General features: G+C 48.8%; 1 pseudogene; it reads right to left on the bottom strand.

The window, feature by feature from the left end:
- Positions 1–13,095: 13,095 nt before the first annotated feature.
- LOC115315778 lies at positions 13,096–25,815 on the bottom strand (annotated as a pseudogene).
- Positions 25,816–72,089: the final 46,274 nt, after the last annotated feature.

Below are 72,089 nucleotides of genomic sequence, written 5' to 3'. Positions count from 1 at the left end.
CGCATCCGGTGTCACCTAGCTGTGTTCGGTGATTAGCGTTTGTCCTTTGTTCCTCTTGCTCCCCTTCTCCAGCGATTATTTTCGTCACTCTTAACCAGCTCGCTTGCATCTTTGCATTTAATTGCATTATGAGCATGTTCTGCACGCCGTTTGCTTGACGACATTTTCTTTGGCTATGAAGACAATGCATAGTCCCATAAAATAACAGGCTATGATTAAAGCGTTTGGCGTCCGTGCAATCGCGCAACTTGACCGCGGCTCAAATTTATAGACGTGCGCTCTTGGTATTTCTGAAATGACATAGAAAGCAACCTGGATTGGAGCCTTGGGTCACTATGCTCGGATAGCTCGCTGCCGTTGCTCGCTGCATCGGTTTTCAAAATGAAAGGGAGGCCCGCGGCTTTCAGTCATTGCGCGTTGTTACGGCATCACTACGTCATACATGCATCGTCTCGTCGTCTTAGACAAGCTTTTGGACAACTTCGTCTCGTTCAACGGTTCGTCATCACACTCAAATAGCATGCCCACTTACTAATTTGGACCGAGCCCAAAACGGACCGTTTTCGGACGCGTTGGCTAGACGCGATTGGAGCATGACGTTGATGCTCCGCTCGTGTCCAGTTTGTGTCTACGCTCAATCTTACTGGGACGTCATCAACATGCTAATGCATAGGTTTTGATTATTTTAGGTGGGCTTATTCAAACCCATTCTCGAGAAGTCAAGAAAATCTTTCAATTTCTGGCGAAACGGGTCTCGCCCGGGTCCGGTGTAAACGTATAGACCTTTTGATTTCCATAGTTCTCAGACCCGCCCACAGGGGCGCTGGCGCTGGCTGCAACCATAACGTTGTTTCAAATCAGCGCTGTTGCTGCTGTTGCGCTGTGGGGTTGTCTAGAGGGCATTCCGTTTCGGCTCCTTTTTTCGGCCTCTAAATGCACATGAGTGCCATAGGAAAGAAACAAAGCTCATACCGGGCCGGTCAGACGTGTTCCGTCGTAGGCTGCAAAAATTGCGGAGGTTTTTTGAAGGCGTGGAACGCCTCCACGTGCAATCCACATGCGCCGCTGCCACATTAAGACTGCCCGTGCCTGCAGCCATATGCCTTGTACTGCTTTCCCCAAGGCGAGAAAAACGAGCAAACTCGACGTAAGTGGGTCGCAAACCTGCAGCTGAAGAATCTGAAGCCCAGCAACCACGCAAAAGTTAGTACGGCTCGTGTTAACGGACTTTGCCCGACGCCGCGGCCGCCGCTTCTGTAGACGAACCCTCCTCTTGGGGGCGGGGTCGAAACAGGTAAACAGACTTTAAATGAACCCGTAGCACGGTGGAAGAAATACATTTAGGTGATGACTCTCTGTCTCGCGCGGCGACCACATTATGTTCGGCGCACCGTGCGCGCTTCCCTCGCACGGGGATAGATGGCGCCCAGGTAAAGATGGGCTTGTGAAGGCTTGTATACGCCTCGCAAGTGGAGTCCTTTCGCCTTCTGCGCACGAAAAAGGAAGTAGCGGTGAGGTCAGAACGCCGAGCCTTGATTGTCTGATCGCGACCCTTTATCTGACCGTTGTGTGCTCGCAACGTCGTCTGCGTCTGTCTTACCTTTCCTGCGGCTTTCGGAAGTCGAGCGAGCTCGACTTCGCCATTCAGAGGGGGCAGAAGAAATAACTCGAGCGGTACGTTGTTTTTGTCTAACAACTAGCAGACGCGCATCAAGGAGGGGAGTCACAGGACTCACTGGCGAGGTGTCCCGAGGCGCCAAGGTTTGTTTGCTAAGAACCGAGAGTGAGGGTGGTTAGTGTCCGCAAGTTCCCTCCCAAATACTTTTTCCCTCTTTTCGTGTGCGGCGAGACTCCTCGTTCTTTAACGGCGACGGCGAGTTGGCGCAGTTAACGTCGTCTGCTTTACGTCTGCTTGTCAAAGCGATGGCTGCTCTACCTTTCCTACGTCTGTCGGAGATTCACTGCATTTTTAGCGGCGAGTCACCGTTGCCTCGGAAAACAAGGAGATGACAAGAGGGGGAGATTGACCTCTTAATCTAAAATTGAGGTCAGCGATCAAAGTAAAAGACGGGAAGGGTTCACAAGGATCGCGCGGGCATATTCCATTCAGCACGCCAGCCGGTCGTCGGCAGACGGTCGCCGAATCGAAGTGCCTGGGCCTATCTGCCGTGCTCGCTTGGTCGTTGTCGGTGGAATCGTGGCCATTGGAGCGTTTCCCGGGTGTTTGTGGATGCAGCGTTCTTGTTCCTCGTGGTCTGTTTTAAGTACTTCTTGCTCTTTTCTTGCCGCTTGAAGTCGGGACGCGTGAGAAGCGGACGTAGAAAAATAAACGTCCGTTGGTCGTTGCGACCGCGACGCTGTCTGCCATGCTGATTTGATTAAGACAGATTTGGAACTGTCGTAGGATTTCGTTGTAACCTGCGCAAAACTTACGAAAATTTCGTTTCGTGAATACAAATTTGTTCTCAAGTTTTGTCTTACACATATGTTTGGCGTAAGATCGTTTTGTGAACCTGGCTTCTGCACTTTCGAAAGTCGCAGGAAAGGTCAGACAGACGCAGACGACGCTACGAGCAGACGACGTTGCAAAGGAGCAGGCGACGCTCAGAGAGGGGGTCCCGATCAGCCAATCAGGGCTCGGCGTTCTGACGTCACCGCTACCCGCTGCGCAAGGAGCAGATAAACTTGCCTTCCGCCTAGAGGGGCTTGTGAAGGAAATTATGCATTCTTTACTCGGTCCCTGTATAGACAATTGCAAGCATGGCGCCACAAGTGGTGCCCCATGCGTGCAAGCGCGTGCAACGCACGGGTGAACGTAGCTTTGGCAAGCTCGTAATCGCACGGGCGTGCCTGCTCGAGCAGAGACATGGCGGCGGCCAGTCGCCCAGCTTGCAATCGTCTATACTGTGTAGTGAAATGATGGATTTATGTTGCCGCACTGGCAGTGACTGCCTTTTCCCCCGTGCGATTCCTGTTTTTTCTTTTTTTTTTTTCCGAACGAGAGCGTTCGATGATGACTCAACATGACACAAATTCTCGTATAAATTTAAAACTTCCCGGCATAATCTACTGGGCCTTCAATAATTTAGAGTAAGTTAGAGTAAACACCTGGGTCATGCTAGAATGTTTTGTCAAACAACATGTATGGTAACAGTTCCATAAATTGTTTACACACATTGCGTGGCTTTATATTGCCCCGCGCGCAGCTGGCCAAGCAGGCAGCGCGTGGCCTAACGGTTATCGCGCTTGCCTTCCACGCAGAAGGCCTGGGTTCGAATCCTGGCTGCGGCTACACATTTTTGTTGATACTGTAATGTGATGTTCTGGTGAATTCGAGAACCATCTTGGCTGATTCGAGGTTAGAATGTTCTACGCGCCGAACCTTCTCCGGCGAACGATCCAGAAACCCACGAGAGTACATAGGGATTCCGCCAGGCGAGCGGAGACAGTTTCGCCTCAGCGTTCGATCGTGCTGCTTCGCGCCGCCTTCGCCGCCTTCGACGCCCGCGAAGCTCTGTTGTTATCTTTCTTTCTCCTTTTATTTTTGGGCACAAGTTCGCCCCAATAAACGTTCAGTTTACTCAGTCTTTCGCCGCCTCGTCACTTGTCATCCGTGACAATATGAGGTCGGGTGATTGTTTCCACCCTGCTCCTGCCTTATTGAAAAATAAATTCTAATAATGTTACATAGTGGGGCCTAAATAATTCTTTACATGCGCATAAAGGTTTTAGCATTACAAATGGTTTATACATACAGTATCAACTTGTACTGTGGAACATACAAACCTTGTGAGCAGAAAAAATTCCTATTTATGATGACATAGTGACTGACACGATGACACAGGATGATGACATACTGACTGACGTGATGACACAGTGACTGAAAGTCAAAAGTGGTTACAAGACATAAATCACTTTTTATCTATACTCGCACAATATGGTGCCACCCCGCCTTACAGGTAAAAAAAATACCTGACAAATATTTTGGCTTTAAAATTTACATAAAAGCTGAATTCACTACATACTACTAAAGAACGCCATCTCCTACATCCTGTGTTTCTCGCCCATGCCCTTAAACTAAGACGAGCGCTGCTTTGCTGATTTCTTTATCTCTTGAGCTTGTTTGTTCCTACTTATCGTAATATGCTTACAGCGTTGTCGCATTCGCATGCTGAAGTAGTAGTGGAGCAACTGGGCAATTGTTTCTTCTTTGTGTACAGCGCATGGAAACGTTATTGTGCATGTGTAGAGAACACTGTCGATTGCGTCCCAGTAGACAGTTTTGTGGCTTTTACTTTGCACGAAGAACTGTTCCGCTTTCTTCAGTAGCTGGAAAAGGTTCTTGTTGGGGTGTGTAAGGCCTCCTCTGTTCTTCACGTTTGTCAGTGCTGCTTCAGTAGAAGTGTTCTTGTCGATGCTGAAAGCGGATCGGCATGCAGGGCAGCGTGTAGCTTTTTTTAATTTTATTTTCACGCTCAAAAACCCAGTTACATAATATAGCATGCAGTTCACAGCCTTGGTTTTATGAGCCTTTACTGTCCAGACATCTTCGAATTCCCAGTCTTCGGCAGAAATTAGAGAGTCAAGCTCGGTCTTCACTTGGTCAACGAGATGAGGAGACTAAGTAGTAACTTGCGATCGGCCCTCGGGATCGCACGACGCCACTGCTCCAGGTGAGCGTCATTCGATGGAGCTTTAAACAAGGACACTCGCTCTGCGCAGTTCCGGTACCCCGAATTGCAGTTGGCAACGAAGTACGTCTTTCGCATCCTTATCGCATAACTTCTTCTTCGGGTTAATGCTCATCTTCGAGCACGATGGCGGCACCGGTGATTGAAACAGCACCAAAGCAAAACATGAGGCCAGCCACTGACCGCACACCACCACCACACCGCGAAAAAGGCGAGCAAGCTACGCCCCCGACACCGTCGCCGCCGAGGAGAGACCCCATACCTACTGTGCTCACACCTCAGCGCCCTCCGCGGCGGCACGGAACAACTGCACTTCGTTTCACCCTATGTTGTACCGCAGCGAAGGCTAGAAGCGCGAGCTCGTAGCGTTGGCAGCTGCTCTTAAGTCACGAGAGCTTGTGCCGCCGGGATGTGCCCCAGAGCAAGGAGCTTGGGGGGATCGGTGGCCGAGTGGTCTAGCGCACACCAGCTCGGAGCACGTGGAGCGAAAGCTCGCGCTGCAGAACCCAGGGATCCTGGGTTCGAGCCCCACCCCTGCCCGTTTCGATCTGCATGAGCATCGTACCGGCGTGCGGTCGTGTATCACTACTGCGTGATGCACGTTAAAGACCCCAGGCTAGCGGCTGTACCGCACTGGCTAAATTTCTCATCTACAGCTGGGAGACTCGTCGCCCCTGTGAGGCAGACCAAGTTCTAGGCTGTATAAACACACACACAACCCAATTTTTTTCAAGGAGCTTGCGCTTGTAGCCTTTCCTGCGGTACATCATAAGGTGAAACAGAGTATACTCCTTGTTCGAGGCTAGTTCCGAACACGATCTGGTCGCTCGCTCCCCACGGGAAGAGCGGCCAGAGTCACCGCCTAAATGTATTTCTTCCACCGAGACCCGTAGCCATCTCCCGGGAGATCAGGTTGCTAATTATTTTCAGACATCGCTGGTTCGGGAGGTATTGGTAGCCGGCAGAGAACGTGCGTGCACACGAACGCCAGCACGAGCCTTTCGCTCGGTAATTAAAGACCTAGAATCGTGAAGAGATTATTTGCGAATTTCACAATCACCCCGGGGCACGCGACGAATGTAGTTAGACACGCTGCACGCGCTCGCCTTACGTGTACTATATTTGAGGTAAACAAAAATGAGGCGACGACGAACACACGTGCAACATCTCATTTGGTCTAGATCTCTTAACCATCACTGCTGCAAACGCCAGCGCGCGTACCTAGTACAATCCCCGCATGCACCTTGATTCGATTTCCAAAGTTTGTAGATGCTTGGTGTTGGGAACGCCTTTGATTTAACCTCTGTCAACATCTTTCACAAATAGGTCAGCTGTGAACAGTACATTGATAACAGCATAACTTACCTATCGACCATGCTTACATTAATGATTGGACGGCACGCTCATAGTATAACTCGTATATGTTCAGATCAACAGGTTTGCTCCATTCACTTCGTTGACGGTAGGCCGACTGAGACGAATCCATACCCGACATTGAACTTGAGGACTACTAATGAGGTAAGCTCCGGTGACGATTCTGACTTTTGGAGTCATGTGGACACACTACTTCCTTTTAAAGCATGCCATCAAAAGTCGCTTAATGAAAAATAATATTAGGGCTCAACTATTTCGCTGGACAGTCAGGTACAGTGGGCAGACCTCGGCAAACCTCACTCATGAGGGCCCTCACTCACCCTCACTCACCCTCATCTTCACAGGTGAGGTGAGGGTGAGTGAGTTTCTGAACCAGGAAAATTCATGAGTGTGAGGGTGAGTGAGGGCCGTGAGGGCCGTGAGTGCTGTGAGGGCGATGAGGGCCGTGAGGGCTGTGAGGGCGGTGAGGGCTGTGAGGGCGGTGAGGGCCGTGAGGGCGGTGAGGGCCGTGAGGGCCGTGAGGGTGGTGAGGGCGGTGAGGGTCGTGAGGGCGGTGAGGGCCGTGAGGGCCGTGAGGGCGGTGAAAGCCGTGAGGGCTGTGAGGGTGGTGAGGGCCGTGAGGGCCATGCAACTCGGAGCAATTCGAATGCGTTTCAAGCGGCTGCATCCAATCAGGGACGCAAAATTTTCACGTGATACCTCGTGCCGGTGATGATGACACCGAAAGACTTGGTTCTAGTTTGAAATCGATCGTTTTTTTGGAAATAAACTGTTTCAGAAAGGTGCATTAGTATTCTTAACGAGAATTAAATGCATAAAAACACGTTTATAACGCATAATTGTGTCTAAATAGTGCAAGAAAAATAAAATGTTATGATGACGATGGCAAATTGCAGCAATTCGTTGCTGCGTGTGATCGCGGGCGGCCCGTGTTGCTGGTGTTGCGACGTAAAGTTTCTGGGCGAAATTGCCCCATCTGAAGCTGGGCTGAATGGCGTGAGGGCCATCAGTGCGTGAGGGGCGTGAGGGGTGTGAGGGCCGCAAGGGCGGTGAGGCGCGTGAGGGCGGTGATTGGTGTGAGGGCGGTGAGTGGCGTGAGGGCGGTGAGTGGCGTGAGGGCCGTGAGGGCGGTGAGGGCTGTGAGGGCCGTGAGGGCGGTGAGGGCGGTGAGTGGCGTGAGGGCTATGAGTGCGTGAGGGCCGTGAGGGCGGTGAGGGCCATGAGGGCCGTGAGGGCCGTGAGGGCGGTGAGGGCGGTGAGGGCCATGAGGGCGGTGAGGGCCATGAGGGCGGTGAGGGCCGTGAGGGCGGTGAGGGCCGTGAGGGCGGTGAGTGGCGTGAGGGCCATGAGTGAGTGAGGGGCGTGAGGGCCGTGAGGGCGGTGAGTGCGTGAGGGCCGTGAGGTTCAGTGAGGGTGAGTGAAGGGCTGAAGGTGAGTGTGACTTAGAGGGTGAGGGTGAGTGAGGGGCTGAAGGTGGGTGTAGCTGTGAGGGTGAGTAAGGGGCTTAGGTAAGTGTGGCTGTGAGGGTGAGGGTGAGTGAGGGCGACCTAAAATGCCGACCTCTGACAGTGGGTCAGTACTGTAAAACATGCTCGAGGTATGGAACATTGTACCGAATGAATTATGTCTACCTAGAAATGAATTACCATTCAGAGCACAGGACTTGCCACTTTGTAAAACAAAAAGTGCATGTGCGAATTGCAGACATTTGAGTGTGAGGGTGCTGGAAACACTTTAAACCTTGGCAAAACAATTTGATGCATAAAAGCAGGCACCGACGAGGCAGAATGTGGGCATAGGCAGCACTGATCTTTTCACTGCCTGTATTCCATTTTTCTCCACAGTCCAAGCTTAAGTGTGTTTCTTCACATTCCTATGTTGATAAAACTGTTCCGACATCATTCACATCTTTTATTTGAAGGTCGCAAAAAACGGGGGAATGCGCAGGCGACCCCGGCGCCCACTCTCAGGACATGCAGCACAGGCTACACCCGCTCGTGTGCACTCAAGCAGTGCGCTGTCCAACTTGCGGCCAGCTCTCTTCAAGCTCCGCCTCGATCTCCACCTCAAGCTTCACCGCCTTTGGTTGTGAATTGTGGTGCCCCCCAAGGGGAGGATATTGAAGTACATGAATTATCACCAAGCTCAATTCTTGTCCCCCAATGCACTTGCAGTAGTGGCATCCGGAAGGTAGAAGTTGGTATACAGTGCGAAGTTGGAAAGCAGAAGGACCATTCGTACTGTACACCTATGTCCCCTGTTGTCGTGACCAGAGCTACACGTGCTACACAAACGGCATTTTCAGTTTGTGACAAAAAACTCCGGTTTTTCACAGGTCTATCAAAAGTACTGTTTGAAGAATACACCAGAGTTTCGTCGTCAGAGGCAAGAATGACTTGTAAGCTTGCTGTGAATGACCAGATTTACTTATGGTGAATGCCGCTCGCAGATCTCGAGCGCTCCAAAAGCGCTCCATTTGGAGCGCGCATATTCCGCTCGCAGATCTGGCTTAAGTTGGTCATCTTCCGCTCGTAGATCTCTGCCAGCGCCCGGTCCACAGAGCGTCCCAAACTCCGCCAAACTTGCTCTGCGGGTTTTCACGGATCTCTCCGGAAGCTGACAGAGCGGCCCACGTGATTTCCGTCTAAATCGGCGGTGCGCATGCGCGGCGAGGTTGGAGAGATCGGCGGGCCGGTCGGGTCGTGGAGTTGGATCTGTTCGGGTGCGTCGGTTGTTTGCTCTGGATTGTGACGGCTCGAACGCTTCTACCTCGCGTAGGTCAGGTATAAAAAGCCGGGAATGTGGAGCGTGGCAAATCGTAAGCGCTGACGTCTGTGATCGTGAGAGGAAGAACGACAGAAAAGACGGAGGCAGACGCAAGGTTAGGCCTATTCATTTTGCAGCCAGTGATTGTTTACCTTTTTACACTGCATTCCGTCGGCGTTTTCCCGTGAAATAAAGCAAGATGTGGTTAGGCAACGACCGCGCAAGTGATGGTTTGTTACCTGTGTTTATTAAAGTCGTACTACAAATCTGAACTCCACCGCTGGCAATCGCTGCATGTCCGTGCCCCGCCGCTTCGAGGCGGCCGAAAGGTATGTGACGGTGCCGAACGCGGACGTCTTCGTTATTTGTGAGTGCGCCGCGGTACGTATAATTTCGCCCGGCCTGTGTCGCGTGTTACTTCTGCAGCTAAGCAGTGACAGTCGTCACTGGTCGTCGGAAAGATCAGCCGGCTGAGGCGTTGGTGGGCTTGTCAAGTTCGAGCAGTGGCCATTCTGTACCGCGGAGGGAGAAGAGGTGGGGAGGGGTGTGGGGGAGGTCGCTCCAGAAATGCAAGTTTATCTTCCCCTCGTCGATTCGGAGCGGGTCCCACGGACCGGAAGTTTGCCTCCCTCGCGGATTTCGGAAAGCGCTCCAGATCTACGAGTGGAATTCACCATTACTCTCATGAGGCTATGGTTAGGGTTGTTGCTCGTAGATCTCGCATTTCGCTTTCAGGTCTCTGTAGGTTTGGCGAACAAGATTTTCAGGCTTTGGATTCAAGTACTTGCAGATATTTCGCGCAAGTACCTGGTTATGTGGCTACCACAAGAGACGATAGCCTCAACAAGTCCGTCAGTGTTCGCAGATTTCCCATGTACAACATGCATAATCGACTGTTTCGAAATATTTGTCGACAAGGCCCAAAACAGTCTAAAGAGAGGGCGGACGTACAGCCCCTACAAAAGTCAGAATACAGTCAAAGCTCTCCATGTGATCGCACCAAATGGCTTTTTAATGTTTATCTCAAAAGTTTATGAAGGATCATGGTGTAATACGCCAAAACAACAGGGACAGACAAAACGAAGGTAGAACTAGACAGGACGCGGCGTAACTTTCAACTGAATTGTTTATTTAGAAGACAGAATTTAGGAAAAATATAATATAAAAGCAGGCACACGTGGCAGAACAACAGATAAGGTCCAAAAACACACCCCCCTCAAATGCCAGTGTCATTGGTTCTTCAAATAGTAGAATTCTTTATCAGTCAATGACAAAGAGGGAGCGCTTATGCAAGTATTGTCGTGGTGGGACCTAATCAGGAAAGCTTCATGAATTTCTCTAGCCGTTTTTGTTTTATAATGGCCCATGACACAGGTGTCACCAAAGATGGGGCTGCACTTTTCAGAGTTGGGCCCGCAATCGCAACGGTCACAATGAACCGGTAAGTGGCCAGACGGGGACTGTCTGATCGCCAACGCATGCTCTCTGACCCTATCATTAATGCATCTCCCCGTCTGGCCAACGTACACCTTACCACATGACAAGGGGATTTTATACGTGACACTGGTAGCGCACTCGCGGAACTTGGTGACATGTCGTTTTTTGCATGACTCTCGTGTCACATCCGATTCGTCTCCTAATCGGCTTATCCTCTTACAGAGCGAAGAAAGTTTGTTCGGTGCTAAAAAAAAAGTGAAAGCCGCTTACAACTCCCTGTAACGCCGAATTGGAGCGCAGCTCTTGAGGAGGAGGGAAGGGCGCTGGGGGGGGGGGGGGTTAGACTAACCACGGGGGGTCACGTGACCCCCAATGCCGGTGATGTCATCACTGACGTCACTGATGACGTCATTAGTGACGTCACTGATGACTTCACCAGTGATGATGACGATGACGATGCGAATGTCGGTGATGTCATCAGTGACGTCGCTGACGACGTCATCAGTGATGATGACGATGACGATGCGGATGCCGGTGACGACATCAGTGACGTCACTGATGACGTCATCAGTGATGATGACGATGACGATGCGGATGTCGGTAACATCACCGGCATCCACATCGTCATCGTCATCATCACTGATGACGTCACCGGCATCCACATCGTCATCATCACTGATGACGTCACCGGCATCCACATCGTCATCGTCATCATCACTGATGACGTCACCGGCATCCGCATCGTCATCGTCATCATCACTGATGACGTCACCGGCATCCACATCGTCATCGTCATCATCACTGATGACGTCACCGGCATCCACATCGTCATCGTCACTGATGACGTCATCATCATTGATGTCATCATCACTGATGACGTCACCGGCATCCACATCGTCATCGTCATCATCACTGATGACGTCACCGGCATCCGCATCGTCATCGTCATCACTGATGATGACGTCACCGGCATCCGCATCGTCATCGTCATCACTGATGATGACATCAGTGATGATGACGATGACGATGTGGATGCCGGTGACGTCATCAGTGTCGATGACGCCATCGGGGGGTCACGCGACATCGGCGGGGGTCACGTGACCTCGGGGGGTCACGTGACCTCAGGGGAGTCACGTGACCTCGAGGAGGGGGTCACGTGACCTCAGGGGAGTCACGTGACTTCGGGGGGTCACGTGACCTCGGGGGGGGTCACGTGCCTCCCCACGAAGTCACGTGACCCCGGAGGGGGGCTCGCGCGGTGCATTATGGGATATTTCCCATGATGCACCGCGCGGTTACGCCGACGCCGACGGCGACGGCGACGGCGACGGCGACGGCGACGGCGACGCCGACGCCGCTCAAGCCGGAAACGGGCCCCTAAGAGCTGCGCTCTAAAAAACGACTGGTATGTCAAAGCGATGGGCCACCTTCTTCAGATTGTGGGACATCTTATGTATGTACGGTAGGACAACAGGCCTACCTACTCTCTTAGGAGCCCTTTCGCACACTGCGCTGTTGTCTTTTCTCATCTTTTTTGCTAAGGTCTCTGAAACATCTCGAAGAACATGCAAAAAAGATGAGAAAAGGCAACAGCGCAGTGTGCGAAAGGGCTCCTAAGAGAGTAGGTAGGCCTGTTGTCCTACCGTACATACATAAGATGTCCCACAATCTGAAGAAGGTGGCCCATCGCTTTGACATACCAGTCGTTTTTTCAGCACCGAACAAACTTTCTTCGCTCTGTAAGAGGATAAGCCGATTAGGAGACGAATCGGATGTGACACGAGAGTCATGCAAAAAACGACATGTCACCAAGTTCCGCGAGTGCGCTACCAGTGTCACGTATAAAATCCCCTTGTCATGTGGTAAGGTGTACGTTGGCCAGACGGGGAGATGCATTAATGATAGGGTCAGAGAGCATGCGTTGGCAATCAGACAGTCCCCGTCTGGCCACTTAGCGGTTCATTGTGACCGTTGCGATTGCGGGCCCAACTCTGAAAAGTGCAGCCCCATCTTTGGTGACACCTGTGTCATAGGCCATTATAAAACAAAAACGGCTAGAGAAATTCATGAAGCTTTCCTGATTAGGTCCCACCACGACAATAATTGCATAAGCGCTCCCTCTTTGTCATTGACTGATAAAGAATTCTACTATTTGAAAAACCAATGACACTGGCATTTGAGGGGGGTGTGTTTTTGGACCTTATCTGTTGTTCTGCCACGTGTGCCTGCTTTTATATTATATTTTTCCTAAATTCTGTCTTCTAAATAAACAATTCAGTTGAAAGTTACGCCGCGTCCTGTCTAGTTCTACCTTCGTTTTGTCTGTCTCTGTTGTTTTGGCGTATTACACCATGATGCAAAACCAACTAGCCCAACTAGCCATCCTCATTCGTTTATGGAGGCCGTGAAAGTGACCGGTTCATAACCTCACTCTAGGCTGCTGATATATCTTCTGCCAGGGGATCAAATCTTAGTAGATAAAGGCTTCACCATTGAAGACATGCTGCCTTAAGGAGTTAAACTGTCACATCCTTCATTCAAAAAGCAGAAAAAGCCGCTCTCAGATGCTAAAGTGGTTTACTCGCGTCGCTTGTCTAAACAGCGCATTCATGTTGAAAGGTCCATTCGCCGCGTGAAGTGTTTCCGGTTTTTGAAGTATATACCCTCGTCGATCTTTACAAGAAGCAATTGTATCGACAACACCTTGACTGTCATCGCAGATATCTGCAATCTGCAGCCATCGCTCATTAAGGAAGACTGAAATAAATGTCACTCATAAGCAGTGGTCCCTCTGATGAATGTTTACTTTTTTTGACACTTTGGCATTTCAGAAACCTGCATGCTGGTCAACAAGTGCCGGCAGGTAGTGTTCGAAATAAAGTGATTTCAGTTTTGGGAACAAGCTCTTAATGAAGGCCTTGCTATATGGCACTTTAGCAAAGTAGCCCTTCTTCTCAGCAAATGCCACAAAGTCACATGAGTGTTGCCCAGAGCAATACAGTTGCAGCTGCACTTGTGTGTAATCTGCATTCTTCCCTTTGGGCGAGAGTATAAGCTCTGGGCCATCATACCTAACGTCATACTTGCCAGATGCAAAAAGGCCCTCTAGAGAGCCATACTTTTTTAGAGTGCCTGGTGTCGGGCATTTGATTTCAACTAACACGTTGCCAGCTGTTTTCAGGGCGTCAGGGCTGGCCGCCAGTCATGGGTTTCTTTCGTGGACGGTCAAGCCGCAGAGCCGTACCACGCAGTCCTGGTCCTCTTCATACTAGGCCCTGGCTTTCGGCTAGGTTTTCTTGCCATGTCTGCCAGAACAAAACACAAAACAGTAAATTTATCAGCATCATTGCTCACGCTCTCTGCACTTTCGACGCCAAGCTGACAGGGCAACGAAAGCAACACGGTCGCTGAACCAATAATCTCCTTCTTTTGAAGGCTTGACATTGCTCCCTGCACGTGAGTAAGCCCAGACACAATGCAAAACCATTGGCTAACTGATCCAACAAGCAGGTAACTTCCATTAGCCCAGCAGTGAATGAAGTAAAGCAGCGAATCGTTTATTACGACATGCTTGCTTATTCTGATACTGGCATGTAGCCGTCCGTGGCCTGGGACCTGTTCAGACTGCTCAATTATCCACTTACTTCGAATCGCATCAAAGTCAGAATTGTCAGACGGCTACTTTATAACGCGTATCATGTTGTAAGAATCTTTTCGCCTTCAAGCATTCTTCATGCTGAAGTAATCAGTTTTAGTGCCTGCTCCCAAGCATTCTGCACTCCCATGCCCAATGCATCTGAAATGTTTTTTTTTTTTCTTTTATGAATTCTTCCACCGCCACATTAGCCTAGCAGTGAACGAAGTAAAGCAGTGAATCGATATTTCGGACATGCTTGCTTATTCTAATATTGGCACGTAGCCGTCGGTAACATTGGGGCCCGTTCAGACTGACCAATTATTCACTTATTTCGAATCGCATCAAAGTCCGAAAAGTCGGACGGCTACTCTGTAACGGGCATCATGTTGTAAAAACCTTTTTTATGGACACTTTGTAGTGTTCTTCACGCTGAAGTAATCGATCTTAGTTCCTCTACCCAAGCATTCTGCGCTCCCATGCCAAGTGCATTTGAAATGATTTCAGTTTCTTTCATGAATTCTTGACATGTATCGATTTCTCATGCTTGCTACTATTTACGCGGGCTGATCATTTAATTCTGGGAGTGATTTCCTTTCGGGGAAGCTATAACTCACAGTAAAGTGGCAACAAGGCAGCACAGATGACAACTCTGTGTTACCTGCATAACCGGAAGCCGTCATCTCCCCACATTTGCTCTGCAGAAACCTCTAAGTGAATGACTACATGCAGTATGCGTAGTACTTCAAGATCGAGGAAGAAAAAGTTAAGCAGCGTCTGTGCATCCATTTCTGTTTCCGCCTTGGGAAAACTGGTGCTGAATAGTATGAAATGTTGCAAGCAGCTTTAGGAGAGTCCTGCCAAAGTCGATCAATGTGGCGATGCAGGCGAGTTGGCTCACGATTTCAAACTGGTAGCAGCGCGCAAAGAAACGGAGACGCATGGGAGACATGGACAGGACTAGCGCTCAACTTCAACTAAACATTTAATGAAAATAAAACACCAAGGTAAACAACCAGACCGTCACTGCATCAGCATGTGCTGATTCAGTGATGGTCTGGTGGTCTGACACAGGCAGCATCAACTGACTGTTCCGTTTGGTGTTCATGCTGGTATATGAATGCAGCTTTCGCAGCATGTCGAAAGCATATGATTCAGCAGAAGTGTTGCAAGCTGGGAAAGTTGGTATGATGACATAGTGAACAAAACAGCACACAAAAAGACAAAGACAGAGAGAAGGAACCTGCTCAACACACAAGCGCTGACTCTCAACTGAATTTATGCACAAAAGGAAGAGGACGTTGTGAAAGGCATGCAGGGCACACAGTGCGTGTCACAGGTGACACAACACCATTTAACTACAGTGTCTTTACCCCGTAGTCGGATCTAAAAACATTTGAACGTAAACATTTTTTTCGACGGAAATCTCTATGGTTAGGAAAAATATAGTCTGACTGAAATTCGAAATTCTAAGCAAATTTTAATAAAAAGAAATAAAAAGTCCCCAATGTTTTGAGACCAGCTTGGTCCCTTTGCCGCGGGTGACTGTGGGTTGGACAGAGTGGAAAACCACTTATCTAGGCCAGTTGCGATTTCTGCGTCTGAGTTTTTCCACAAAGCGACGAAGCCCTGACACATAGACGCTTGGGAGACTGCCGGACGACCTGTTAATATTTCCTTTTGTTGTCTCGATGTACCAGGATTCTAGGAGCAAACGTTCACGCCAGCGTCCTTCCGTGCCCAAGATCTCGCTTTTGTCGAAGGACATGCGGTGACCCAGTTTCGCTGCGTGTTCAGCGAGGCCACTGGCTTGAACGTCGTTCTACTTCACATCTTATTTGTGGCGTCGGAAGTGTTCCGGGAAGTTCTCGGTTTCACTCACGTAGGTTGCAGGTCATTCCGCACACGGGATGCGCTAGATGAGGCCTTAATATTCCTCCTATCCCGGTCTGTCCTTGGGGTATTGAAGTCGGTGACGGATGGTGGACACTGGTTTGTGAGTGACCGCAATCCCATGTTTACGAAGGACGCGTCCTATGGTCTCGTTGACGTTCCTCACGTATGGCAGGCACAGACGGCTCGAAGGAGCCAGGGCTGTGGAGAGGCGGGGACGGCGCAGCTTCTTGTAGACTCGATCAATCAACCTTTTGGTTTAGCCTTTGTTTTGAAGGTCGACCTTGATCTTGTTAACCTTTTCTCGGAGAGACTTCTCCGTCGAGCACACAGACATGGCACGTTTTAACAGCGCAGTGACCACGGACATCTTGTGGGTTGTGGGATGGTAAGAGTCAAAGTTCAAGTACCTTCCGGTGAGCGTAGGCTTCCTGTACACCGAGAAGGTAAGTTTGTCTAAAGTCTTTTTTACGCTGATATCCAAAAACGTGTATTGAGAAGCAAGCTCTTGTTTTGTTCGTGCCGAAGCCGAAGATATTCCTTCGTTATGTGGACGATTGTTTTTGCATCGTTAAGAAGACCGAATTTGATCGTCTTTGCCAACATCTACATCTGGTCGAACCTGCTATTCAGTTCACGGTGGAACGCAAGAAGGATGGATGGTGGGCTTCCGTTTATGGACATCAGTCTAAAGAAGACTTCAGACAAGCTTGCCTTCTCGGTGTACAGGAAGCCTACGCACACCCAAAGGCTCTTGAAATTTGACTATTACCCAAATGATGTCGGTGGTCACTGCGCTGTTCAGACATGCCATGTCTGTGTGCTCGACAGAGGAGTCTCTCTAAGAAGAGGTCAACAAGATCAATGCCAACCTTCGAAACAACGGCTACTCCAAAATGTTCATTAGTGGAGTCTACAAGCTGCGCCGTCCCCGCCTCTCCGCAGCCCCAGCTCCTTCGAGCCGTCAGTGCCTGCCATACGTGAGGAACGTCAGCAAGACCATCGGACGCGTCCTTAGTAAACCTGGAATTGCGGTCACTCACAAACCAGTGTCCACCATCCGTCACCGACTTCCCCTCCCCAAGGACAGACCGGGAAAAGACAAATCCCAATGCCTCAACTATCGCATCCCGTGCGTGGACTACCTTGCAGCCTACGTGAGGGAACCCAAGAACTTCCCGGAACACTTCCGCCGCCACAAATATGATGTGAAGAAGAATGACGTTCAAGACAGCGCTCTTGCTGAACAGATTGCGAAACTGGGTCACAGTGTGTCTTTCGACAAAAGCAAGGTCTAGGGCGCGGAACGACACTGGCGTAAACATTTGCACCTAGAAGCCTGGTACATCTTGTGGGTCGCTCTACTATACTGCTGCCCAATCGGTCCCTGCCTGGTCCGCCCTCCCAAGAAGTCACACGAGCAAGAATGAATTCAAATCACTTTACTGTTTCGGCTGGTCGCTGTGCCTTGCCGTTGCAGTCCTCGTCCGTGTGTCTTGCCCCAGTGCCTGGCGGAATCCCTCGTGCACTCTGTCACGCGCACCGGGCCGCCGGCCACCGCTCCTGCCCCCTCGCGCGCCGTCGTCCTCCTCGGCTTCCCACACTTCCCCCCCCTCAAGGCCCGGTCTTCGGGGGGGCCCCGGGTGCTCACTGGTTTTGGCCGAGGAGTTGTTCTACCTCGGCCATGATGGCGTCGTCGGAAGTCGAGGGGGACGGAGGGGGCTGGTACACGACACTGGCCCGATGACTTGGCCCGCAGGATGTGGTGGCGGCCGGTGTTGTGGGGGCCGTCGTGGTGGCGGGTTCGATGGCGGCGGCTGCGGCAGCCGGTGCGGTGGCACGGTTTTCGGGAGGCCGGGCTGGTTGAACGGAGGCCAAGGCAGCGGGAGCCAGGAGGTCCGGGCGGCTTGCCCTCAGGGTCTGGACCGCTGCCGCCACGTGGTCCAGGAGGGGCTGTGCCTCCAGCAGGTCAGCATGGAGTCGACCTGCTTCGTGGGTTTCCAGATGTATTATGGGGACCCCGCACAGCCAGCAGGTGTCAGGCGCTCCCAAGACCCGTGGCGCCGCCGGCTGCGTGTGGCCACGGAACGGGAGTGGGACTTGGTGGTCGGGCTGGCCAGGCGTTGGTCTGGGTTGATGCTTCCAACGCCGACGGGAAACGAAGTGGACCGCCCCTCCTTCCTCCCACGCCGTCCACGTGGCCACGGTGTGGCAGGGGGGCCGACTCCAGGCAGGTCCCCCGGTCGTAGACGGACCCGCTCCGTGGTGCGGGGGCTCCGTCGCGGACGGCCCTGCCTGGTGCCGCGATGTTGCTGCGGACGGCCCTGCCCCGTGCCGCGCAGGCCTGCCGGCTGCCGGGCTCGCGGTACCTGCGGAGCCCGGGCGGCGCTGGCCCGCTCCGCCGTTCGGCCATCCCCGGTGTTGACGCCTCCCTGGGCGGCCGCCCCGAGGGTTTGGTCGACCGGACCACTGGGGTCCAGCCGCCCCGGGGCCTGGCCCGTCCGGTGGGCCTCCTGGGTGTGGCCCCCTGGGGCGGTTTCTCCAAGGAGGCATCCTGTGTAGAAAGAACACTGTCAGACACCGGAAAATCATCACTTTCTGTGGCCGAATGTGGCGGCGGCGGTAGTTTTCATTCACTATGTTCCCCATCGCGACGGTAATACCCCTTCAAGTCCGCGATGTGAACTGGACCCGACTCCTCATTTGTATCACACCGAGTGAGTTTATAAGTAAGCCGTGACATTCGCGTCTTTACCTCATAGGGCCCTTCCCATCTGTGAGCAAGCGATGCGGCGAAACCGCTAGCTGCGTTACTCAGAGGGTGGGTTCTTCTCAGGACCAAGTCACCAACCTTGAATTCCAAGTGCCTATGGCTCCTGTCATACTGCGCCGCTTGCTCGATCCTTGCGGCATCAAGATTCTCTCTAGCATCGTGCAGCGCCCCAGACAAGCGGTTCGTTAGCTGTTCCGCATACCTAGAGAGCGGGCGTCCTGGTGTTCCTTGGTTGCTCCATAACTCGTTCTCCAGCGGAGACGGGATCTCTTTACCCAGGTTCAGAAACGCTGGCGTGAAACCAGTCGATCTGTTCACAGTATTCCGGATGGCAAAACCCATCTCAGCGATGTGCTCATCCCAGTCTCGGTGTCTCTCCGTTAGCGCGATCAGCATGCTTTTGATATTCCGATTCACACGCTCAGTGATATTGGCTTGGGGATGGTACGGTGTTGTCCTCTTGTGCTTTATGTTCAGCGCCAAGCAGGAGTCCACGAACACTTTACTAGTAAAATAACTAGCGTTATCACTAATGAGACACCTGGGTGTGCCGAAGCGTAGGAAAGTATCCAGTAACTTTTCCCAGATCCGCTCTGAAACCAGCTTCCTCAGTGGGTACAGCTCTGCCCACTTTGAGAAATGATCGGTAATAACCAAGAGGTACTGGTTTCCCCGCGGACTTCTCGGCAATGGGCCGATGATGTCGCAAGCGACGATCTCCCACGGGTAGTGACTCTCCACCGACTGCATCAAGCCCGGAGGCTTGCCCCCTCTGGGCTTCGCTTTCTGGCAGGCTGGACAGCTGCGGGCGTATCGGAGTGCGTCTTGCCTCATCCCCGGCCAGGTCCCGGCGCGGCATAACTTATGAAAAGTCTTGCTGCCACTGCCATGACCTGCCAGAGCCGAGTCGTGGAAGTACCCGATAAACCTCTTCCGTAGCTTCCTGGGAATCACCACCCTGAAGGGAGACTCATTACTCTCCCCTTCATCGATCGTTGGGATGTAGCGAAGCAATAAGCCGTCTTCGCCCAGCAGATATGAATCAAATTGATCATTAACTCGACCGCCAGCCTTCCCGGTGTCGACCGCAATTTCAGCCAGTTTACCCAACACCCGCTGGCAAAAACCATCTGCCTGCTGGGCCTCGACAAGCTCTTCCTTGCTGACCACTTCACCCCAAGCGACGATCCTTTGCTCCTTCGTGCCGCGCGCTAAGGCTGCTACGAGTGCCGGTTGCTTCGCCTCCTCCCAACCGTCCGTGAGGGACCTCACCCCTGCATCTGGAGACATTCTCCTGTTCTTCCCGCGCTTCTCGTTACACTCTGGTTGCGTCACCTCCTCCCAACCACCATTCTGGGGCGCCCGAGAGAGCGCATCCGCGACCTTGTTGGTCGATCCCTTTCGGTACTCAACCGTGTACGAGTAGCGCTGCAAGGTTAGTACCCAGCGGGCCAGCCTTCCCGCGGGCTCTTTTAGCCTCTGAATCCAGGTAAGTGCTGCGTGATCAGTCTGAATAACGAAAGTCGTACCGTCTAAATAGAGGTCGAACTTCTTCAGAGCAAACATGACGGCCAACCCCTCCTTTTCCGTCACGCTGTAGTTGCGTTCCGACGGTGTGAGCGTTCGACTAGCGAATGCCACAGGGCGCAACTGTCCATCGTGCTCCTGTAGCAATACTGCTCCGACACCGTAGTCGCTCGCATCTGTCTGCACAACAAAATGCCGATTAAGATCTGGTAACCGAAGGCTAGCGGTGCTTGCTATTGCCCTCGCGAGAGACGAGAAGGCAGCACCCTGCTCTGGACCCCAGACCCACCTCGAGCCTTTCCGGAGCAGCAAATTCAATGGCCGCGCCAGCTCCGCGCACATCGGGATGAACTGCCGGTAAAAGCCAACCATCCCCAGAAACCTTTGAAGGCTCTCTACATCGTGCGGTGGTGGATAATCGAGAATGGCCCTCAATTTCTCATCGTTCGGCTTCAGGGTACCATTGTCTACGACAAAGCCCAAAAGATTTACCTTTGAGGCGGCCAGTTGCACCTTTTTTGGATTAATTGTTAGACCGGCCTCACTCATTCGCCTTAAGACGATCTCGAGATGAGTTAGGTGCTCTTTGAACGACTTGGAGAATACCACAACGTCATCCATGTAGGCCATGGCGAAGTTAAATTTCGCATCGCCCAGCACGATGTCCATGAGCCGTTGGAAACTCGACGGCGAGTTCGACAACCCAAACGGAAGACGCGTAAACTCAAATAACCCCCTGTAACAGGTGAACGCCGTCTTTTGGACATCGTCTGGCGCCACCCAGGGAGTTACACCGCCACCCAGGGAGTTACACACTGGAACGAGAAGACAGCTATCCACCATTTTGGAGAAGACAGCGAATGGGTTGACTGTACCTCTCGGTTGCCCGTCGTCGAGAGCCGGTAGTCCGGGCCCGTCGACCCTTGTTGTCGCCCGTCGATCAGAGCTCACAGTCGGGGTCCGTGTCTAGGCCTGCGGATCGCCTTTCCCACACCACCGCTGCGTAGGCTGGCTGTCCCGGGCTATAAGTGCCCGAGTCTCGCTGCGGAACCACCCCGGGATCGTCATAGCCCAGGTCATATGGCCCGGGCTCGCCGTTTCCACCGGTCTTGCTCCAGACCTCGCTGGTGGACCGCTCCAGGGTTCGATGGGCCAGGCCAGGCAGCCCCGGCTCCGTCGTTCTTTTGTCCAGCTTAGCTCCAGCCTCGCTCAGCACGCAATCTGTCTCGCGCCAGCTCGTGTCTTCTCCGCCGACCGCCTGTCACGTGCCCTCTGCCTTGTCTTTCACCCCCGGCTCCCACACTCTCCCCCCCTCAAGGCCCGGACTTCGGGGGACTTCATGAGCCTCAGGGAGCCGCTGGGCTTCATGGGCGGCCGCTGTTGCTGTTGCCGGAGTGGCCACGTTGCAGCGTCCGAAAGCGGCATAGGTGGTGGTGGCTAGCGAAGCCGGCAGACAATGCCGACCTGTCTGTCGCTCGCTGTCTCACTCACCGCGATGCAGCAGGGGGCTTGCTCTAAGCTGGTCCGGCCGACGCAGACGGACTTGCCCCGTTCCGCTTAGAGGTCACAGCGGGCTTAGAACTGCCCGCCTGAACCGTTCGTCAGGCAGAACAACTGTCAGCCACCCTGAGCACTTGGGAAAACGAATGGGCCCGTCTTCCCTCCCGGTGGGCTTCCTGGGTTACGCCGTCTATGGCCATCTCTCCAGGAAGCTACTCTGCGCAGAACAAAGTGTTAAAACAACACACAACGAACAAATACTCTGCCGCAGATTGTGGCAGTGACCATAGCCTCCACCGCCAAATTGCTTGCCGACGGGTTCGTCCACCATGCGGCTAATTGAGCAAGTCTGCATCCCAGATCTCGCTCCTGGGTCGCCAAGAACACGGGATTTCTAGTGTGTCCTATCGCAACCTCATGTTATACGTGTTCCCCATCGCGACAACGGTAGTATCCTTTCAAGTCAGCGATGTGAACCGGGCAAGCCTCCTCGTTTGTATCTCGCCGAGTAAGCCTAGACGTAAGACACGACGTTCGCGTCTTTTTACCTCGGGTGCCCTTCTCACCTCGGAGCAAGCGATGCGGCAAAACCACTAGCTGCGTTGCTCAAAGCGTGAGTTTCCCTCAGAACAGGTAACGATGGCGTAAACCTAGTCCATCTTTTGCGCAAGCGAAGGGATCCAAAGCCTGTGGCGGGACGACCATATTCCATACCCGCGCTCCACAGCGGCTACATATACCATGTGGTACTCGATGTAAGCGTCAGCGTCCCGTTCCGTCCACGTGCATACGAGCTCTAGGGACTGCTCGGTCCTCGGAGGGGGCGGTAGCTCAGCGAGCAAACCCGCTTAAACCGTCCACGCCTCATGGCAAGCTGGACAACTACAAGCCACCCAAATGTCTACCGCCTCATCCCCGGCCAGGTCGTGACGCGACATAACTTATTAAAAGTCTTGCTGTCACTGCCACGACCGGCCAGAGTGAAGTCGAGAAATTATCGTATAAATCGCCTCTGCCCTTCATGGATTGTTGGAGTGACGCGAAGCAACTAGCCGTCTTGGCCCAGCGGTTACAAATCATACTACTCCTTAACTCGCCTGCCAGCGTTCCCGGTGTCAACTGCAATTTACGCCAGTTTACCCAACACCCGCTGACAATCTCGACCGCCAGTGCTCCCGGTGTCGACTGCGATTCCAGCAATCTTTCCGACACCCACTGACAAAACCCCATCTGCACCCCGGTCCTCGACAAGCGCTTGGTTGCCTACCGCATCACTCCAAGCCTAAATCCTAAATATGGAATAAGTCCTGGCTGTGTTCCCTCCTGCCAGTCGCTATCCTGCCTTCCAGCGAACATGCCGTGGCTCTCCTCTGCCTCCGAAGACGACGTTCTTACACCATAACCGCGCTCCTCGTGTTCCCCCCGGTTGCGTCACCTCCAGCCAACCACTATTCTGGGGTACCCGAGAAAGCGCATCCGCAACCTCGTCCTTCGAGACCTTTAAGTACTCGATTCGAGGAGACACCTGCTGAGCTCTGCTGTGAGACAAGTCACCATAATTCCAACATACTTTGTCTCAACGGGCATCGTTAGCGTTAGTGAACAACCCGCTCAACGAATCCATGGGACTCCCTGGGGACGATTAGAAGCAGAGGCATACCAAATGGGCCCCACGTTGGGCGCCATTTTAATGTGGGTTCCTTTACGGAGGTCCACTACTAATAATCGCGCCCGATCGGTATGCGCTCCGCCCGCTACCCAGGGAATCACACATGGCAACGAGAAGACAGCGAATGGGTTTACTGTACCTCTCGGTTGCCCGTCGTCGAGAGCCGGTAGTCCGGGCCCGTCGACCCTTGTTGTCGCCCGTCGATCAGAGCTCACAGTCGGGGACCGTGTCCAGGCCTGCGGATCGCCTTTCCCACGCCAGCGCTGCGTAGGCTGGCTGTCCCGGGCTATCAATGCCCGAGTCTCGCTGCGGAACCCCCCCGGGATCGTCATAGCCCAGGTCATATGGCCCGGGCTCGCCGTTTCCACCGGTCTTGCTCCAGACCTCGCTGGTGGACCGCTCCGGGGTTCGTTATGGCCCAGGCTAGGCAGCCCCGGCTCCGTCGTTCTTGTCCAGCTACCAGCCTCGCTCCGCGCGCACTGTCTCGCGCAAGCTCGTGACTTCTCGGCCGACCGCCTGTCACGTGCCCTCTGCGTCGTCTTTCACCCCCGGCTCCCACAAAACGTTTGCGTAAACGTTTGCACCTAGAAGCCTGGTACATCTTGACAACCAAAAGTAACACCAACAGGTCGTCGCGCAGTCTCCTAAGCAAGTATGTGTAAGGGCTTCGTCGCTTTATGGAAAAAACCGGACGCAGCGATCGCAACCGGCCTACCATAAGCAGCTTCCCCCTCCGTCCAACCCACAGTCACCCGTGACCAAGGGACCGAGCTGGTCCCGAAAGGTCGGGGAATTTTTGTTTCTTTTTATTAAACTTTGGTTAGAGTTTCGACTTTCAGTAATCGATGTAAAAACAAGGTTTTGGTTCGGTTTGATAGTCTGACCTAAAAACAAGGTTTCGGGTTAAAAACAAACCAAAACCTTGTTTTTAGATCGGACTATGGGGCAAAGAGGTTGTACTTAAATGGTGTTGTGTCGCCTGTGACACGCACTGTGTGCCCTGCATGTCTTTCAAAACGTTCTCTTCTTCTTCCTTTCGTGCATAAGTTCATTTGCGAGCACGGTGTCAGCGCTCTTGTGTTGTGCATGTTCCTTACTCTCTGTTCTTTTCTTTTTGTGCGCTGTTCTGTTCACATGATTGAGCGTTTTGCTGCTCTGAGAGTACTCGAATAATCCATGTCTGCCCCAACATAAACCTGAATACATGCCTTGTGTTCTCGTTCCCACGAAAGGTATTGTTCAGACGCCTGGCAATCCATTTCTCTGGAGAGGCCGTCTTTGGGATGGACCCAGCTGTGCTGCTGGCACTTATCCGCAGTTTTTGTGCGGTCTGCCACTGGCTGCTGTCCTAGCCCCGGGTCTGCTCCTCCAGCGAAGCTATCGCTGCTGCGGTCAGTACCACGTTGGCCTCGTAGAAGCTCTTGCATGGGCCACGGAGGAGCTCGCCGGAGTGGCAACCATGGGACTGTGGGCCTAAAAAGTTGTTCACACACAATACATCAAGGAATGAAAGGAAGCAATTAAGTTGTTTGGCATTACCTCTCACAACTTGAAGGGGAACACTCTTCAGTCGGGCGTCCATGACAGATGCCAGGATGGTCCCCTCTATGTTCCTGAAGCCAGAGCACTTGAAATGTTCTTCGACTGCCCTATGACTGTCAAATTGGGGGAACCCAGCCTTGCCCAACTTGAGTCCGTAGATGACTTCTAAGGTTGCGGGTACCCAGTTCTTTGCAGTGGTAGCGTTCCACTTGCACTGTATATCGGTGCATGCTGACCCAGTCAGCCCTCTACTTGATACTTCTGCAACCTTGAACAGAAGTGCTGCTGCGTGTGAGCACGACTGACCTTGCCCAGCCATACAGGAGCAGACGATGCTTGTGATGACATTGTCTGTGAAGGTGACCTGTGTCTCGTACAGTTTAGACACTGTCTGTGAGGACCTGACTTCGGATTTTAGTTCACAGAGTCCAGCTTTTTGACGCACGAGGATTGCTCCGACGTGGCCAGAGTCCAACAAGTTCAGCGCCTCGACAAATCCCTTGAAATTCTGCGATGGCTTGCCATCGATATCTTGCCTGGTAATCATGTACTCGTAGGTAACTGTAAAAAAGGGTGTTTTAATCAAGCAGCTCAAATTCAAAGTACATTTTAAATTTTACTAAGGAACGAAGAAAAAGGAGATGAGCTTTAAGCCTCTAGGGCACTAAACCTGCAACTCGGGCGAGTGTTTCACAGGGCAGTGCATAAGAGCGTTCAAGTCTCCGAAGCATGCACCCCATGAAAAATCCGAGTGCTGCATTACTCAACTACACCCAACAAATTAATGCTACATAAGGGGCACTGGAAGATGTGGCATCACGTGGATAGCATTGAAATATGCCTATGCTTCCAGCTTCTGCAGCTGTGTGCGGAACTAGTCAAATGAAGTAGACAAAACAATTGACCGCTTTTAATCTACTAGCTCAGCAGAAAACTCAGTCATGCACTTAAAAGAATCTAAATTTCTTCATATCCACAAATTACCACCGTCTCGTCCAGTTCGCCACATTATTACCCTTCCTTAAATTTCCCGCGTGGCTTCGCGGAGCAACACCACTAGACAGTCATCAAATTAGCGTACACAGTGCGACACAGCACGAACAAGCCGTAGCCGGATATTCTTAATTCACTTTGACGAATGAACAGCTACCACCGAAATTTGTCAAGTGATAGAAAGGGCTCATATGGGGCACCAACTTAGGTGGTAAAACTTTGCCTCCCTTGTTTCCAGTGTGAAGCAAAATTAAAAGAAAAGCGCCGGAGTTGTGCCCGCGCTAGCCGTGTAGCAATGTGTGCACAGCGCGACACTGTCAGCGCCAACATGATAGACGCTTTTCGAATTTTACTTCGAAATGGTATTAGTGGGCACAACATTTTACCGCTTATATTAGTGCCCCAGATTAGCACTTTCGATGGCGGTAGTAGTTTTCATGACAGCGTCTCGATTCTGAGAGAAAGACAGCAGAAACCAGCGATTGCTGTTCGCGTTAAAAGTGTCACGCTCTGTACGAACGCACCGCGAATGATAGATGAGCGGTACACTTTACACTTCTATTCCGCCACACAGAAACGACGTTTAACACGATTACCGCTCAAATACTTAGAACGCTAAATTTAAAACGGCGAGCTAGCGACAAGCGGAATAAGTATTGTAAACAAGACCGAATCCGCAGATGATAACTCGCTATCGCGGCGTCGACCGCTCTCAGCACATCACTGGAATGCTACCCATTTCAGTCATGTCACACGTAACACCAGTTCACATCTTTGATACTTATATGAGCGCTGAATCTTCGGCGAAAGCTTCAGGTCGTCCACCCATGGAAGGGCCATCGCGGCCGGTCGTGATCGCGGCCGATGATCGCGTCACACGAATTACCGCTGACTCCGAACGCAGAAAAACGTAAAAAACAGACTTCAAAACCGATTCGCACAATACCAGAACACAACTATATAAAAAGACAACGTAGGACAATGTAATTTAAAGGAAAAGAAGGACGACAAGCGTGGAAAATATGAATCCGGCAGCAGCACAACAAGGCGTACGGAGGAAGGTGGAGGGGTACGGAGCGGAAAATGAAGCAACCTTATGGCGGACGGGTCACGTGATCTAAGATGGCGGCGCACATAGAAATTTGCTTGAAATGGTCTATACTGCGCGTGCCGTGCATCACTCGCTTGGCGCAAAAGTAGTACAGCTTTGCCTGGCTCTGACGCCAACGCTACAGGGCCCCGTGCAGTCGCGCAGATTTGAGCGTCGTTCAATGCTGTACACGCGCGCTCTTCAATTCTTCAGGAATGCTCCGCTCCTCAGCACGCTCGCTCACATTTAACGTGAGAAATAAACGTGATAATAAATCAAAATAAAAGCGAAAGGAAACCATTGTAAGCGCTTTAATAAAACGCTAAATGTGTTTCACTCTGTCTTTTTTTTTTGTATTTTTGCTTTATTGGTGCTGATATGCAAATGCTAAAAGGTGCTTATAAACCGATTTTATCTTTACAGAATCACAGCCCACAATCTCTTAGCGTCAGCATTGGCTTAACGGGCATCACGCCTTTTTTTTTTTTTTTTTTTTCAGTATCCGTTATTTTGTGTTTATCCAGACCATCGAGGCGGTCGGATGGGAACCCGGCTCGCACCCAAGTTTTAAAGTTTGCACCAATGAACGTTTTAATAACTCTTCTCAATTAAACCATCCAGTTTTTCTTTTACAAAGGCAATGATTTTTTGTGTTTCAAAAAAGTGATTAAATCACCCGCCATACGTACCAACGCTGAGCATCGCACCGGCCAGAAGCTTTATTTTTTTGTTTACTGAATACTGGGCTGTGAAGATCGTACTTCTCAGCGAGCGATCTTCACAGCTCTGCCAATACCCCCTAGAAGACAAAGCCTGCGCATGACGTCATCCTTTTTAGATCCCTGACCCGCCCCAAGCGGCAGACAGCCCGAAGCTCGACGAGAGTATAAGCCATGTGCCGCCGCCACTGCTGAGGGCGAGCTTCCACAGTTCACTTGGAACGTGCATGCGACACCATCAAGAGACCCATCTTAGCAGCCTTTCCTCTCATATGGGGAACAACTACAAAACATTATATATACTTAACCGTCCTTCGTGCTCCAAAAAATTCAAATAGAATGATAGCAAATTTCGCATGAAATGAGAGCACTGCTAATTATTTTCAGCAGATAAACATCCTAAATATATCTTTCCTTTACAAACTCAAGGTCTGTTCACACGATGCATCTTTTAGGCGCGCAACAGTTTCGCGACGCTCAAGTTTCGCGAAATGTGCTCGTGCACACGTACCGCTTCACGTGCAACAACGATGACGTTTAGACTCGCGAAAATAGTTTGGCTGTTGACCATAAAGTGGCGCTTCAGTTGAAAGCCAACATCATCATCATCACCATTAGCCATTCAGCGTCGTGTTCTCCATCTCCCGCCACAATCTAAGAGTCAAAACGCAGGCGAGCTGGTGAAGAATCATAATTAAGAAATAAAACAAGGAAACAAAAAGGGACTTGCACACCACCGTCTTAAAACCAGCACAGCATACAGCTGTCATTTACTTCCATTTACTTAATTTACTCTTAAATTGTTATTTACTAGTTGTTGAATTGTTATTTACTGCCCTTTATTTTATTTACTGTTGAATATGTATAATTTGGATGGAGGTTGACAAAGAAGACTGTTGTGAAAGTAAATGATAGCTGTACGCTGTGCTGGTTTTGAGACGGTACTGTGTACGTCCCTTTTTGTTTCCTGGTCTCAAGATTTTATTTCTTAATTATCACTAAAAATACACGCGAATTATCATCATCACCAATTACGTCTTCGTCCATCGCTGGATTTTTTTCTGATATGCTACTCACTTTTCCTTCAGTGGTGCTTGACGTGCTTCCGGAAGCGCCGGCAGTATCCATCGTTCGTGGTTTCGGTTTTTTTCGGATTTGGCTCGGCCACAACACCGGCAGTGAAGTGGTCTTCTCAAACAGCTCGCTCCCCCCTCAAAAACCACGTGAGAGCGTTTCTGAGCGGCCATTGGCGGCGCGCTCAGAGTGATTGACAGGACTCGGCAAAGTTTCAGCAAAAGCTCGCTCCAGAAGCGAGGTGTGCGCGCAACCTTTTTTTAGATGCGCGCGTCCTTTTCGGATTCGTTCAGACAGCGCAACCATTTCGCGAAACTACGTTTCGCGACACTAGATGCGCGAGAAAAATGCATCGTGTGAACGGGCCTTCAGACTGACGCCCCATGACATATCTGCCCTACTAGCAACCTTCAAATTGATCTTTTTATTCTAAACAGGCATCTCACGAGCTACAATACACGACAAACAGAACGCTTGTTTGTGTCGGCATGTCGTACAACATAGGGACATTAATAAACAAGACACAATTTACCTCACTTACTAAACGAATTCATTTAATATTAAGTCATAGCTGAAGTTTTCACCAAGTCCCACACAATATCCTTCTTTATGACGTTCACTGCCACTCACTCACAAATTTTAACCCACACGTTCTGGTTGACCGCTGCTTCATTTTTATTGTATGGCGGTAGTTTTTTTTTATTTTTTTTTTTTATTGTAAATGAGTGATTATGAAATATGTCATCACTGCTCTGTCTGCCGTTTGTTTCGGGGCCGTGACGTTGTCAAGTTGCTGCATGCAGCTTTTTGTCCTTGCCCATCTGCTTCCGGGAGATGAAATAAAGAAGTATTATTATTACTATTATTAATTTTATTATTATTATTGTTATTATTAAAGTGGCAATGAAACAAATTTTGGGTTGGTATAAGTGATTATAATTGGAACTTTACTAATCGCATATCGTTTAGTGGGCCATAAGAAAGACGGTAGACAGGCAAATGCCAGCTTTTAGGTACGAACATTTGAATATATACAGACTATTTCGTACCTCCTTTCCTTTAAAACCTCTCCGAGTTTCCAGTATGATACATCCGCCCCGAAGGAAAAATCCATCAATGTAACCCTGTTTGGCAGTCAATGTTTTCTAGTGGACCACTCGCTGTGCCTGACTGTACTACAAGCATGTCTGATTGGCCAACAAGTTACTCTGACCGACAGTCAAACTCCAGTCAGACTCCACATGTCGGCTATCTGATGGTTTCCTGGTGGCAGTCGGCCGCCGCGAAATGCCATTACGATGTCTTGGTGGTGATTCTGACTGTACATCGATTGTCTCTGACTGTACGTCAAAAAGCTTTGACGTGCAGACAGACGTACGGTGAAAGGACAAAACGTTTGTTCGGATACCACTATTTCGTCAAATCTATGAATACGAAAAATAATCTATGCACAAGAAAACGATTTCGGGACGTGAGCCCATAAAACCGCTCATGTTAGAGATATGACACGCAGCCGACCGACAACCTTGATCAGAAGCCCGCCGAAACGCCGAAAACGCCACTTCGCTTCGCCCATAGAGGCTTCGACGAGGTTTCATAAACTAGCGCTCGAATCGTTTTGTTTGCCCGCTTGCTCCAACCTGTCAATCCTGCCCGGGCTCTACAATGTCTTATGTTTTAGTAGAATTTCTACTCGACAAGACCCAGCCTGCTGTGAGTTCCGACGATGTAAGGGACTTCAGCGGTGTAGTTGAAGACGACAAGGTGTACCAGGATCGCTAGGTTGGACATTTGAGAAAAGGTACATGGAAGTGACGTAATGGAAAGGAGGAGCGTATCCTAGCAACACTCACGTGGCGGCTCTGCCCACTTTGACGCCACTACGTCATCGCAAACTTGACACCTGTCACCCGTTTGAGCGACGTCCGGAGCCAACCACCGGCGAGCGGAAGTAGCTACGGATTCCCTGAGGCGTCCCTACGCGCGGGATACGGGGTAGGATTTACTACGACGCGAGGAGCAGTTCCTGCGTTTAGCGAAGGAACGGCAACCAATCCTGTGCGTCGCTGGCCGTCGCATCTGTTCTAGTACAGGTAAAAGTATTGAAAAACAATCAAAACCTTTTGGGCGTTGTTAAAACAAACCGCTTTTTTGTATCCTTCTTCAATACATTTAAGAATTAATTGGAGAGAAAGTTGTTCCAATATTATGCGGGATGTGCGCCACGCGCCTTCTTCAAACCAAAATGTCGCACCGGTCGGACCACAAGGAGCCGGGGGTGCCGGGGGCAGCGGAGGGGTCGGCGGGACCAGCGAGGAGCGCGCGAGTGACGGCTGCTCAGAAGGAGGAGCAACTCTCCTTCATGTGTGAGCACCCGTCGCTCGCGCGCAACGCCACTGACCTCTCCGCCGCCCTTACGCGGGACGACAAGCGGCGTCTTTGGGAGCAGCTCGCTCTGCGCCTGAACGCGCTGGGGCCTCCAACTAAGAGCTACAAGCAATGGAAGGAGCATTGGTGAGTGTTGCGTGATGATGGCGCGGAAGCGAGCTGCACAGCTCAACGAGACCGCAAGGTAATCTTTGTAGTCTGCTGATAGTGCAATGAAATTTATTCAGTCGTTTTCGTTACCAACAGAAGGACCGGGGGCGGGAGCTCCACCGTGCGCCCACTAGCGCAGTCCCTGGCCAGGATCCTGACGCTAGTGCATGGGCACAGATTCGGCACTTGGGGCCCCTGGGGTGCAGGTCCCCGGTGAACCGGGCGACCAGCAAGTACGTACTTCAACAATTACCATCATGTTAACAAAGAGTGCAGGGCAGCGGTCACCAATGCGCTGCACCGCGGAATATCAATGAGGGTGCATTTAAGAAACACGTTGACCTTTTGCAAATATTAGGAGCTCTAGCGGAAGACATTGCATCTGTCCATGTACTGGCGAAATCTAATGTTTGACACCCAAAAGGGACATGCGTCATTTTTGCCACCTCGCCCCTGGCTGTTGCAATAAATCCCTATGGTGTCTTGCTTGTAATTTTTGGGAAGATGATGTGCTAGAACTAGACATATATCCCGGTGCTCAATGGAAACGTTGTCAAAAAAAGAAAGTGAGAGTGCCTCTGAGGTGGCATTCTCTAAATGTTCTCCTCCGAGTAGAATGCATGCTCGTCAAAATGTTTGGTCAACAAATGGGAAGCACAGACAAGGCTGTGTGTTCTCACGAGTTGTTATAAATTCCCCTTCCAGGAGAGGCCAAACAGCAGCAGGCGCCAGATGGCAGCCGAGCCGGTGCCCTCCACCTCACGAGGTAAGCTTTCTTGCTAGGGCATCTGGGACCTATCAGCAGTGGTGCAGGTATGAGCACCATCATCACCCATACTCGGTTTCTTGGCAGACACAACGACAAGCTGGGGGCCGTGGGTGCGCCCACCGTGCCTCGCCCCCCCCCCCCCCCCCCCCCCCGGCAGTCGAGGCAGGAGCGGCACGACGCGGCTGCCATCCAGGCCGTGGAGCAACAGGCCCTGCTGCTGCAGCAGAGCGTGGACCAGGCTGCAGAGGAGAGGGAGTTCCGAGGCCGGGTACAGGCTCAAACTTAACCTTACACGCACTTACAACTAACAAGGTTAAGACCAAGGTGCTGCCACGAGGCCACAGAAAGCAGTGCATGTCCACAATGGTGCAGAATGACACAGTTGTGGCATGAGCAAGGTCTTGGCAGACTGTGGGTGTATGGAAATATGCTGCCCAATGTTAATGAAACTCCTTTGCCATTTCAGCTCCTGGAGGTCCTGGAGCGGATCTCTGCAAACCTTGACAGGGCGGCCTCGGGACAAGAAAACAACCACAGCACCCTGGTCCAACTGCTCCTCCTGCTGGCCAGCAGGGCGCTGGAGCAGCTCGCAGCCCCGGCCCCCCCTGCAGCCCCGGCCCCCCCTGCATCCCCGGCCCCTCCCGCAGCCCCGGCCCCTCCCGCAGCCCCGCCCCCCCCCCCCCACCCCGCAGCCCCGGCTCACCCCGCTGCTCCGGCCGCTGCCCTGGCCGCAGCCCTGGCCACAGTCACAACCCCCGCCCCCCCCCCCCCCTGAAAGTGAACATTAGATTTATTTATTTATTTATTTATTTTATTTAATCCACATGGCCAAGCCGGCCATTTAATTTTGCAGCCTGAGATTGGCGCAATAGTCAGATTACAGCAATTGCCAAGAGCTCGGTTAGTCCTTTTTCCTTGGCTATGACCCGTGAAGGAAGTAGAGCATATTGGCTGGGCAACAACGGATTTATGCCCAAGCAAGCCATGTCTCGTGTTTCACGAACAGCGGCAGCTATACTCGGCAACAGGTTAACAGTGAAGTGGAAGCTCCTCCCACCTCTTTGCACTTTAGCAGAGCGAACAGTAGAGAGGAAGCAAGCTCCTCTCCAGCCTTTGCTCTGCTGAAGTGGGAAGAGGTGGGAGGAGCCTCCGTTTAATTCTTAACCCGTCGCTAACTATAGGAAGTGTTCTTCCATTCCTGTCAGGTGTCTTGAAATTTTTAATTGAGAACTTAAGAGGCCTGCACTCTAGTCAAGGGTTTCAATAGCAGCTACATTCATTTTGTCTTACCTAAGCATTGAACTTGGTCTTTATGCTTTTAGAGCGCAGCTCTTAGGGGCCCGTTTCCAGCCTGAGCGGCGTCGGCGTCGGCGTCGCCGTCGGCGTCGGCGTCGGCGTAACCGGGGGGGTCACGTAGGTCGCGTGACCCCCCGAGGTCACGTGACCCTCTCAGGTCACGTGACACCCCTTCCCCGAGGTCACGTGACCCCCTGAGGTCACGTGACCTCTCCCAGGTCACGTGACCCCCCCCCCCCCGAGGTCACGTGACCCCCTCCCCCGAGATCACGTGACCCCGCCGGGGCCACGTGACTACCCGCAGGTGACGTGACCCCCCTAGTACCCTTCCCTACTCCTCCTCAAGAGCTGCGCTCTAATTCGGCGTTACAGGAATTTGTAAACGGCTTTCATTTTTTTATATGTAGCATTGTCATATGTCTGACATAATGCAATCTAGAGACTATGTGCTTCATAGTGTCCTTAAAACATGTGATATATTTCTTCAGAATGACCCAGTGTTTATATGGTGCATCTCTATAGTCGGATGCAACCTGAGAACAATCTTTTAGCTCCACCCACAAGCTCATTGCGCCCATCTGAAGTGCGTCCGCCGTCGAGAAAGTAGTTCGCTAGCAACGTTGCTTTTTCTTCCTCCAGGAAACGTGTCTTAAACTACTACAATAATTATTTAATTCATTCAGGACGTTTAAATAAGTTAGAATACGTTTTTGTCAACGAAATAGCTGTTTAGTAAAGAAAGTCATGTCCAATGTACCGTCTTCCCAATTCATTTTCTGTCCAAGATACTGTCTAACATACCGTCTAACAAACCTCTCAGCAGTGCTAAGCCTCGCGCCCGCTTCGAAATTTTCGTTGGCGATAGCGTCGCTGGATTCTCACGTTGTCGCGCAAAAACTGCTGCAAACGCAAGCCGATACCATTAAGATTTCGTGGCGTAACCTCGGGCACGTAAAACACGGTGCAAAAAAGCAGAATAATTGTCACGAGAAACTAGCGTCACGTAGCTAAGGCCAGCAGCCATGTTGAGCTTTTTTTTTTTTTTCAAAAGGATCGCGATTGGTCCACGGAATCGTGACGTCATGAAAACGATTGGCTGGCGTTTCTCGGCGTAGGATTACATTTTCCTCTGAGAGGTGTTTCCGGTTTTTTCTTAGCTTGCAACCGACTATAGTCAGAAATAATTTTTGTATTTTTCGAGAACTTGCTATTGCAAAGCTCAAATAAGAATGTTTGGGGCAACATCTGTGATAATTTTTTCAGAGTGGTCCAGTGTTTATATGGTGGTATGCTAGTTAGAGAATATATATATTGTTTTTCCTTTCGAGATTTAACTATTGTGCTCAAATAAGACCAGAGTGTTCAACAAGATATCTGTGATATATACTTCAGATTGCCCAATTGTTTACAAAGTTCCAGTCAATGCTCAGTTTTACTTCCATGATTGAAATATTACATTCCATGTTGTCACACTTTTATTCATGAAGTCACAGGGGGTGGTGGTTGTGGTATAACTTTATTTTTCAAAAGGTTAGGAGACTGACGAGTCCCAGTCGGGGCCCTTAGTCCATGGCTCCGTTGGTTTTTCTTTAAGAAATAAAGCAATTTTCAAAACAAACTACCTGTGCACTGTCTTAAGATAACACAATCACATAACTTTGATGAAGCACCATAAAAGAGATAATAAAATGTAGCAGAAGGCAAGACGCTTTGAAGCATTTGTAAAATGCAACAATGTCCATGACAACAATATCCCTGGTTCAATCAGCAACTAAGAAAGCAATCTCTGCAAAAGCAAGCATTTCTTTCTAGAGGTAGTCTAAATTAATTCTGAGTTCTTTGCAGGGGCAATCCAGATGACCTGTTGGTCTGGCAACTAAACCTCCGAACCTTTTTTGTCACTGTCGACTGCGTCTCGTGCCTTCTGCTCATAAAAATAAAATAAAGGCTGTATCGATTTCATTGCGATGCACTCGACACGTATCCGGAGGCAGCACGCTGGCTGTGCGACGAACTTCACAAGGTGTAGGAGCTGAAGAGAGTATGTAGCTTGTGGACGGCCATGACTGTGGAGCAGGAAGCGAAGTGTGCGCTTTACGGCTTCCACGGGGAGGGCTTCACTGAGGGCAAGGATATGACGGGGTCCTTGGTGGTCAGGACCTCAGTCGTGGTGTGCCACGACAGAGTCGTCAGGACCTCAGTCGTGGTGGGGAGGGGTTCCCTGTCGCTGGCGGCGTCTATGCTGGGCACCACCGCGGCGAGGGCGCTGAGGGGCTTCCCGACGGTGTCCCTGGTGGTCGGGACTACCGTCGTGGCGGCGGACTCCTTGCGTGTGGCGCTCCGCACGGGCACGTCTGCGGCGGGTTCCGAATCGGGCGACAAGGCGCTGCCTCAGAGCCTTCCCCCTGTCCGAGAGGCCGACCGGAAGGCCAACCGGAGGGCCGGCAGGAGCCAGCCTCTCGGGAGCCGACGCTGACCTCTCCGAGCTCGGCTCAGAACCGTCCGAGCTCGGCTCAGACTTCAACTCTGACTCTTCAGGGTCGGAGTCTGACTCCGGTTCTGGCTCGCTCGATGCAAGGCAGATGTTGTGGAGCACTGCACATGCCGAAATAAGGGCGGTGGCTGTTGAAGGGTGGTAATACGGAGCCCGGTGCCTTTGCAGACACCGGAATCTGTTTTTCAACAGCCCGATGCAGCGCTCCACAACAGACCTGATCGAGGAATGCGCCTTATTAAACCGGCCGCAAGCGGTGGATTTCGCGTGGTTCCTGGGGACAGGGGTGATGAGCCAAGGCTCCAAGGGGTAGCTGCTGTCACCTGCACATGTAGAGGATGGAACATATTACATTCTTTACTTTTGAAAATGAAAGGCAAGAAAACAGCAAAAACAGCTGTGTGCAACTATGTCAATTATAATGTAACTTAAGTGTGTCTTAAAAGTGTGTTAATATTTCTGCACTACAGTATCAGTTTACATTATACTTAATTAGCACCAGCTTGCCTGGAAACTCCCTGTTATTTCATGTAACTATGTATTTTCCTGGTGGGTTGTATGGGATGTGTGCACGATTCCTTAGGGGTGCTGTGTTGTATGCAAGTGCATTATTAGGCCCTTGCATCCGACAGATAAAAGCTCTGTTGCTTTTGGGAGTGTGGCCGTGACCTTAGGCACGGGCAGAGCAGAACACGCTGGCCTTGTCTTTGGCAAGCAAGGGGATAAGGCGCCAGTTCGACGAACCTCTTTCCTAATCCTCGGTGGAGTTGGAGATGGGGAAAAGAGAGGGGGGGGGGGGTTGGATTGGAAAGGAGTCAGGTCCTGTTGGGACACGGAGGGTCTAATAGGAGGAGCTATATAGGCAGACCAAAGAAGAAGGGTCAGGGAAAAGAATCCAGTGTGTGGGACAGAGACGACCCGAGGACAGATTTGGCGAGCCCTAAGTGGCCAAGGAGGAATTGATCCCATTCCGTACAAACTGACGACCGTCAAAGCGACCAGGCGAGCCCCCAGGGATCAGCGAAAGAGCTCCAACTTCATGCAAAAACCAACCAACAAGAGGGTACAGGCAGACAGTAACAGTGAGTGGGCCGAACCGGACAGCGACTCGCACTGCGGTTACATGCCTTGCGCAGTCTATCACTGTGGTGAGATTGGTGTAGTGTGGCTTTCGTAGCCTGCAGAGTGTGAGAGTTATGTGGACATAAACAGAGATTAATGGCCAAACTTTGGGTGTTGTCTCACTTCAAGGAGTTCCAGCAACTGTGTCTGTGTGCCTCACAACAAGCACAGTATGTGTGGTACTGTGGCTTTCAAGCAGTGGGAGCTACCGTGTGCGTAAGGAATGAATTTAGTATGCTCACCAAGCAGGAACCGGCCGTCGCGTGGCAGCTGCCCTTGCTCGAGTTGGTTTCGGAGCCAGGAAAATTGCCACACGAAGGAGTCCTGCACCGACCCGGGATACCGTGGGTCGATGCACATTATCCGGCAGTCGGCGTCACACACCTGAAAGTGAGAGAGATATTGACATGTAATTACCTGAATCCACAAGTAGTAGATTGTACTTATGGTTCACAAAGCAGTCGCAATTTCAGAACCTTTTAAGGTATTTTGTCTGACACATGCATGTCAACACACCTTCCTGGATGCAAGGTACAACTAACTACCTTGAAACAAAAATAATGTTTTTTTTTTCTTTACGGAAGCTTTAACAGACAAGTATTATTTTTGGGAGAAGCGTCTCATGGCTCATATGCTACGTAGAGCACACGCTCGCGCAGTCGTCAGATCCCACAGCCCGCAGTCATAAAACGGCATACTTAAACCTTATCGGCAATACTATTTTTTTTCTACAGATTTGGGGCGCGTTTTGACAACGTAACATGAGTGTACTTACCACCATCACGTTGAGGGTGTAGAAGTACTTGCGGCACCAGTACGCCGCCTTCGTGACGGTGGGGTCGTTCTTGGACGGGCCGACGATGGAGACCATGGTCCCGTCCACGCAACCGATGACGCCGGGTATCCTGCCGAGCAGCCTGAAGCCCTTCTCCACGTCGAACCTCTCGCTCGGCGTCTCGGGGAAGTGGATCCAGCCACGCTGGACCCCGAGACGACGCACGATAGCGACGGACACGGCGCGGACCGCAACGCTGACTGTCTTTTGGTCCCGCGCTACGTGTTCGTCGCTCGCCACCATGCCTTGGAAGCTCCCCGTGCCGTAGAAGCGCAGTGCACACAACACTTGAAGCTCCACAGTCATGACCGTCCACGAGGTACGCACTCTCCTCACCTCCGGTTCCTCGCGAAGTTCGTCGCACAACCACCGCACCACGATCTTGGGCAGGCGGTATTGCTTCCGAAAGATCTCCTCCGGGAGCTCGAATGCATCGCGGTGTTCCCGATACAGCCTTTCGGGCGAAAAAAAAAGCTATATTAAAGAAAAAGTCGAATTGACGAGACGGCGATGCCTCGCTGCCGAAAACATGCTGCCAATGACACCTAGTTCCGAGCAAGTACCTTTTGAAACGTACTCGGTACAAAACGAAACGTCATTTTGTTGTCACGTCCGGTAGCCGACTCCGCCCAGTTTTGCCGACTCCGCCCACATTTTTCTAGGGAAATTACGTCACTTGTGTTTCCAACCAATCAGACGTGATGATGTCACTTCCATGTACTAAAAAAAGGTACATGCACAATGTCGAACCTAGCTATCCAGGTCTACTGGGCCGGAGACGCGCGAACAAAAGGATCGTTCTACGGCGCGAAAGTACACTACATGGCAGGTGAGTAGAACTGAAGTACGGCGAGTGATGTACGAGTGTTTTGCATAACATGCTGAAGGCTTAACTGCATTTGCAGCCGAAGCACCTGAATCAGGTACGATCTTTAAAATGGGGCGAGTCCACAAGTCAATGTGACTTGAGCGAGATAAAGCAAAGCGAAAACCGGTTGCACTACTCATTGGCAATGAAATTGGCTAATACTCCAGCGACCATGACGAATTTGCTCCGAAGCAAGCGGAAAGGGCGTCGCCATGTTTGCCGATACAACCCGGCCCCAAGCAATTGGGAGCCCCACGCTATTTCTCGAATTTCACGTTGGGGGCGCGTGCCAACCCAAAACCCCAAACGGAGTTTGGGTTCTGCGCATGCGCAGCGCTGAGCCCCTATTTCTTTGGGACACCAAAGCTTTCGGACCCCATAATATAAAACTCTCTATACCTGTCGTGCTGCTTCAGCTACAGGATGGGCTAAAAGCAAGCTACACCTACCAACGTCGTGCCTGTTGTATCGGCCATTGGCCTAACACGACCAAGCAGCACGGGGGGCTGGCTTCACGTGCGAATAAAAAAGGGCACGCGCTGTTCCAACCGACGGCAGCAGCCATGGCCACACCGATTTGCTTCTCTGTCCTTTTTATCTAAACGATACATGGTGTCAGAAGAGTCAGAACTTTCCGCCTAAAGGTGAGAGTTAAAATTCCACATGGCTGAGCTGAAGCCACCAGAAGGACTGCGGCTATCTGAGAATGCTGCCGAGAACTGGAAGCGGTTCAAGCAACGGATGGAGCTTTACTTCATAGCCACAGAGACCAAGGAACCAAGAACGCAATACCAAAAGGCTGCAACCTTCCTGCACATTGCCGGTCAAGAAGCAATCGACGTGTTCAACACATTCAACTTGACAGAAGAGCAGAAGAAAAACTACGATGTGTTGGTGAATCAGTTCGAAGAATATTGCCTCCCGAGGGTCAACGAAACCTACGAGCGATACATCTTTCGAACCAGAGTCAAGTTGCCTGGAGAAGGTTTCGAGACTTTCTTCCTTGACCCGAAGACGAAGGCAAGCACCTGCAACTTCGGGGATTTGTCTGATTCCATGCTGGGTGACCAAATTGTATATGGCACATCCAACAAAAAACTTCGGGAAAGGCTTCTCCGAGAAAAAGATCTGACCCTTGTCAAGGCAGTTGATTTCTGCAAGTCCGCTGAAATATCCGAGCACCAAAACAAAGCTTTCGAACAGCTGGAACAAAATGTCGAGCCGGTCGCTCGTAACGAAAAGCGCCAAGCGAGAAGAGAGTGCAAGTACTGCAGCTTTGTTCATGAGCCCCGCAGATGCCCAGCATATGGCAAGATTTGCAAACAGTGTGGAAAGAGGAATCACTTCGCCAAGGTATGCAACAGCTCAAATAAGTCAGTTGACAACGTGCTGGATCCAGCAACGAGCTCGGACGGGGACACCGATGATTTTGACATTCTAACCGTGGACGGAAAAAAGCAAATAGAACGTGACTGGATCATCACCGCGAAGTTAGGCGGCCACGACGCCCGCTTAAAAGTTGACACCGGTGCCCAAGCTAATTTGCTACCACTCAATGTTCAAGGGACTACAGCTGTCAACAACACCGGTGCACAGTTCCACCACCTTACGTTCTTACGGAGGGTCACAACTAGAGCACGTTGGGAAAGTTTCTCTCGAAGTAAAGACTCACGGACGAAGAGGTCGACTTATCTTCTTTGTCATGAAGAAAGGGAAGCAGGCCCTTCTCGGCCTTGAAGCCTTTGAACAGTTTGGGCTAGTTAACAGAGTGGACTCGATAAGTGACCACAGCAGCCTCAAGCAGCGAGTGATGTCTGAATTCCCAGGACTGTTCCAGGGCCTCGGAAGAACCAAGAGGGAGTACAAGATGGTGCTCAAAGAAGACTCTCAACCAGTAGTTATACCAGCCCGACGTGTTCCACATGCTCTCATAGATCACTTGAAGGCCGAGCTTGAGAGGATGGTCGCAGGCGGTATAATCACCAAGGTCCAGGAGCCCACTGACTGGGTAAGCCCTTTAGTTGTAGTAAGGAAGAAAAACGGGAAGATCCGTGTTTGTATGGACCCCAAGCACGTAAATGCCGCCTTGAAACGAGAAAATTTTCAGTTGCCGCGTCGAGAAGATATCGAAGCAGAATTGACAGGCGCAAAATATTTCAGCAAATTTGACACGAATAACGGGTTTCATCAAATTCCACTTGACAGCTACACGTCCCAAATTTGTACATTCGCGACACCCTTTGGGCGCTATCGTTATTTAAGACTTTCTTTCGGCATTGCTTCAGCACCCGAGGTTTTTCAAAAGGCCATGAGCCAAATATTTGACGATCTTCCAGGTGTCAGAGTTTATATTGACGATGTTCTCGTTTGGGGCTCTTCACGTGAAGAGCACGACTTGCGACTAAGAGCAGCACTGAGAGCTGCAAGATCGGGGGGATAACACTCAACGCTGAAAAATGCCAGTTTATTGTCCAAGCGATACGCTACCTTGGCGACGACATAAGCTGGAGGGCAATCACACCAGACCCTGAACTCATACAGTGCCTTCAGGACCTCCCGCTTCCCAAGAACGAGGAGGTTCAACGCCTCCTGGGAGCAGTTAATTACTTCGGAAAGTTCATTCCTAATTTATCCGATCGAACAACTCTGCTGAGAGCCTTGATCAAGGAAGACTCAGTCTTCGAATGGAGCAGTGCCCATACTGGGGAGTGGTGTGCATTAAAGCGAATGCTGACAGAGGCTCCAATATTGGCTATTTTCGACCCCTCCAAACCAATTAAACTGTCTACAGACGCATCAAAGGCAGCACTAGGAGCTGCCTTGTTCCAGCAGCACGGGAAGGAATGGCGCCCAGTAGGATATGCATCAGATGTACTGACAGACAGTGAAAGCAGATATTCACAAATTGAAAAAGAAAATCTGGGCATAGTCTATGGATGCAAGAAGTTCCACCAGTTTGTGTACGGCCAGTTCATCACCATCGAAACGGACCATCGTCCGTTACTAGCAATAGCAAAAAAAGCTATTGGAGACATGCCGCCACGACTTCAGCGATTTTTTTTACGACTGATGCGATACGATTTCACATTACAGTTTGTCCCCGGCAAGCAACTTGTACTGGCAGATGCGCTCTCCCGCCTAAACACAAGAAGCGCAGATTCAACTACAGACGATGTTGAGGTTCACGCAGCAGCGGTACTGGCCACACTTGTATGCGACAAGACCAGGACACGACTCATCAAGGAAACGGCGCAAGACGGTGAGCTGCAAGACGTCATCAACGCCCTTATGAATAAAGCACCACTGCAGGGCAAGTTTAAGCCATTCCTATCGGAACTTTCAGCGATTGATGGCATACTGCTAAAGGGCACTAAAGTTATTGTCCCGCAAAGTCTAAGACGCGAGATGCTACATCGTGTACATAGCGGACATCTAGGAATAGGGAAATGTAAATCTCGTGCACGACAATTGATGTTTTGGCCAGGAATGACAGCTGACATCGTTGCGTGGATAAGCAAGTGTTCGACCTGTAAATATTTTGCGTATAAACACCCAGACAAACCACTGATGATGCGAGAAACACCTAGGCAGCCATGGGCAAGAGTTGGAGTAGACTGTGTCAGTACGCAGGTAAGACTTATTCAGTCGTCTACGATTCCTACTCGAATTTTCCGGAAGTTTCTGAGCTGCCGGACACGACGTCTAAAACAGTTATTGACGTTCTGTCAAGCATTTCTTCAAGACACGAAATACCTATGGAAGTATGTACAGATGGAGGACCACAATTCACTGCACGAGAGTTCACAAATTTTGCTGCCCGTTTTGAATTCGTGCATGTGACCTCTAGTCCTCACTTTCCCAGGTCCAACGGCCTCGCCGAGAAAGGGGTTCAAGTAGTAAAGAGGCTCCTAAAAAAATGTCTACATTCCGGCGAAGATTTTTGGCTAGGTTGACTCAACTATAGAGCGACGCCACTCGAGTGTGGAGAAGCGCCTGCAGAGCTACTGATGAAGCGTAGGCCGCGTACTCTTCTTCCAGACTTCACAGCCCGGCCCGCTCGCGCCGTGCGCAAGCATGCTCAGAACTTGCATCAGGGACACCAACTACCTCCACTGGAAGATGGTGATTGCGTTAAAGTCAGAGGCCCCAAATCATGGGACACGAAAGCGCGGGTGGTGGGCAGCGGAGGGCCAAGATCATTCCGAGTTTACACAGAAAGGGGACGAGAAATGCGCCGGAATCGTCGACATCTTTTAAAAATTCAACAAAAGGCCTCTTTTTCAGATGAAAGTGGTTCTGACGGGTACGGGACTGCAGACGAAACTGTGCCACCACAGATGACTCCTCCAGGAAGCGGCCTTGGTAGCACCAGCAGTCAGCATCCGGAAACCCCACCATCGCCGCCGCCGCCGCCCCGAAGATCACCCCGGCGGGTGTCTCTTCCGCATCGTCTAACCTATGACGAGAACTTTGAGCAAGAGGGATAGTTTTCTTTTGTGTGTGTCGTGTGTGTGTAATGTATATATATGTCAAAGTTTTATTTCATATTTTTTTTGTAAAGAAAGGAAGGTGTATCGGCCATTGGCCTAACACGACCAAGCAGCACGGGGGGCTGGCTTCACGTGCGAATAAAAAAGGGCACGCGCTGTTCCAACCGACGGCAGCAGCCATGGCCACACCGATTTGCTTCTCTGTCCTTTTTATCTAAACGATACACCTGTGACCGGGGAATGGCCCGTCGAGTTCGCAGATAATTTCATCGGCGCATATGATAGCCTGGTATTTGAGGGCGTGCACTCTCTTGTGACCGGAGAAGTAAATCTTCTGATTCAGAGACGGTCAGCAGATCGGTCTTGCTGTGCCGTTCCAACTGGTGTTACCCTCCCTATCATTTGAACCGCAAGCCACAATAAAGTGTCGTTTCAGCGCGAATGTTTTGCGCTTTAATAATTTTTCACTGTTAAGAAGTTCGTTCGTTGTCCACAATGGCACTGCATGCGAAAACGGAGAGCGTGCCGCGTTGTGTCGTCACAAACCCTATTCTATAAGCACGCTGCGTGAGGTGGGGTTGCGGTGGGTACCCCAAAGCGTTGGGTTCCGCAAAGCGCTGGGGCTCCCAATTCTAAAACTCTCTAATATTAGTTAAAGCCCTTCGATGTGCTTTCGTTTCTCTTGAAAGTAGCGTAAAATGCTTCACTGCACGAGGACCGTCTCTCGAGCGGCCCTTGGAAGTAATTGGCGGCCCAGCACTTGTCAAGAAAGCCAAGCCAAGCAAAAAACACAAGACACCGGGCTGTCAAGAAAGCCAAGCCAAGCAAAAGACACAGACGCCGAGATCCAGCTATGGCGTAGCATCATGTAATGCGCTCCCAAGTCGAATCCGTGGCTATATCGTTTCTGCTGAGGTTCTTCTTTCTTCTTGTTAGATCCCGCTTTTTTCATCATGTCAGAAAACGATGTTTATTGATTCGACTCGGGAGTGGATTACATGATGCTACGCCACGGCTGGATCTCGGCGTTTGAGTCTTTTGCTTGGCTTGGCTTTCTTGACAACCCGGTGTCTTGTGTCTGTTCCTTCGCTTGGCTTTCTTGACATCCCCTTTTTTCTTTACAGATCAAGCCTGACGACTGGTTTGATTATGCGACCTTATTTCGTCGCGGTGGTACAATCTCCCGGGTTCTCTCGCTCGGGGTTGGGGCATGGTCGACTGTCGGCCACAGGCTGTGGCGCAGGTGGCTCGATGCTGGTAGCATGAGTTTTCGCAGCGTAATGTAGCTCAGCACTAGTCGGACGACGTATTGCGACGGTACTGTCCTTTTGGCGTCTGTACTATCACAGACCGAGGTTCTTCCGAAAGACGTACGACTTTTCCAGGAACCCATCTCCAGTTTTCTTCCCAGACTTTCACTTTATCGCCTGGGGCCAAGTCAGGGGCTCGTTTGGAGTGCTGGTCAGCATAAGTCTTCTGCTGGTCGCGCTCGTGACGAAGCTTGTCAGACACGCTTTGGATTATTTCGGGCTTTAGTAGCTTGCTGTGCGTTGGAACTGCAGGTTTTGTCCTTCTGCTGTACAGTTTCTGTGCAGGTGCACCCAGTTCGTCACTCCTTGGCGTGTTTCTGAAACTGACGAGGGCCATTTGCATGTCGCTTCCATCCAGAGAGCATTTTCGGAGAATCCCTTTTGCAGTCTGAACGGCTCGTTCAGCAAGACCATTTGACTGCGCGTACCTCGGACTTGAAGTCACATTTTGGAATCCTCAGTCTCTGCTGAAGTTCTTGAATTCCTCTGCTGCGTAGCAGGGACCGTTGTCTGTTGCAACAACTTTGGGGACGCCATGAGTTGCCAGGCACTCTGTCAGGACGTTTACACTTTTCTTGCGACAATTCTTCTGAGAGTTTCTTGAAGTATACGTATCCAGAGTAGCTGTCGACAATGACAACGTAGGAACTTCCTTCGAAGTTGAAGAGATCTGACGCTACTCTTTAACACGGGAGATTTGGTACATCTGTGAGATGAAGCGGCTCTCTCACTGGTCTCTTTTGAGTTGCTTGGAATGTGGCACACCTTTCCACGTAGTATTTGATGTCGGTCCTTAGCCCTGGCCAGTACACAGTCTCTCGAGCTCTCTTCAGACAGCTGTTTATGCCTAAGTGTCCAGCGTGTATCTGGACAAGCAGTCTGTCTTTCCAAGTCTTCGGAATGACTATCCGATCACTTCTAAACCACTTATCTTCATAGACAGCGACTTCATTTCTAAATGACCAATACAGATTCATTGGTTCACTGAGCCCTCTTGTGGTGGCACCTGCTGACTCGTTCTTGATGCAGTCTCTGCTCAGTAGATCTGCGATCACGAGTTCTGTTCCTTTTTTGTAGACGATGATTGGTGCGTACTGCTGTACGTCGAGGAGAGGTCATTGCAGTTGAGGAGGGGCTTTACTCAGCGGCTTCTTTGCGATACTCTCGATCGCTTGTGGTCAGTCTCTATGTTTAGCGGTCTTCCATAGATATACTGGTGAAATTTCGGGCAGCCGTGACGGATCGCTAGTGCCTCCTTCTCGGTCTGAGGGTAGTTCTGTTGTGCTTCTGTCAGTGCTGCTGAGTCGTAGGCAAGAGGCTTTCCTTCTTACAGGAGAACAGCTCCTAGGGCTTTTGAGCTTGCATCCACTGAAAGGATCATAGCACCATTAACGTTGTAGTATGCGAGTGTTGGTGCACTCTTCAACGCTTGCTTAATTTCGGTCAGCGCCTTGCTCTGTACCTCTGTTTGCAGGTACTCAGTGTCCTTGGTGACGACCTTTCTCAGGGGTGCAGTCTTGTCTGCAAGGTTGCGCACGAACTTCTGGAGAAGCTGGATCATCCCTAGCGGTCTCTGTAACTCGGTCTTGTTCTTTGTATCATCTAATTTGTCAATGACGGCTGCCTATTCTTGGTCGATCTTGAGACCTTCTGCTGTGATTTCGTGACCAAGAAATTTGACTGCAGGCTTGTCAAAGACACACTTGTCCTTGTTCAGTTTAGTGCCAGCTTCTTTCAGAGCATTCATGACCTTATTTGTACTTTCTTGTAGCTGTTCGCTTGTTTCGGCATACACCAGGATGACGTCCATGGAGTTGACGACGTTCGGAGTCTCTTCCAGGATTCTGCTTGTTGAAAAACTTCCGGTGCTGTGGCTGTGCCAAGTAGAAATATCTTAAAGCAGTACCTACCCCACGGCGTGCTGAAGACTAGATACTTCTTGGTGCGCTCCGACACTTGAATTTGCCACAATATTTTCTTGAGATCTAGCAGGGTGAATTACTTGGATTCTCTGACATGCGAAACGATTTCTTCCAGAGTCTTGAGCGGATAGTTTCGTCTTATGAGAACTTTTTTCAGTTCCGCTGGATCCATGCAGATCCTGATCTTTCCTCGCTGCTTCACAAAAACCATTTCACTACAGTATGGAGTTGGTTCTGTGATTTTTTCGACAATTTCTTGATATTCCATGCTCGTGAGCTCTTGCTTAAATTTATCCACAGGTGCGAATAAGATTCTTCTGGGTGGCTTAATTGTTTTCCAACTTCTTGCTTGCTTCCTCTCTGACATCAGCATCATAAACATAGTTCTTGATGCAACCGATGCCCTGAAACATTTCGTCATCCTCTTGCGTTCCTTGGACTGTGTGCTCTCTCTTCACGAGATTGAGGGGCTCGCATGCGTTCTGACCCAGAGCAGGTGTAAAGTCGGAGTTCACGACGAGAAATTTCAGCTTCGCCGGGTGATCACAGAGAGTGCATGTTTCTCTCACCTCACCGATCACTTGGATTTTTTGATTGCTGTATGTTGCAATTCTCTTGACTGGCAAAGGAAACACTTGTAGTCTCGTGGCTTGGCAGGACGTTGCATTGTGCTCATGTCTCCAGTTTCATCACAACTTTAGTTCCACACTTGAACTGGATTTTTTCTTGCCACACTGTCTCGCTTGTCTTGGTTTTCAGCTCTGACGCATACATTTCTCCTTCAGAGTCTTCGCGGTTGTCGATCGCATAGACCTTGTGTTGCACCATACTTTTGCTTGATAGGCACACTGCAGCAAAGTATCCTTTCTTTTGGCATTTGTTAAACCAGAGTCCCACTAGAGCGACAGACAGAAACAAATGACAGCGACAAGCCTCAAACCAGAGTCTTTCGCGATATGAGAGGCTTTGTAGAATAAAGGAGGCTATGCTCAAACATGACCATCATGCACGTGAGGATATCTTTAGCAGGCTTGCAATCGCTTGTGCTTATTTGAGAAGCACCGAACGATTAAACGCCTGCCAAAGGTACCATCGCGAGCATGCCGCATGGGTTTGAGGCTTGTCGCTGCCTTTTGTTTCTGTCTGTCGCTCTAGTGGGACACGGGCATTACACGTCTTGCCGTACGCGGGACATTCTTTTGGTCTGTGAAATCCTCCACAGAAGCTGCATGCTTTCCTTGTCAATCCCAAATTGGTCGTCGCTTTGAATGGAATTGCGGCGGAGCACCCGTTGGTGGCACGTGTCTTGCACGTTTTGAAAACAATGGTTGACGATACTTAAAAGGGTGAATTTTATCAAGGGACTTTACTGCTGGTGATAAGGTTTAGAGGAGGAAACTGGCAAGCCTTGTCTTCTAGGAGGTGTGTGCTCAGCACACATGTGTTCGTCAATTCCGAAAGCAAACAGAGCGGGCTTCGTACGTACAAGCGGTGAAAATGACACCACGACCAGAAGCTTTGTTCTACCTACGACCGTGAACTGTGCATAATCTGACGCTGGTCATTGCAGGCAAACATCTAAAGGCTGAACTCAGTGAAGCAAAGATCAACAGCTAATTTTGCACTAAAAAACTCTATTGAAACTCGCCGCTGCGTATTTGTCGGAAACCAAATTCCACGCGATAAACAACCGATGAACGCCGCCAAAGCCATGATGCCAAGGCGTCGGTCGCGTGAGCGACTTCATTTGCACCACGGGGATCTGCACACAAAGATCGCACTTGCAAATGCCGAAATCTCGAGTGCAAATCAACGCACAAAAACTTCAGCAAACAGGGTGTTCACAAAAAACGTTCGAATGGTTCAAACTACTGGCTCTTGTTTGAATGTGGTTCCATCTGGGGGGGATCGGTGGCCGGTCATCCATTGTGCGCGAACTAATGTTCAAAAATTTCATCGAATTTTTGCCACGTTTATTTGGAGCTCGAAGTATGAGCCGATGAAACGAGAAAATCTTTTTCATCAAGTTTGTAACAGTGGCGTGGGGCTTTCCCACCTTTTTTTTTTGCAGCTTCTTTCACGCTTCTTTTTTTTTTTGAAAGACCAAGAGCACCCGTTCGTTCGCACACTGATCCAAACAAAAGTGTCACCACATTTGCAATATTTTCTTGTTTCTTCTCATGGCGGCAAGCCAACAAGAATCACTGGGTTTTTGAAAGAGGTTGTTGACATGATGGGGTTTTTGACAGCACGTTTTTCTTTGAATTACCTTTGTGATGTCAGCAAAAAAAGCGCTCTATTGTGATTTAGTGTTGCGTCTTTTCCCCATGCCCTTGTACTGAGGTGTGTCCCAACGTGGTCATGATGTGCTTAGACGTGTAAAAAGGATGTGTGTTCCCGCGGCTGTTAAGACTTTCTTTCATAAATTACACACAAATACCTTGCCAGTTAAGGTTTGGCTTAAAGAAAGAGGGATCTATGTGCCATGGTCGGTCAATTGCCTTCTATATAAAAAACCTGAGACTATTGAACATGTGTTTATTTTCTGTTGGGACGCGGTATTTTCCTGGGATGTCCTCTAACGCACTTAAAAGAAAGAACTACCTGTAACCCCAACAGGGATACGTTTGCTTAGTGTGGATAATGATAATGAAGTTCCTTATGACATGATTATGTTGTTAGCTTTGTGCAGCATTTGGAGATCACGTATGGCTGTTCGACATGCTGACCTCGACGCAAAAGAAGTGCGGATATATTTCTTCAAACTTGTAAAACAAGTACAGATTGTGTATTTGAACTGTGAACCTGAACCGGAGTGGACTAGTATTTTAAAATCACTCCTCGAAATGCGTGATTTTTAATACGCTGTGCAAAAGAGCTGTACAACGCTGTTAGAATGACATGAATGTTGCTGTAACTACCATGCAATAAAAAATAATAAAAAAAAGGATCGGTGGCCCAGTGGGCTGAAGCGCACACCCAGCTCGACGCGCGTGGAGCGAAAGCTCGCGCTGCAGAACCCAGGGATCCTGGGTTCGAGCCCCACCTCTGCCCGTTTCGATCTGGATGAGCATCGTACCGGCGTGCGGTCGTGTATCACTACTGCGTGGTGCACGTTAAAGACCCCAGGCTAGCGGTTGTACTGCACTGGCTAAATTGCTCATCTACAGCGTGCGACTCGTCGCAACTTTAATGGCAGACCAACTACACGCTGTATAAATATCCCCACAAACCCAATTATTTTTGGTTCCAACTTCAGAGCCAGTTGGAAAAAGGAGCCCTTTTTTACTATATTGCTCGCGCTCCACGCCGGCCGTTGGCCCCGCGGTAATGGCGGACGCCGGTCCTACAAAATCTAGCTCGCCTAGACTGACGGCGAACAGCCCGTGGCCCGAGCTCACACCGAGCGCCCGACCTGTATGTGGAGCTGCGAGTGCGCAACTCGTTTGTTCCGAAACAATTCTGGGCCACATATGAGGAAAACCCTGTGTCAGTGCCAGTGTCACTGAACAACCTACTCGGTGTCTAGCAACGGACTGAGAAAAATGAAGACCCGAATGCGTTCGTGCGGGCACGCGGGACTGAATCGACTGAATCAGCACGAAAGAAGAAGCCCCATTCCATTCTCACGTCAGCAACCAGGCGTCACAGGCTCAAAATGGGTAAGCGTCCGAGCCCTCCCCCAGCGGGTCAACGTAGTGCGAGGAAGCGGGATCATTTGGGATGTCCTTGTACCTCAGTAAGGAGCGGGAGGCGTTGACTTCTCAGCGAAAAGTCACCGCTTTTGACGGTCGTTCGAACGTCCTCTGTTGCCACATCCTTGTGTTCTGGTTGTTTTTATTTCCGAGCCTCTTCTGATGGCTTTAGTCAAAACCGCCTAGAGGGCAAGGCCTCGCCCCCCTCTCCCAGAGGGCATCACTATTGGATTGAGACAGCACTACCTAGGTTGCGTCAACATGGCCGACAACGCGTCTTGCAGCGTCTCGGAACGAGCGTGACGCCACGACAGACGCGTCTACTATCTTGCCGCGGCTTTTATCGATCTTCAGCGTACTTGTCACTTGGGGTGGGTCCGGCGTTTTCTAACATTGACGTCATGCGCAGGCCTTGTCTTCTAGGTGCCAACGCTTCAATACATATCAGTTTATTTCTTCTCAATAAAGAGGAAAATAATCTAAAGCACTATTTTCATAGTTCGCACATGTCCTCCCAGAAAGATTTACAGTGTTCGTTGTGTTTTTTTGTTTGTTTTTTTTCACCCCAAAAATAAGCTACGTATCGCCGAAGGCTCATTTTGACGTTCAAATATAAGGCTAGTGGTTCAAACTATATGCAGAAGGCTCAAAACTATTCCTAATCTCAGTCAAAAGTGTAAGTGGTTTCTCAAAACTTTCATTTGAAAATTGGGCCTGTTTTTGTTCCCGTTTCGGTAACTGGCGCCAGTCAGAATAGGGGATGTTCACTGGACGCCATATTTCAGTGCGCAGTTCAGTGCGCATGATGAGAACGAGATCGCAATCATAGGCTTCTAAGACTGGCAGCTTTCAAGGGGCGGGACACACGTTGCGCAAGAGTCGTGGAATGCCGCCGTCAGCTCGTGCTCAGCAGCTGCAGACTTAACTATTGCCGCCAATGAACGCTTCGTACTCGAGAACTCCGTCGGCCGCGATTTTCCCATTAAAAATACAAAAAAAAATAACTTACAACTTTCAAGTAGACAGCGGTTATTCCTGACCTTTGGAACTTGGTTCGGAACACTGGCGCTGTTTGGGCGAAAAATTAGCGTTTGTCGATGCGTAACTTAATTTCGCGGTGAAACGAAAAAAAAAGATTGTAATTTATTTTTGAGAACCCCCTTTGTGTCCTAAAGTTATTCTAAAAATGAATTGTTTAAGTTCTAAACTTATCTTTCGAAGTATCAGTCTTGCTTATTACAGGTGAGCTGTTAAGGGCTAGGTTCCCCAGGATCACCAGTATGTCGACACAAACCTGGACCTGGACAGCTACCGCCATTGATGAGCGACGGCGGCAAACACACAACCAGTATGGTTTCCGCCGTCGCTCATAGATGGCGGCAACCTTTCCAGCTATAAAAGAAGAATGGATAGTTGGGCGCGTTGGTGGGAATTCATCGTAAGAAACAGTGCGAAAAACAGACGACGACGAAGAAGAAGCACACACTGCATCGAGCAACGTTATTAGAACCAACTCAGTTCTGGAACTCCGATCCGGAGGGGGGTCCCTTTGCGTGGCGCCTGTTAGAGGGCGCACGCTCCGCATTAATACTCACTATCATCATCATTGACGGCCCGCTTGTGTCCGTTGCCATAGAGATCGTACATGGCCGTTGCATCTGGCCTACTGAGCTTACGGATGTTCGTGGCGCTTTTTCTGACAGTAGCAGACGACTTCCAAATTGTTTCTACTGCAGTTGCTAGTCATCCGCACATCTACTATTACAGTATGTGCAAACTTGCCCTGAGTGTAGCTACCGGATTGTGGCGCCGATGAATTTGGGTTCTCCGAAACGCTTCGCGCTTTCAGTACAGCTAAGGCCAGCAGCGTTTTACAATAATGCAAAGCGTATACCAAAACGGCCGTAGCACTTTTCATGCTCAAATTGTAATTTTTACTGGCGAAAGGGCAAAAATTAACCAAAAACCATGCTGAACCTTGAGAGGAGTCGGGACTCGCAAGCAGCCGCGGAGCAGTAGCAGACGAAAACGCGTGGAATAATGCGCCGGCAGCGCCATCTAGCTACAAAAAAATCGGACATGGTTTCGGACCCCCTCCAACGTACAGCGTCAATGGGAAGTTCCATAACTGAGTTGATCTAGTAACGGTGGTATCGAGTACGGCCCCGCTGGTCTTCCTTCTTCACGAGAGTGGAAAGGCTGAACGTCTTTTTAGTTTCGTTTTAGAAAAACATGGTTCTAAAATGACATCGTGGAATAAAAGTTATTGCTGCGTTTTTGCTGTGGAAGCCTCTAAATATTTAGGGCAGATAACCATGCGTCGAAAGGCTGGTTCAGACATCTGCGTCGGTTGCGTTCGTATGCAACCGAAACTACTGCAACGACAAAGTCACCGGGAAAAGTGTTCGCCGTACACAGTGTAGACACCGACTCAAGTAGTAGCTTCGCGAAGCAATCCACGAGTCAGGGTTGTTGCGGTGTTTTGGTCGTTTCAGTTGCATGCGAACGCTACCATTGCAAATGTGTGAATCAGCCTTAAAGTCACTTACTAGGTGAGAACTGCAGGAGGAGCTAAAGCTGTCCAGTCTCTGGTGTGAGCTTTCTACATGCGACAACGCTTCAGCATATCTTATACTTCGAGCGCACGTTCGGTCAAAGCTCAGCGAAGGGTATGAAGCGCGTGCTGAATGCAGGGCGTTTAAAAGACAGGCCCCGTCCTTCTTGTTTTGTCTGTAACGATGGTTTTCCTCGTGGTCTGTGCTTACAGTTTAACATTAACCTTTGTTGCAGAGGAAAGCGAGATGACCACGACGCGCGGTAAGATCAAATCGGATTCTACTTTGTCTATTAATTTCGAGGAGTTTAGAAAAAGTAGAGTTCTTGCAGATTGAAGCATTAGGCTGCAGTCGCTATTCTTACTTGCGCCAGAAGCTTGGCACGATAACTTTAAAACTGGATTCGTCATGAAACTTTAAAACTGGATTTGTCATGAAATGCCACCGATGATTGATTGCAACCTATCAGTCAATTCGTGGCCATAATTGTATCCGGATGGAAAACACATCAATTTGTTTCCTGCCAGATATTAAAATGCCCCCTCGGTGGCTCCGAGGAGAAGCGCCAGTCTACGGACACCCAGACGGCGGTTTAGATCTCGGTCTAGGTGTCCGCAATGTAACGTAGCCTTGCTGCTTTCAATGCGCTGTATAACGGAGCTTTGGGCTGCGCGTAACAGGTTCCCCAGGTAATCTTAATTAATCCTGAATCGTCTGCTGCTACGTGCAAAATGCTCTTCATGTGTTTCCCCCCCAAAAAAAATTGCTTTTCATTTTTTTTTTTAAATGCATTGAAAACGATTCATTTCAGTAAATGGCACGCTGAATGGCACTCAGCTTCATATAGCTATTGGTTTGCCGTGTTTAGCGGTTCGCAGTTCCTAGAAGAAGGTCAATCTTTCAGGCCCCTCCGGCTGTCTTTAAATCATTAGTTGAGTAGGTCCGAGTTGGTCCAGCAGGTCATATCCCGTGATAATACGAAGAGAATGACGCTGGAAGAGAGTAGTTTCTCGAACACCAAGGTACTAAACCTATACCCTCGAAAGGTAAATAGGTTCTGATTCCGCGCGCGTCGCAGCTGCCAGATCAAGTCACCTCTCCGCCTTGGTTCCAAGCGGTGACCACAGAAGGATTCTCGATAAGCGGTTAATGGCAGCCTCGCATGGGCACGGTTTTCCATGCTCCTCTACGGGAAACATGGTTGTTCTCAAAATCCTTTTCTGGGTGTATCACATCACGTTGAACTTGGTACTTGCTATATGTGTGTTTGTCACGTTTCACGGCCGCGCTAGAAAAGAAAGAAGCGGAAAAGAATCTCAACAAAATCGGGTTCGAGCAGGAGACCAGTTTGATAGTGCCCCGAGGACGCTGTATACCTCGGCCGCGTTCCGTTGATGCACACGAATTCGACGGTGTCCCGAAAAAGCTGCGAACCTCAGCCGTGACCCGCAGATGCAAGCCAATTCGACCGTGACTTGGACCCGCAGCACGGTGTAAGGTACACTCTTTAGGTGAGGACACGGCGGAGCAGAACACGCGGCGCGAGGAGTCAGATAGTGTTGGTTCGACGGACATCCGAAAGGCTGCATCATTCCGCTGCCACCGTGCCCGCGGCTGGCAGTGTCGCCGGCGGCCAAATGGCGAAACTGTGTGAGATCGAAAAAAATCATCTCGTTGCCATGACACCCCGGTACACCGTGGTCTTTCTGCACGTGCGACAACCTCGCTGGAGCTCTGCACGTGTGGTAGATGAGGCGGCACGAGCCGTCTTGTACGTGTCCGCGGGTCGACGAGTCACCTGCCGGCGCCGCTTGGAACCATTCTGAGAGAGAGTGAAGAGTGAACTTTATCGGGCACGTCGCGAGGAGCGCGCTGTACTCATCTGAAGAGTATTATCTTACACCGTGACCCTCAACCGTCTGCGGGTTCACACGAGGGAGAAATCCCGGGTGCTTCTCCCCGGCGCACGCGCATCACGAGACGAACACGGAAGACTTTTACTCATGACAAAGCCTGACGTTTCGTCGCGGAATGCGCTTGCCGTGGAGAAATCCTCGGGATTTATCTCTCGTGTAAATGCCCCTTAAAAAGACAATGGATATTTATGCTCGCCGAGGTTTTTAAATGTACGTGACATATGAGAGCCCAACTACCCAGAATACAATTTGGGGCTTGAAATTCGGTTTCTTTCCGCCCGAAAACCGACGATCAAGAAATGGCCGGTTCGAGTCTCGCTCACTCTCTTTTCCGTGGTCACGGACCGTTTTCTAAGGTTTGGACGCAACCACCAAATTTAATCAAAGTCATTGGTCACTGAAGGCATGCACTCAATATTAAAAATAAAAATAAAAAATATAAAACCCATTTTTTGTGGCTTCTATAAAAGTTGCCAATACGTTGATTGAAAAAAAAAAAAAAAAAAAAAAAAGTTGCTCAAAGAACCGGAAGCATTCTGAGAGTGCGTCGTTTCGCGTATAGTGGGACTCGCGCGGACGGCGATGGCAGCGGACGACGGGCGTGGGACCCCTACTTCAGAACTGTCGCTCGCGGTACCGGCGAATTCTGTCCGCCTTTGAAAGAAAAGTTTGGGACCGATCAAAAGAATTGGTATTCATCCCGTAGGACACGCCCGACCACCAAGCCGATTTGCACCAAGACGTCGCCGAGCCGTCGCTCTTCTCTCGTAGCTGAAGACATCTTTCGCGCAAACGTCAAGCACGAAGTGTGTACTTCGATTTGAATATGCGCGCGTGCGATTTCTTTACTAGGTGTGAATGTGGGCAGTGCGTGACGCTTCCCGACTTCGACCTGAGGGTGCTTTTGCTGGAGGAAAATCGGCAGCAAACTTTTCGGCATAGTTGACCGGCTGCATTACTACAAACGAAAGAGTTCCTTCCGTAGCTCAGTGGAAAGACGTCCCCTTCACACGCGGCAGGACCGGGTTCTATTCCCAGTACGGGCGTATCGTTACAGAATTACAAGTAGTGCTAAAGACGAGGACAAGTGGAAGACACAGACACGGACAGGCACTGACTTACAATGGATATTTAGTCAAGAATAAAGGGAAGATAAAGCAGAAGTGCACGGACATTTACGAAATGAAAAAGAAGACTGACCAAAAACAAAACGAAGCAACAATTATTTTGATTTCAATATTAAGAAATAAGAAAAAAGCCCGTTAAAAATTGAAAATTTACAATATAAAATTTGAATGAAAACCTACTCCAATTTAATGATTTTAATTTTGTAATGTATAACCAACTTGCCCGTCACATGATCTTAGTACAGGCGTATCGTTCTTTATTTATCATTTTGCGATGTTTACTTTTTTTTTACAACTATGACTGAAAAAAAAAAATGTCGACAAAACGTCGCTGAACTGAATGGTATGGGGTTTCCTTTTCGACACCTGCGAACTCATTATAACCACTTTTCACAAATTGCAAGGAGCATATAAATTGGGCAGCGTCCCCTTTCCCAGGTGCCCGTAACTGTTCTACTGGAATTGGATCCAGCCATTGGTCAGGATCCCCTTGATCTTGCGAAAACTTGTGCACACTGTCGCACAGCGCCACTTTCGGATGCAGGACATGTGAGCCAGCTCTCCACGCAAGTTCTTGGGGGTATTCTTTTCGGAGCCGATCACGGAAATTCACTACGGGCACACACTACTCACCTCCAACTTCTCAATGTACAAAACAACTCATATTGAAGAACAGTACAGCGAGCGGAACAAATATAACTGCAAAGGAATCGCACGGCAAACAGTTCCTGCCACGCATGGCGTCTGCGGCGCAAAAAACAAAACAAAAAAACAATAATATATTTTAGAGAAAAAACAAAAGCGCGGTCGGGGTGTAGTCACGTGACTTCCCCCCCAACTCGCTCTCTCCTCTCTACTTCTCCGACCTCCGTGCGCGGGCTTCAGTTTCGGTTTCGAGTAGTTGCGTTTTTTTGGGTTTAATAAAAATATACGTGACTCTGTTGCAAAATACTAATTGGGTGGTCCTCTGACACCATAATCAAACACCTAACAATACATAAAAAAAACGTTTTTTTTTTTTTTTGCTTTTGCTTTTGGGGGGGGGGGGGGGTGTTAGTGTGCCTTTAAGGTGCAACCCCACCGTGCATGGCGTTTTGGTGATTTTTGGCGATTTATACCTTCCTTTTTCTAATAAAGTGGAGAACTGTCGTCTGTTTCGTCCTCTTGTGTGTTTCTTTTGTTTTAAGTCAATGGACCAGTTGGTTGATGTTATACATGATGGGGAGAACAGCTCAGAGAACACGGGCTACGAAGAGAAACAAACACGACAGGACAATGCTGAATTCGCAACTGAAGAATTTCAATAAAGGAAACGAAGACAGAGAAAAAAATACAGATTATCTTAAAAAATTGCACAAAAGCAAAGGACCGCTCTCGCCAACCGTGAAACGCGTGAATCCACTACCGGTTCACTATTTGACTCGTGTTTTGCCGCAGGAAGAGAACCTCTTTGGCTGACACCGACAATGAGGGTTCACTAACACATGAATGACCATGACACAAAATGTGGAAGACCTCAATAATCTCTCTCGTCACCCTATCCTTGTGCGCTCTCAGAACGGTTACACTGCCAAAGTCAGGCCGACACTTGCACTCTCTGCAAGGCACTCGGATTTTTTTTTTAAATATATTTTTAGGATTTTGTTAGGAAATAGTTTCCCTATGATACACATCCTACAAATACACATTGGAAACGAACACAAACATGAACCATTTCGTCGTTTACCCTGAGACTGGGTTTTTTTTTTTGAAGAGCAGAAGTAACAGAAAAAACAGACAGGTCTCAAACTCAGCTACACGTTTATTTCAACAACTTCCTCTTATATGGTTCGTTCTCGTCGTCATCAACCAATCACATACGACTTTGCACCGTGACTTTAAAGTCGTCATCAACCAATCACATACGACTTTGCACCGTGACTTTACAGGTTCCACTCTATCACAAAAGAAGCGGACACTCCCAACGTTTCCAAGTGAAAAGGTTCTAGCAGAAGATATGCCTCACAAAGACTTCAAGCAACTCTTTTGTGTCCTCACAATAAACAGGACAACAGCCCACAACAACATCCTACTCAAAACTGGTCACCTCCAAAATTATAGGCACTAAAAAACCAGTGGGAAAGACTGGTAATGGCAGGATATGGGGAAGAGTACATCAAAAGGCAGATTGCCCTACAGTGCAGGGAGAAAAAGGGGAAGACGCAAGAAATCAGGAATAGGTACGCTGTGGTTCCGTATTTTCACGAGGTGTCCCACAATCTTACAGCATCTGCAAAAAAATATGGCGTGGATGTCGTATTCAGCACGGATTTTAGGTTAGATAGATTGACACCTTTTGAAACGGTTCAGAGGGGCTGTCAGAAGGCGCATAGGGAAAAGTCGGTGCCGTGTAGCGTAGGCGTGGTGTATGAGGTTCCTTTGGCGTGTGGTCTTAAGTATGTAGGCCAAACCTCTCGGTGTTTGAACGATCGTTTAACAGAACACAAAAGGAATGTTAAAAATAATGCAGCAAATTCGGAGTTGGCTAAGAATCTGGAGGAGTGTAGAAACTGCACAACGGATTGGTCTGGAACGGATGTAGTTGTTAAGGAAAGCAACGATGTTAAAAGGGTGGTAAGAGAAACAATTAGGATTAGATCGTTGGAAAATTGCATTAGTCAGCCTTTCATGCAAATAGGGAACCACTGCAAGCAATTTTTACAGTTTTAAGTGTTTTTTTTTTTAGTCATCCTGAAAGGCTTCTTTGGTGTGTATTGTCTGTGGTGTGTACTGGTGTGTATTGTCTGTTTTCTATAATTTTGGAGGTGACCAGTTTTGAGTAGGATGTTGTTGTGGGCTATTGTCCTGTTTATTGTGAGGACACAAAAGAGTTGCTTGAAGTCTTTGTGAGGCATATCTTCTGCTAGAACCTTTTCACTTGGAAACGTTGGGAGTGTCCGGTTCTTTTGTGATAGTGTGGAACCTGTAAAGTCACGGTGCAAAGTCTTATGTGATTGGTTGATGACGACTGTAAAGTCACGGTGCAAAGTCGTATGTGATTGGTTGATGACGACGAGAACGAACTAAATAAGAGGAAGTTGTTGAAATAAACGTGTAGCTGAGTTTGAGACCTGTCTGTTTTTTCTGTTACTTCTGCTCTTCAAAAGAAAAACCCAGTCTCACGGTAAACGACGAAATGGTGGACTTCCACCAGCTAGCCTGCACTTTGACTCTTTTCTCGTTAATCGTACCTGAAGCAGGCTTTTTACCATTTTCTTTTACCGGTTCTTTCGAACCAACGTTTTGTCGTCGCCGGCCTTTCTAATCAGCCAAGCGCACGTGGCACTGGACAAGATGGGACGTCGGATGTCGGAGTTGGAAGCCGACGTTGTGTTCTTCGGGATGTGTCTGCGGAAAAAGTATGTGGACCCGCTATTCTTCAAACAGCTGGCCGCCTCCGGGATACCGTGGAAGGACAAGAGGAAGGTCATCAAAGCCTACAGGTCTGGAACAGGTCAACGGGTTCAAGACATCCGCAGCGCCTGTGACAGACTCTGGAATCTTCTTCTCGGAAAGAACTTCAGGAGGCATGGAGACTACCATCTTTGGAGCGCCGTCATGAGGACACATTCCGACCGTGCGTGGTATGTCGAAAGAAGGCATGTTTTGGACAGTTTCAAATTGTGGAATTTTCGGGGGGCAGAGGTAAATAAGCATGTACAGGGGACAGGAAATTGTAAACAACAGCATTGTATAATTAACCCGGAAAATGTAGTGGTGTCAAAGAAATTGGAGGAGTTCTTGGGTAGATGTCCGAAGTATTGTGTAAACGTTAAGCCGTCTAGAATCGACGTGTTTTCTGACATACAGTCAATCGCCAGGGTTGTGGATAGTGAAGAGAAACTTGCGTTTGTCGAAGATGCGGTAGGGCGCATGGAAAAATTGATGGGAAACGCGTACCCCATCGATAGGAGGAATTTCAAGGATGTGAGAGCGGTGAAAGAAGAGTTAGAAAGGAGTTCGTTAAAACTGTTGCAGACAGATAAAACAGGAAGGTTTGCAGTTTTGCCTGTACAGGCCTTTCAGAAGAAGTCGGAGGAAGCGTTGGGATCATTGTTCAATGAATGGAAGGGCAATACCGGGAAGCTGAGGAAGAGCATTTGCAAGGTTTTTCAGGAGGAAAGCATGGAAGAGGTAGCGAAAAGCGTTTTGAAACCGTTGCGTACAACGCTCAACCTTAAATTCTTTTTGAAGGATCATAAGATTGAAATGCCCCTACGTATCGTTGCTAACGAGAATGGGACGTGGCAGAAGGTGGTCTCATGCTTCTTACAGCGGGGTTTGAAGTTAGCTAATTTGGAGAAGTCAATTGCCTTAAGGAACTCTAGTGAGTTGATTGAAGTAATGGAAAAGTTTCACGGAAGGAAGTGCGCGGTATTCTCCATGGACATCAAGGACCTATTTTACTCTTTAGAGAAAAGCAGACTAATGAATAGAGTGAGGATCGCCTTGGAAGGGAACCTTATTAAGTTTCAATCAGGAACAGGAATAGCGGTGGATAGTTTTCGGTGCTAGACCTTTATTTAAAGTCAACGCTATTGGAATACGAAGGTCGCAATTTTGTGCAAAAAGAGGGAGTCTGTATAGGTTCGTCTGTAGCGCCTTTGTTAGCGGAAATTTACTTAAACACGGTGGACCAGCAAGTGTATGACAAGTTAGAAGAGTTATCTCCAAAGTGTTTTGTGAAAAGATTTGTGGATAATATTTTAGTTTGCTCTGTTCAGGAAGGATTGGACCAAGTTTTAGAACAAGTAATAAGGTCAGCGGCGCCAGAGTTGAGATTCACGTTAGAGAGGCCAAGGGGCGAGGTCCTGCAATTTCTCGACCTGCGTTTACATTTGGAACGAGGTCTTTGTTGGGAGTATGGGAAGGAAAACCCAAAACCGGTTCTGTCAAAGAGTGGCTGTCACTCGAAAAATGTAAAAGCCGGGGTGGGGTAGTCAGATCTTTGATTAGTAGTGCTTTGGTGAGATCATGCATGCATTTCGGACCGGAGGCACTAAAAAAACAGTGGGAAAGACTGGTAATGGCAGGATATGGGGAAGAGTACATCAAAAGGCAGATTGCCCTACAGTGCAGGGAGAAAAAGGGGAAGACGCAAGAAATCAGGAATAGGCGCGCTGTGGTTCCGTATTTTCACGAGGTGTCCCACAATCTTAGAGCATGTGCAAAAAAATATGGCGTGGATGTCGTATTCAGCACGGATTTTAGGTTAGATAGATTGACACCTTTTGAAACGGTTCAGAGGGGCTGCCAGAAGGCGCATGGAAAAGTCGGTGCCGTGTAGCGTAGGCGTGGTGTATGAGGTTCCTTTGGCGTTTGGTTTTAAGTATGTAGGCCAAACCTTTCGGTGTTTGAACGATCGTTTAACAGAACACAAAAGGAATGTTAAAAATAATGCAGCAAATTCGGAGTTGGCTGAGCATCTGGAGGAGTGTAGAAACTGCACAACGGATTGGTCTGGAACGGATGTAGTTGTTAAGGAAAGCAACGATGTTAGAAGGGCGGTAAGAGAAACAATTAGGATTAGATCGTTGGGGAATTGCATTAGTCAACTTTCCATGCAAATAGGGAACCGCTGCAAACAATTTTTACAGTTTTAAGTGTTTTTTTTTTTAGTCATCCTGAAAGGCATCTTCGGTGTGTATTGTCTGTCGTGTGTACTCGTGTGTATTGTCTGTCTTCTATAATTTTGGAGGTGACCAGTTTTGAGTAGGATGTTGTTGTGGGCTGTTGTCCTGTTTATTGTGAGGACACGAAAGAGTTGCTTGAAGTCTTTGCGAGGCATATCTTCTGCTAGAACCTTTTCACTTGGAAACGTTGGGAGTGTCCGCTTCTTTTGTGATAGAGTGGAACCTGTAAAGTCACGGTGCAAAGTCGTATGTGATTGGTTGATGACGACTGTAAAGTCACGGTGCAAAGTCGTATGTGATTAGTTGATGACGACGAGAACGAACTATATAAGAGGAAGTTGTTGAAATAAACGTGTAGCTGAGTTTGAGACCTGTCTGTTTTTTCTGTTACTTCTGCTCTTCAAGAACAAAAAACCAGTCTCAGGGTAAACGACAAAATGGTTGACTTCCACCAGCTAGCCTGCACTTTGACTCTTTTCTCGACAAACAGGAACACCATGAAGCACTCAACACCATATTCACAGACCTGTTAAAAAGAAATTGGTCTGCTCTGTATGTTTAAAGAGCCTTGATTGAGATACGCCACGGCGGTTAATTGGCCTTTTAGCTGTGGATGAGAAATTTAGCCAGTGCGGTACAACCGCTAACTGGGGATTTTAACGTGCATCACGCAGGAGTGATCGCACGAACGCGTGCCGGTACGAAACTCATCCCGATTGAAACGGGAGGGGGCGGCGGGAATCGAACCCAGGAGGTTCCCACCGCAAGCGTTCGTTCCGCTGAAACGCGTAAGCCCACTCGGCCACTTCCTCCCCTCACAGACCTGTTAACTGCTCCAGAGTCTTATATACCTACTGTGACGAGCCGCAAAAGACGACTCGCGCGGCACGTGCGCGCTCCGGTGCCGCGCGTGCGAGCGCGAGAGAAGGAGATCAAAAATCATAAATAAAAGAAGTTCTGCATGGAATCTCGGAGGTTGACGCGTCTTTCCTGAGCTCGGAGCCCTTTTCTCTTGACTACCACAACAAATCGTCACACCTACTTATTGAAGGTAATCACGTGGCCGGTGACCATCTCTGCACTTATTAAGGTTCCAAGTGTCCGACCTCTTTGCCTGGAGTCTGTCAAGGGGAAAACAGGGCTTCGAAGTTAGTGGATTCTATCTCTTACTAAAAGGCATTGGTACAACTAATACTCATTTGGCAAAGTCGCAAAAACATTTTCTAGGAGTAATGTTTTCGCTTTTCAGTGTTCACGGGTTAGAAAAAGAGGGGGAGGGGGTTAGGTTAATGCGTTTCAGCGGTCCGTCCGGACGTAATGCGAAGCACAGCGAACTTTTATGTTACGTCGGATGTAACTTTAATTTTATTTTCGTTACGTCGGACGTGCTATCAAAATGTTTTATTAAATAGAAACAGGAAAGGCAATGAAAAAAGTAATTTATTTTTGTACTCTGGTTTAAAAAAAGTATTCCTAGATTAAAAGAAAAAGAAGCGCAAAGCAAGTTATTATCATTTTTAGAACTCTCACAAACATATGTCAACAGAAAACAATATGTATAAAATGAATTATCTCGTTTATTGTTAAAAAAAGAGCCACTCTTCAAAAATTTTTGCCCCCGCAAAAAAAATTCCAATATATTTTAGAGCGCAGCTCTTAGGCGCCCGTTTCCGGCTTGAGCGGCGTCGGCGTCGCCGTCGGCGTAACCGCGTGGTGCGTTATCGGTAAATTTCCCCGCTAGATCTAGCGGAAAAAATTCCCCGATAAATCTAGCGGAAAAATTTCCCCCCTCAATCTAGCGGGAAAATTTCCCCAATAAATCTAGCGAAAAAAATGTCACCGCTAAATATAGCGGAAAAATTTCCCCGCTAGATGTAGCGGGAAAATTTTCCTACTAAATCTAGCGGAAAAAATGTCCCCGCTAAATATAGCGGAAAAATTTCCTCGCTAAATCTAGCGCAAAAATTTCCCCGCTAAATTTAGCGGAACATTTCCCTGCTAGATATACCGGAAAAATTTCCCCGCTAAATCTAGCAATAAAATTCCCCCGCTAAATCTAGCGGGGAAATCTTGGTCACGTGACACCCCCAGGTCACGTGACCCCCTCCCGAGATCACGTGACCTCGGAGGGGGATCACGTGACCCTTTCCCCTATGTCACGTGACCCCCCCCCCCCCCCAGGACACGGGGCCCTCAGTACCCTTCCCTCCTCCTCCTCAAGAGCTGCGCTCCGATTCGGCGTTACAGCAAGTTGTAAACGGCTTTCACTTTCAGAGCGCAGCTCTCCGATTCGGCGTTACAGGGAGTTGTAAACGGCTTTCACTTTCAGAGCGCAGCTCTTAGGGGCCCGTTCCCGGCTTGAGCGGCGTCGGCGTCGCTGTCGGCGTAATCAAGGTCATCCCAAGGTCACTTGACCCCCAAGGTCACGTGACCCCAAGGTCACCCAGAGGTCACGCGACCCCAAGGTCACGTGACACCCAAGGTCACGTCCCCCCAAGGTCACCCCAAGGTTACGTGACCCCCAAGGTCACGTGGCTCCCCAAAGTCACGTGGCTCCCCAAGTCACGTGACCCCCGATGGTCACCGGCATCGGCATCGTCATCATCACTGATGACGTCATCAGTGACGTCACTGATGACGTCACCGGCATCCGCATCGTCATCATCACTGTTGACGTCACCGGCATCCGCATCGTCATCGTCATCATCACTGATGACGTCATCAGTGACGTCACTGATGACGTCATCGGTATCCGCATCGTCATCGTTACTGATGACGTCATCGGCATTGTCATCGTCACGTGACCTCCCTATGTCACGTGACCCCCACCGAAGGTCACATGACCCCCCCAGTACCCTTCCCTCCTCCTCCTCAAGAGCTGCGCTCTAATTCGGCATTACACGGAGTTGTAAACGGCTTTCACTTTTTTAATAAAATAATAAATATTATTTTTCTCTTTTTATAAAATAACCTAAAAACAATGCCAGTTTATTTTCGTTTTAAACCTTTTTTTCAGAAAATAACTTACAAAAACGCGTTACGATTTCTTTTTAAATTTTATAAGTTAAGAAAAAAAAGGAAATGTTTTCTTTTAGTTTTTGTAAAAAAATAACCTAAAGAAACACGACATTACAGCCTCTTTATAATTTGTTTATAAATAAGTCCACAAAAAACCTTCTTTTTGTCTTCTGAAATTTTTTTTTGACAATAATCAAAACAAAGTGCGTTTTCAAATGGAATGAGTAGGATCCGGGAAAGTAAGTAAGAAGTCCACAACATTGAAAAGAACGTTGAAACCTGACTTTTAAGGGGTACGTAACAACGCAGAAGGTCAACATGGGGTACCTACGAGACCGAATTGAGACACATTGCAGGTATCACTAATATCTCATGCGATTGCAGCGATAGGCGTGGAGAAGTTGGTTCTGGTGTCTGAGATAACCACGGACCAAACTACCTTCCCGAATGATGTGAACGTAGTGGACGATAAGGTTTCAAAAAAGTGTTCCTGAAAGAACGATCTTCTGGTCGCTAATGGTAACAACGAGAAGTTGAAGATTAGGAAAGCGACTCCAAGGCACCCCCGACGACCAAAACGCCCGCAGCACCAAACATACGCTGAGGAAGTAACTAGACAGATGCTCGAGCACCTAAGGGTCAAGCGGCCATCTTCCCAAAAGGAGCGAAATGTAAACTCTCGGAGGCAATGCTCAAGCGTACTTCCGCAACCGACAGAGTCAGAGATCTAAGAAAATGGCGATATCAAAAGGGAGTCTGCAGAAAAGGCAGGGTCAAAACGAACAAAACGGTTATCAAAAAGCTACCGGGCAAAGAATGATAAATCAAGCACCTGATGTCTCTAGCGGAGAGATGCTAGAAGAGCCCCATGGAATCGGGACGCACGAACGCCCAGACTATGGGGATACATTTTTCGAGTGTAAATGGAGTGTCAGCGAAGATTATGCTTAGCTAAATCCAATCAGATTTGTTAATATATAGTCCCGTCTTTTTGAGCTCCCTGCTAGTTTTGTTTTGAGCAGACAACCCTCTCGCATATTTTGCACTAAGGAGTGTTCGCTAATGGTTTGCGTAAATTTCGCTGATGTCATTTCGAAGTGGACATTTGTACCGAGCTGTTCAAGCGTATCTTTTGAGGTGCTTAGCGTATTTGATTCGTGCGTGTCTCCGTTCAGATTTGTAAACGCGCAGCACACAATAAACACAACATCGTTCAAAGTTGGCATTTCCTACTCATGTGCTTTGGCTCAATTACCTTTGCTTTTATGTGGCATTGTGTTGACCGAGTGACGACGGAATTGTTAGGTTTATGGTTTCTTCTTAAAACTTAACCGTTAGAGATGGGTGGAATTTTTGAAAGCTAGAGAGAGGCAATTATGGGGGGGGGGGGGAGTGAAGCTCTAATATATACATGGATTTAGATTGGGACAGTGCACCTCGCTGTAAAGCTGGTGTGAGAATATATTGAATGAAGTGTTTGAACTTTTGGAGGCCTAACAAGGCCTCCAAAAGTTTCCGAGGAAGGGTCTCTCACCTCCTCCCCAGAATTCTTACCTCCTGAAGTCGCGGAATACAGCCATAAGAGTTTCACTGTGTGGACAAATGAAAGCCATATTCATTTTTTACTTACAGTGCGTGTTAATGTGCTCGAAAAATCAGGCATCGCTCCGTCCGGTTCATGTAGACATTTTCGCATATCCGGGGAATTTCATGCGCTGCACTCACCATATAATCCACGTAAGTAGTCGCGTGTTTCTTTTCACACTGCCGTTTTGCTTTCTCATCAGAAATACGGAAGCAACCCCAGCCTACTTCGTTGGGGCACAGGAAACTACGGTCATTTTGTACTTGCCATTTTTTTTTAGAATGTGGACAACCTTGTAGATGTGCCGAATTACTTCTGGTGTCTTAGTTCTGTGCCTTGTTGGGACCTTTCTATATATTACCCTCATTTTTCTAGGAGGGTCTCCGCAACTGAAAGCACGACCAAGCACGGAAAGCCAGCAACTTCCAGTCTGGAAATCTGGTATTTAAAGCCAGCACCCACCTGGTGGTAGCACGACTTCAGCAGTACAGATTACAGGCACAAAGCCTCAGTGGCCCTCTTAACCGTCTTTAAGCCGTCTGAATCAAATGAATGTAATTTATGTGCACGAGGCCAATAGACAGAACACAAACGCCGCTCGTTGATAGTGGTGTGAATGCCTAAACAATGTAACTGCTTATGTCAGGTAGCTGATGGGTCAAACATAATCCTTTCCCATGTTGTCGAAAAGTCGACATAACACTTTATACCGTATCAGGATAGGCCATAAAAGTGTTATTTTTTTTAATACAAGAATATCGTCCACGTATCTGCATGCCTCGCGGAAAGTAGCAGCATCCCAAACACGATTCAATTCACAATGAACAGCGGAAGAACTGTTTAAAGCACAGTAGCGACGCATGATTCAGTATCAATGCCTCTGCGCTAAATAAACAGCTTCGCCACAAACGACCTAGATAAAATTACAGTAATGCTATGAAGCTATCGATAGAAATTCCAGGAGCATTTCGGGAAGCCACAACGACACTTGCTTCAATACCCGCAGTCAGAAAACGGGACACTTCTTCGTGCGGTACCGAATAAATAAAACCTTCTCTATCAATAGAAAAAACGAACACAACAGAGCACTTATTTCTAAAAATTCAATAACTTCCAATGGTTTCGTGGTCTCGAAATGAACTTCCAGAACTAGTAAATTAAGGTATCTTAACAGGTGACGACTGACTTGTTGTTGCCAAGAACCTTTCTCGCTAAAAATACTTCTGAGCTGAAAATCGTTCTTATACGCCTTTACAATACAAAACGTCTTAAATGTAACATTTGCTAATATCTGACAGCATTAGCGAGTTTCTGGAGCTCTAGGATTTTACACATAGAAACAGCATTACTTTTACTTTAAGCAGTTTGACTTTAACCGTGGCAAAGTTCCTACACGGTCCTTGAATGTGTCAGTCAAGGACCTTGACTGTGTGGGTTATTTGTTCAGAAGTATTGTTAGCGACCAAGGTAATTGGCAACAACTGAGCCGTTATTTGCTAGAACACATTTTTTTCCTTGTTATGGACAACCCCTTCGACATCAGGATGGCGTTGGAAGAGGCTGGAGTTTCAATTTATAAAAGTTATTTACGGTTCGCCTTTTGTATTCATCTGGAAGATTTGTTTTACTTAGTGCTGCATGAGGAAATGTTCTGATCTGTTACTCTATGTATTGAAGCAAGATGCGTTGCTGCTTTCCTGAATGTTTTTTTTGTATTTCTATGGACAGATGTATAGCATTTAAGAATATAATCTAGGTAGCACATTTGTGTCATTAGATGATACGCTGCCTATTCAGCGTATGGACATCTCTATTTAGTCGTGCGTCGCTCCTTCGCTTTGTAACATTTTCCTTCCGCTGTAGATCGTGAATTGAACCGTGTTTTAGATGATGATAATTCTCTTCAGCGTTTTAGATACGTCGACGATATTCTTGCATTAAAAAAACAACAAAAAACAATAACACTTCTCTGACGTAGTCTGACACAGCAGAAAGTGTTTTGTCGGATTTCGGACAACATGTGAACGGTGTATTTTTTTACCCATGAGCAACCTCACAATAAACAGTTTCAGGTTTTAACACGAACACCGCCATCAACGAGCGACCTTGGATGCATTGGCCTTGCGCACCAGAAAGAGTTTCTCACTTTTAATTAAGCTCATTCGAATACGGTTAGAGGCACTATTGCGACTTTTTGCCAGGAATCTGCACTGCTGAAGTCTGGTTACAACCAGGTGGGTGCTAGTTTTAGGTACAAAATTTCTAGACTAGAATTGGCTGGCTTTCCGAGCTCAGTCATGGTTTCTGTTGCGGGCATTGTCCTACAAAACATAGAGAGGATTAATAAAAAGGTCACAACGAGGCGAAAACAACAAAAAAAAACACGCCATTCCGTTACTTTACAAGGTTGGCCACATTCTGAAATGCACTGAAATGAAGCAAGTACGATGCGTCTAAAGTTTTTTCTGCCCCTAATAAGTTGTCTGGGTTTCGCTCCCACAATGCTGATGAGAAAGCAAAACGGCTTTGTGACAAGAAACACGTGACTCCTTACGTGGACTGTAGTGGGTATAGCGTATCAAATTGTTCGCAGTTGTGGAGGGTGTACATCGACCAACGAACACGCGATCGATCACGTAAACACGGAATGTAAGTAAAAACAAATATGGCTCGCATTTGCCAATATATTGAAATAATATGGCTGTGTCCCACGACCTGAGCACATAACCATAGTGGGGGGAAGACACTGATCTCTATGACAATTGCTGGATCGCGTTTGCCCGCTCCGCGAATGCGGCCACTGGCGGCCATCCTTTTGCTGGAGTTATATTATGTCTAGCCAATGTAAGCTGCTGCAGCCACTATCATCAATCCAGGGCAGACAGCGTTGCGGTAGTTGGGGTGGCAGGCTGCCATCAAAATAGCGCGGGTGATATTTCATGCTTGATTGAAATTGTTTGGCAAAACATATTTTTGAAACCCGGCGTGAACGGTAGCCCGATCTTTGAGGACCCGGTGAAAGTTTCACGAAATCGCAGCACCACGGAAAAGCAGCACAGCACGCATCGAAAGTCGCATCAAAAGAAGCATCGAAAGCAGAATCCGTACCGGAGTCTCCTTTCGATGCGAGCTGCGCTGCTTTCCCCCGGTGCTGCGCTTTCGTAGAACTTTCGCCGGGTCCTCAAAGATGAGGCTAACGTTCACGCCGGGTTTCAAGAATCTGCTTCGTGGAGCAATTTCAATCAAGCACGAAATATCACCCACGGTACAGTGTACTAGATCCACGGTTATTTTGTGGCAGCATGCCGCCATTGCGCTGTTCGCCATGTTAGTATGATGGCTTAAGATAATATAACTCTACCAAAAATATGGCCGACCGTGGCCACATTCCCGTCCATACGTGGAGCTGGCCAAACGCGATCCAGCAAATAGACATAGAGATCGGTGGGAGAAGCCATGATACTGTGGCTCGTAAACGTTTGGGGCGTTTTTTCATTAACAGATGTGGGACGGTATGTTTCAGTGACTCCTCAATTGTGATTCTTGAAAATTATCTTCAGTTATTGTACCGATCAGCTACCCACTTGGTAGCTGTGCGTGTTGCCGCTTTCTTTATGTATATTAGCTTTGCTTTTTTTTTTTTTTGTAAAAAAAGTTTAAAGTTAGCGCTTGTCCTGTTCACTTCGTGTCCCTCTCTTTTCTTACGCTATTTTATATGTTGAAGTAATAAGACTGCTACTATCTCTAAGCAATTACTGTTTCAACTTTCAGACTCAAATGAACAATCCTCCATTCAAAACGGTAAGACGTTTTCTCCTTTGTCGATGCACACCGTAATAAGGAAGGAGTTAGTAGGGAGTTTTAGGGAACCGTCTTTGCACATCTGATACCGTACGATGGGCCCTCCTTGACGAAATGCGCATGTGCGGGTCACCTGTTGTTGGGCATGCGCAGTGCCTATCAGATGTGCGAAGACGGTTCCCTAAAACTCTCTATTAGAAGCATTTAGGGAACCATTTAGCGTTTCCAATCGGTTCGGATATGATCGATGCAATCGCCAAAATGACGCGTGGAAAAACGCGTGCGCGCTCTCGTGAAGCGGCCGCCGCCCATATTTCAATCTGCTTAGTAGCTAAAAATATACCCTGTCGACGTAACGCCTCAGAAACATGTGTCCACGAAACATCGCAGTGTCGACAAAATGCCTGTGTAATGAAGGTTGTCGACTAAACGCGTTTTCATTGGAAGTGTTTTTACGGTACGATACGGTTTCGCTGCTATAAAATAGGCGTCTGATGAAGTGAAGGGTCTCTTCTATTTTGCCTTTGATTTCAGAGACAGCGTAAGAAACAGGTTTAATTGCCTAGCTCGTTTGGTTTCCAAGCTATAACTGTCCACGCAACTTACTCGGATTTTTTTTTCTTCTTTTGCGTCCATTTTTCTTTTACAGTCCGGATGGTGGCAACCAAAAGAAAATTATCATTGCACTCATACTTCTTTTGGCTGTCGGCGGTGCCATCGTCTTGGCCACAATCATCTTCACCGGCTCAGGTAAGATGTCTGCGCCTTGTTCGTCCATGAGACAGAAAATCGAGCTGCAGTGGTAATTTGTTTCACGGCAACTTGGCAAAGAGCAAACGCCCTTTGCAATGACAACGACGGGAACCAAGCACGCAACATTTTCGAGCAGTGACCGCAGTTTGGGATTTGTTTGCAAACTACAAAGGACGGGAAGCACAACATGCCTCCGCCCGTCAGAACGCAGTGACATCGTGGCGTTGCTCTGGTTTTCAACGTATGGTGCAATGCTTGGTTTATTGTTTCAATGCATTGTTTTTTGAGGTTATGGAACGGGACGTGTGTGGCATCTTCTAAAAGTCATGCTAACGCATTCCCTAAAGATTCGCCAATTGATCTTTTTTTATTTTCATTATTTACAATAACTGAATGAAAATTTCCCAGCTAAGAGTGCTTGATTAGTTTTTTTTTAATGATTATGCTGTTACGATACAGCCTGATTTGTTGATATTCTGGATGGAGTGGACAAAAAATGTTGGGCAGACATGGGCAGTCTTGTTAACGTTACGAGAAAAAAAGTAATCAGTTAGACGTAAATTTATTTGAATGAAACATTTAATTAGATTATTTAATTACTCCAGAAGAACATGAATTGTCCGCTACTTGACAATGGAACCGTTACTTTCTCGTTTACTTAGGACTATTAAAACGACAGCTTTTCGATCGTGCCAGTTTTAAAACAGTGCACTATTCGTTACTGCACACTACTATATTAGAATCGGTGAAATAAAAACTACTTAGCTACTTAATCATCCCATTTTTGTAAAGGATTCTCTTGGATAAAGCTTTGCAAACAGGGCGACCTTAGTAAGAAGCAGGAAAGAATAATGCTTATAAGAAATTTTAGTAATTCCCAAACTCTTCGGATTACTGATGTGGTCACTTTTTAATAAATGTAATCAAGCGATTACAAAAGTACCACGAAAAGTCGCCGATTACAAGTAACTTGATCCCTTGGAATGTGTATCACACTAGCCTGAGCATGGCGCTTGGCGAAACACGTAAGAAATATTAAGATCAACTAATATTTTTTTATTCATTGATTGTAATGAACAACAAAAGTAATGTGCGTGGAACCTGTATCATTTTTAAATAATCAAAAATAGCACAAAATCTTCATTTTCAAACCGCTATAAAACGCTTACTTTCATAACTATAACAACACCGCCTTCGAACCAAACCTAAATAGATGCTTTCCCGTTCGAACTCTCAGAAAGGAAGTAACCATATGTAACTAGCTGATGGATTGTAAAAAGTTTCCATAAATATATAACGACCCCCAGGGTAATAATGACGACTCCACACGCGTAGTAAAAAATCCGGCGGTCAAAACTTGCCCCGCACAACACACAACAACATGGCGGGTGATGAGCAACGTCGAATTCCTCGGTAAGCTCTACCGAACAGCCAAAGGTGTCCGGACGAGTGAGTGAATGGAGCACATATGCGTAATCTACCTTTTCCCAGTGCCATGGTACACTCTGAACATCCCTCCCCAGACACCACTACCTTACCTATATCCAATAAGGATGAGAGTGTGCCTGCCGGAATCGCCGCAATTGAACACGACGGCGTCTAGCCAGATTCACTGGATTTGTCCCGCCGACGGAGAACGCT

The sequence above is a fragment of the Ixodes scapularis genome, unplaced genomic scaffold (assembly GCF_016920785.2).
Source record: "Ixodes scapularis isolate PalLabHiFi unplaced genomic scaffold, ASM1692078v2 PGA_scaffold10__122_contigs__length_95168666, whole genome shotgun sequence".
Taxonomy (NCBI): Eukaryota; Metazoa; Arthropoda; class Arachnida; order Ixodida; family Ixodidae; genus Ixodes; species Ixodes scapularis.
This window is presented reverse-complemented; position numbering and strand designations above follow the sequence as displayed.